The sequence below is a fragment of the Cetorhinus maximus genome, chromosome 12, assembly GCF_964194155.1.
Source record: "Cetorhinus maximus chromosome 12, sCetMax3.hap1.1, whole genome shotgun sequence".
NCBI classification, from domain to species: Eukaryota; Metazoa; Chordata; class Chondrichthyes; order Lamniformes; family Cetorhinidae; genus Cetorhinus; species Cetorhinus maximus.
The window spans coordinates 45,886,725-45,958,813 of NC_135890.1; the positions used below are offsets into that span (position 1 = coordinate 45,886,725).

Here is a 72,089-nt window from a genome sequence, read left to right on the forward strand (position 1 = left end):
TCTGCCTGTGCCTCTGTGCTGCTGCAGCCTGCCCTTAGCAGCCTCTTGCTCCTCTGCAGTGGTGCTTCATCATGCTTCTTGTGCCTCCTGCCCCTGAACACCTTGCCTCCTCCCCCTCTCTGTAGGTTGCATTTCCCACAGAGACCATTATTCCCATATTCCTCAGAGAAGCAGTGCTGCAGTGTAGATAAATCACAAAGTCCACAAGTTTGCAAACAAGTGAATGGTTAGGAACCCTCAATAAGACAAGGGATTCTGCACCTTCCAAGAATACCAAGTCAAAAACCTCTCAGCAGTCTCTCCTGCTGAAGTCACTCATTGATCCAACTCCAGCCTTTATATCCACCCTGACATTTTTTGTAGACTGTGAACAAATTATTGAAGCCAGAACATATTATTGCAGTCAATTAGACTACTAATGAGGTTAACTATCCATTAATTATCAATTTCAAAATGGCCGATGGGCTCCCAATTTCAAGGTCAGCCCACCTACCGTATTGTTGCCTACCAGCGTGATGATGTCAGGATCGCGACCACCATCATCAACCAGGTTGCTGTGGGATGAAAACACTCCCATTGCGCGTGCACACACACACTGAACCAAGCTCCCCACACACATACACAACCACCCGCCTCTCAACCGACCACCCCCCCCGCCCCCCACACATCGCACACACCAGTAGAGGAAGATTCTAGAGAATGTAGCATGCAACTAGGTTATTAACAGGATAACAAGAAGCAAACCATATGGCTAAACAGTCCTCCTGGCCTACAAGCAGTGCTGGAAAGTCACTTATCTGCTGGATCTGGCCATTCCTACCTCTTTTAAGCTGTCGGGTTTCCCAAGCCTTGGAAAACCCAGTCCACAGCCATTAAGTTTAAAATTCAGTTAAAATTTGAAGCATTAGGTCTCATTGTCATATTTAAACATCTGATCTGCCTCTTGAGAGAAAGTTAGTTGCCTGCCTCAAGCCTGCTTCCATTAAAACTGGAAGTCAAGGCAGGTAGATGTCAGGTTGCAGATTTCTGAAATTTAACCTATCCCTTTTCCCCCTTGTCATTGGGTTTAAATTCCCTCCAGTATATTAGGGTAGATTCTCTGAGTTTATGCCCACAGCAAGGTACTTCACACACTACCGTTACAAAGTCAAAGGGTGCTGGTGGGGAAGGGAATCTCACTACAGGCTCAAAAAATGTACCTGTTTGTATAGATGCAACAGATGTTTCTTCAAAAGTATAGAGAAACACTTACCTCCTAAATAATGGGAAAACAAAGTCAACCATCCAAAGAATCTTTCTTGCATCCTTTGTAGGTGTATGCTGCATATATTTCCAGCCATATATCCCAAGAAACTCTCTCTCATGGCCAGTTATTAGGTGATCATTTGTACGCATATATCTGGACTTCCATCTATAATTTAGAACAGTTAATGTAACTTAAAATAGAAAAGCCACAATACAAATTGGAACATTGTGCGGTCAGGAATTTTACCATTTTGGGTTAACCTCGTAAGAGCACTTTGGGTTCCCCGATGTCTATTCTAAAATAATGGTGCCATATTTGGGCTGAAAGTTCATCTTTATGAGCCTATTGCCTATAGCCACAGCTGCATATTGATGCTAGCAGTCCTGTGAGGATGGGAGAATTTACCACTAGAAGCTGTCTCCTTCAGGTTGACACTGTCCTGGGTGTGCTTCAATGTCCATAAACAGTTTGGGAGATCAGTGGCGACAGATGAGGTTAAAGTGAAAGTACCATTTAATTAATAGCACTGGGTGATCTCTGATTCTGATGGCCAACCAAATCAATGCTCAAGGACGGGGTAATTCAAATATGACTGTTTTTGATGTTGGACTGCAGCAACAGAAACCTTCAGAGGCATCTAGTTTCTAGTAGGAGCAATAAAAGGACAAACATGTGGAACAAAGGATCCCCTTCGTATGTAACTAGATGCACTACTTTAGTTGGAAGTACTAATTGAAAAGCAGGAAAGCCTTAAAAGTGAAAGTAGAAAAAGGCAAACAAAAAGATGAAAAGTCAAGAGCTAATCAGAAACCAGCTTATCAATTCAAGAATCTATCAGGATTTCAAATAATATTTTATATTTTTATATTATAGTTAGACATGGACTAATGTGAAATGGGACAAATAGGAATTAACTTGGAGATGTGAGTTGCTAATGTTGTGCACATATTTTCCCTCAGATACTAGCTAATTAAATTTTCAAAATCTAATATCAATTTACAGAGATTTGAATAGTAAGTTAATAAATTATTAAGGAATGATAAATTGGAATTAAAGTTCCCTCATACCTTACAATTAAATGAAGATTTTTAAACATATTGGTAATTAATTTGTCTTTATCATTAATTAAATAGGATGATTTTTATGAAACTTAAGATGTCTATTTTTATTAATTTCAGAAATCATACGGAGATTTTCTAAAGTACTGTTATTATGAAAACAAATGTGACAACCATCTTGTTCCAGCAATATTCAATAAACAGCAATGAATGAAATGATTGATTCATTGGGGAATTAGTTCAGAGAGGAATATTCCCCAGGATATTGGGGGAATTCTCTGCTTTTTGAATAATTCCTTGGGATTTTTAACAATCACCAGGACAGGCAGATGGGGCCTTGCTTTAATGCCTAATGTAAAAGAACACGTGCGATGCTGAGCTGAGCTTACTCCACAATATTGGTGTTTTGTTTTACCTGGATAACATGAGAAAAATATGACAGGTCTGCCCTAAACTTAAGTCCTGCAAAATGCCACTTATGCCAGATATTTTGAATGTACTTGATCCTTCATCTACATAAATTATTCAGGGGAGAGAAACAGCATCAATTTTCTATAATGTCCAGAATTACTTAAATCACGTAGCCCCCAGGTAGCCTATTAAAGTTATCTTCCACAAATTTAGTATAATGATTTATTCTTGTAATAGTTTCTTTTTGAGGATATTATGGAATGTAGTGCAAAGGTAAATGCAGTTACTGTGTTATATGCATACTTGCAAAAGGCATTTAGTGAGGCGTCGCATTAAAGCTCCACTGATAAAATCAAGTCACATAATATGAAAATGATTGACGCAGAATGGATATGGAGTTGAAGAGAGAAGAGATTGCTCAATGGTTTCAGACTGGAGAGACGTAAACAGCATCAGTGTTGGAACCATTGTTTTTCTCAATATATACATGTAAATGATCTGCACTTGAGTACAAGGGGCACAATATCAAAATTTGAAGACGGCACAAAAATAGGAAATATGGTTAGCTGTGAAGAGACAGTTTGGACTTTAAGAGGAGAAGCAGAGACAAGATAGCAGAATGGGTAAATTGTTGATAGGTGAAATGTAAGACAGAAAATTGTGACATTATGACCTAGAAATTCTTAGGCTCTGCACCCTTAATGGAGGTGTAAAATTGATGTCTAGACAATAATCTGACAGGTGCTGTGCATGCTCACCTTCCATGCTGGAAGTTCCCTGGCTTCCATACTCATTCCTGTATGGATGCCCAGGGTCAAAGCCTGAAACAGGTATTAGGCCCGTTGCATATTCTAATAGGAAGCCTTCCATCTGCAATGCAATGGTCCCATAACTTTCATGATTCTCTCTTCCCACAGCGCACCCCACCCGCCCCCACAACCCCAACTCCGGACTCTGCTTACAGTCTAAGCTAGCATCCAAGACAGCCACTCTGCGTTCTGCCTGCAAGTGGCAAGTTAACTTGGGCCAAGATCAGCTCCTGCAGCTCACTGGTGCTAAACAAGTGAGGTTGGTCCAACAGTTTTGCTTGGTTCTACCTTTGGCCTCATTACGTGCATGCAGTTTGCTCTACACTGGGGTGACTCCCTGGTTCAGGGATGATTCAATTTCTAGGTCCATGTGTTTTTAGGGGGAAGAATAAGGAGAAGACATATAAACTAAATGGCAAAACTTTTAACAGTAGAGGAGCACAGAAATGTGGGTCTCAAGTACACAAATCTTTAAAAGTGAGGACAATCTGATAAAGCTGCCAAAAAGTACAGGGGATCCTAAGTTTTAGAAACATGGGCATTCCATACAAAAGCAAGAAAGTGATGCTGACACAATACAAACAATATAGGCTGTAGTTAGAATGTTATGTCCAGTTTTGGGTGCCCTACTTCAGCAATGAACTGAAGGCTATGGAGAGCTGTGGAAGAGAGTCACTAAGATGATGCTACGCTTCAGTTATGAGGAACAACTGGAGAAATTGAGGTTCTTTTCATTACAGTAGAGAAGGGTAAGAGGAGACCTGATAGAGGTGCTCAAAATTTAAATGTCGTTATCTGGTAGATAGAAAAAAGTGTTTTCACTGGTTAATCAATCAGTAACTAGAGGACATGAATTTAATAGAGTCAGCAAAAGAACAAAAGGAGAGTATTAGAAGATTTATGTTTACCTAGATTTATTAGGACATGAAATTCCCTATGAGAAACAGTGGCGGAAGGCAGAATCCATAAGGGCTTTTTAAAAGCAAAGTGGATGAATATTTGAAAAAGGAATGAAAGGGTATGGGGAAAGGACGGGGGAATGAAAGTATGTGGGTAGCTCTTTCAAAATGCCAGAGTATGCATGATGGGCTGAACAGTCTTTTCCCATAATGGATAATTTTATGAATCATTGTTGCTGTAAGTGTACTTCTAACTTTCAATCATGGTGCAAAACACATGAAATTGGATCAGCTGCCTGTTATACACACTACTCGATTCCCTTTGCAGTGGAATAATTTCCATTGACTTGAATGGAAAGGTAAATTGGGTTGTTTATAGACAGCAGACATGAGGAGGTCATATCAGATGGTTTGGATCACAACAGAACTCATTCTAAAATGTACGCGCATGTGGCCATTTACTTCACCATAGTATGAGCACAAATAAACATGCAATGTACCATATTCTGCACAACCTACATGAGTACCAGGCTTACCTGTCCACGATATTTTAATCCAAGACCTTGAGGAAAAGGCACTTACAAAGAGACATGACCTCAATGAGATTCATTCTTTCACTGGGATGCAGAGCAACTGATTGGTGTAGGCCTGTACTGGAAGCTAAATATATTAATACACAGGGCCCTGTTCTTTGCAGACAGAAGAAAACATGTACACACATTGCACCTGTTTCAATTAAACAAAATATGTGACAGCCATTCACTGGTAGTGCTTAGTAGTTAACTGTCAGTCACCGTCAACTGGTGAATTCTCCATGGTAACACTTCTACCAATCAGCATCCACTTGCCAGCTAATTAGCACTCTCTTCTCATGTGGTATAAATTGTTGTTTCCTTTGCATTTGGTATTCTTGCAAATTGTCCCGATGAGTGCAAGACAAAAAGCTTTGACAAAAAAGTCTCTTTTTTCAGCAATATCAAGTTCTGTACTACCAAATGACTATTTATATTATTAATAATGCCATCATCATTTTAAGAAGCTAGGGCATATTGCTTCACAGTCTTCTGAGCAAATAGATTTCAGTTGTGTTTGTGCATTATTTTATGAAGAATCAAATTGTGCAGCCATTCCGATCAATATGTTTAAAACTTTACTGTATGGATTCGTAAAACTCATGAGGTGACTGCTAGTCAGGCTGCCTTTGAAAAATCTTTGTTTAAGGAGAGATCTAAACAAGAATTTGTTTATAAAAGCTAAAACAGAGCCATGCCTACAACATGACTGGGATTCTAATAGTTAGTGCATTGTGCAAGCTGTCAAAGTCCTGGGCTTAAAAGCTGTAAACAATTCAACATTTCAATTTGCTAGTGCTATTGGGGAGTGGGGCTGGCGGTTGTGGTGTTGGGGGCGGGAACGTTAAACTAAATTGACAGGGGGATTGAAACCTGAGGGTAAATTCAGGGTGGGAACGGGAGATAGAAAATGAGTGACTCTGAAAGATAGAAGAAGCACAGATTAAAAAGTGTACAGCACAGGAATTTGGCAGTACTAAAAGGGGAGGCAGTGGCATAGTGGTATTGTCCCTGGACTAATATTCCAGAGACCCAGGATAATCCTCTGGGGACCTGGGTTCAAATCCCACTATGGTGGATGGTGAAATTTGAATTCAATAGAAATCTGGAATAAAGGGTCTGATGACGACCATGAAACCATTGCTGATTGTTGTAAAAACCCATCTGGTTCACTAATGCCCTTTAGGGAAGGAAATCTACGTAAGTTCTAACTTGGTCTGGCCTACATGTGACTCCAGATATGGTTGACTCTCAAATGCCCTCTGAACAATGGCAGTTAGGGATGGACAATAAATGTTGGCCTAGTCAGTGATGCCCCCATCCCATGAATGAATAATAAAAAATGTATATATGTAACTGCAAGGAGTATAGCAAATAAAGCTGATGAGCTAAGGGTACAGATAGACACATGGCAACATGATATCACCACTATAACAGAAACTTAGCTTAGAGAGGGACAAAAATGACAGCTCAACATTCCTGGATATAGAGTTTTCAGACAGGATAAGGATAGGGAATAAAAAAGGTGGGGGTGTAGCATTATTGGTTAAAGAATCAACTATAGCTGTGAGGAGGAATGATATACTAAATGAAGCATCAAATGAGGCCATAGGGGTTGAGCTCAGAATAAAAAAAGGGCAGTCAGTGTGCTATGAGTTTACTATTGATCCCCAAATAGTTGAAGGGAGTTAGAAGAGCAAATATGTAAGCAAATGCAAATACAATAGGGCAGTAATAGCTGGAGACTTCAACCAGCCTAATGTCAATTGGAATACTAACAGTGTGAAGAGCACAAAATTGTCCAACTGCAATCAAGAGAACTTTTTTAGCCAAACCCAACAAGAGGAGGGTGCAATAGGAAATGAAGCTGAGCACGTGGATGAAGTAGCAGTGTGGAACCATTCTGGAGACAGTGACCATAACATGGTTAGCATGATTTAGCATGATTATGGAAAAGGACAAAGATAGAACAGGAGTAAAAGTTCTAAATTGAGGGAAGACAAATTTTATAAAGCTGAGATGTGAACTGGTGAAAGTGAATTGGATACAGCTACTAGAAGGGAAAACAGTGTCAATTTAGTGGGAGGCATTCAAAAGCGAGATTCTACAGGCATAGTGTAGACATGTCCCCACAAAGAAAAAGGGTGGTTATCCAGAAGCGTTCAGGGTTAGATAAAGCAGAATAAAACTTATGACAGTCACAAAAAGCTTAATACTGTAGAAAACCTAGTGGAGTGTAGAAAGTGCAGGGGTGAAGTAAAAAAGGAAATTAGGAAAGCAAATATATTGGCAGGTAAAATCAAAGAAAACCTGAAGATGTTTTACCAGTACATTAAGGGCAAGAGAATAACTAAGGAAAGGGTAGGGCCTATCAGAGATGCGCATGGTAATTTACACGTTGATGCTGAAGATATGGGCAGGGTTCTCAATGAGTACTTTGTCTCTGCCTTCTCAAAGGGGAAGGATGATGCAGACATCCTAGTTAGAGGAGTGTGAAGTATTAGATACAATAAGCACAACGAGAGAGGAAGTACTGGAGGGACTTATCCATGAAGGTGGATAAATCACCAGGGCTGAATGGATTGTATCCCAGGCTCTTAATAAAGGAAGCCAGGGAGGAAATAACGGATGCTCTGAGGATTATTTTCCAATCCTCACTTGATACAGATGAGGCACCAGAATATTGGAGGTCTGCAAATGTTGTACCGTTATTTAAAAAGGGTATGAGTGATAGGCCAGAAAATTATAGGCCAGTCAGTCTGACTTCAGTGGTGGGCAAATTATTGGAATTCTGAGACAGGATAAACTGTCACTTTGGCATGGATTGATCAGGGTTTGCCAACATGGTTTTGTTTGGGGAAGATCGTGTCTTACTAACTTGATCGAATTTTTTGAGGAAGTTACAAGGAGGATTGATGAGGGTAGGGTAGTGGATGTTGTCTACATGGATTTTAGTAAGTCATTTGACAAGGTTGCACATGACAAACGTGAGATCCCATGGGATACAGGGGAAGGTGGCGAGTTGGGTCCAAATTTGGCTCAGTGGCAGGAAACAAACGGTAATGGTCAATGGATGTTTTTGTGAATGGAAAGTGGTTTCCATTGGCGTTTCATGGGGCTCAGTATTGGGGCCCTTGCGTTTGTTGTATATCTTAATGATTTGGACTTAAATGTGGGAGATATGGTCAGGAAATTTGCAGATAATACAAAAATTGGCTATGTAGTCGATAGTGAAGACAATAGCTGTTGTCTCCAGAATGATATCAATGGTTTGTTTGAGTGGGCAGAAAAGTGGCAAATGGAATTCAATCTGAAAAGTGTGAGGTAGTGAATTTGGGGAGGCCAAACAAAGTGAGGGAATACTCAATAAATGGGAGGATATTGAGAGGGACTGAGGAAGTGAGAGACCTTGGTGTGCATGTCCACAGGTACCCGAAGGTAGCAGGCCAGGTGGATAGATGGTAAAGAAAGCATTGGAATGCTTTCCTTTATTGGACGAAGTATTGAATACAAAAGCAGGGATGTAATACTAGAACTATATAAAACGCTGCCTAGGCCACAGCTGGAATTTTGTGTACAGTTTTGGTCACCACATTACAGGAAGGACATAATTGCTCTGGAGAGAGTGCAGAGGAGATTTACAAGAATGTTGCCGGGCCTGAAAATTGCAGCTATGAGGCAAAATTGGATAGGCTAGGGTTGTTTTCTTTGGAACAGGGGTGGCTGAGGAGTGACCTAACTGAGGTGTACAAAATTATGAGGGGCCTAGATAGGGTAGACAGGAAAGACCAGTTTCCCCTAGTTGAGGGGTCAATTACTGGGGGGGGGGGGGCATAGATTTAAGGTAATTGGTAGAAGGATTAGAGGGGACATGAGAAAAAACTTTTTCACCCATATGACGGTTAGCATTTGGAATTCACTGCCTAAATTGGTGGTTGAGGTTGAAATGCTCAAATCATTTAAAAGGTACCTGGATCTGCATCTGAAGTGCTGTTACCAGCAAGGCTATGGACCAGGTGCTGGAAAGTGGGATTAAAATAAGTGGCTAGTTTCTTTTTTTTTGGCGCAGACACAATGGGCTGAATGGCCTCTTTCTGCACTGTAACTGCTCTATGGTGCTATGGTTAAGGGCATTATTACAAACTAACCATGTTTACAATTAAACTTTTTGAGGTGTGGGGTGTTGGGTTGAATAGAATAGTTCTAATGATAGAAGGCTGAGTACACTTTGTTGGAATCAGAAATACCAGCAGTAGATCAGGATCTAATTAGATAATAGATAAATAATCCAATTATTTTTGATTAATTTTGTTTTGGTGTTCATAAAATTACTTGTCACTGAGACATGCCTCAATATTCCACAAACTAATGGAACCTTGCAATGGAGCCCATACATTCTCCAAATCACTGACTTGACAAACCCTTTAAACACCATGCTGAGTAAATAAAATCACACACACATGCTCTTTGGCTTAATTTTAATATTCTACCTGCCTGATTCATTCCTTGAAATTATTCTATGTAAAAGCCAGGGAAGGGTTGATTTCTGGATGCAGGATGTTGTCTGGGCTCAAGAATTTTAGTTATGAGGAGAGATTGGATAGACTGGGGTTATTTTCCATGGAGCAGAGGAGATTGAGGGGGTACATGATTGAGGTGTATAAAATTATGAGAAGCATAGATAGGGTGGACAGGAAGGAACTTTTCCCCTTGATGGAGGGATCAATAACCAAGGGGCATTGATTTAAGGTAAGGGGCAGGAGGTTTAGAGGGGATGTGAGGAAGAATTTTTTCACCCAAAGGGTGGTGGGAATCTGGAACTCAGCCTGAAAGGATGGTAGAGGCAGGAACTCTCATAACATTTAAAAAGTATTTAGATGTGCACTTGCAATGCCATGGCATACAAGGCTATGGGCCTAGCGCTGGAAAATGGGATTAGAATAGTTAGGTACTTGTTTGACCAGCGCAGACTCGATGGGCCGAAGGGCCTTTTTCTGTGCTGTAGACCCCTATGACTCTATGATTGAGGATGAAGTCCAGGTTTGCTTCTCAACAGTCTCTCGTGGCAGGTACCTAGACTGTGTCTCAAACCCTGGGATTGGGGAGGGAATGGATAAGGTAATGATGGAGGTTAGGGGTAGGGTTAGGGGAGAGGGTGAGGTGAGTGGGGAGGATAGGGTTAGGCTTTTGGTGTAGGGTTTTGGGTACAGGGTGATGGTGTCGTGGAGGAGGGTTAGTGAGGAGGCTAGGGTTAAGGGGGAGAAGATTGGGGGAAAGGTGGATGACAACTCTGCTCCTCACCTCAAGCATTCGACGTCAGAGAGAGCTGGAATAATTTACTCGTTGCTCATCCGGGTTCCGCTCCTGTAACCAATGGTTTGATATATCTCTGTGTCTCCCTCTGGGATGGGGGCTGGTTCTGATTTCCACTGCTCTCTCCTCTCTGTGTCAGCGCTCCAGTTTACCCGCTGACTGATATGTTGTTGCTGGATGTGGGAATCAGTGAGGGAGCCGCGCTGTTGAATATTTAATGGCTCGGGGATGGACATAGCTCTGGTGAGGTTGCAGGACGGCGGTGCGGCTCTGGGGAGCTGTCAGAGAGGCAACAGCATCTCGGCGCACTTGGGTGTGAGCGCTGCCCCGGGCAGTGGCTGGCCCGACCCCCAGCCGCTTCGTGGCCCCTCGGCCGGCAACATGAACGACATGAACGCGGCGGGGCTGCCCGACAACCTGCTGAAAGCCGTGGACCAGGGGCCGCCGGTGGACAACCTGCAGCTGCTGGACGTCAACCGCTCGGAGCGAGTGGTCATCAACATCGCCGGCCTCAGGTACGAGACCCAGCTGAGCACCTTGAGCCAGTTCCCGGACAGTCTGCTGGGTGACCCCGAGAAGAGGATGAGGTACTTCGACCCGTTGAAAAACGAGTACTTCTTCGACCGCAACCGCCCGTGTTTCGACGGGATCCTCTATTTCTACCAGTCGGGCGGCAGGATCCGGAGACCCGTCAACGTTTCCATTGACATGTTCGCCGACGAGATCCGCTTCTACAAACTGGGACCCGAGGCCATGGAGAGATTCCGGGAGGACGAGGGCTTCATCAAGGAAGAGGAGAAGGCTTTGCCCAACAATGAGTTCCAGAAGCAGATGTGGCTCCTGTTTGAGTACCCCGAGAGCTCCAGTCCAGCCCGGGGCATCGCCATCGTCTCGGTGTTGGTTATTGTCATCTCCATCATCATCTTCTGCCTGGAGACCCTGCCCGAGTTTCGCGATGACCGCTACAGCGCCGAAAAGCAGGCGCTCAATGGGACCCAGAGCCAGAGCAGCACCAGCCTGGTTGACCCCTTCTTCATCATTGAGACCACTTGTGTGGTCTGGTTCACCCTGGAGCTGCTGGTGCGATTCCTGGCTTGTCCCAGCAAGTCCGTCTTCGCCCGGGACATCATGAACATCATCGACATCGTGGCCATCTTCCCTTACTTCATCACCCTGGGCACCGAGCTGGCCGAGCAGCAGTCTAATGGTCAGCAAGCCATGTCTTTGGCCATCCTCAGGGTTATCCGCCTGGTGCGGGTTTTCCGCATCTTCAAGCTGTCCAGACACTCCAAGGGGCTGCAGATCCTGGGCCAGACTCTCAAGGCCAGCATGAGGGAGCTGGGCCTGCTCATCTTCTTCCTCTTCATTGGGGTCATCCTCTTCTCCAGCGCCGTGTTCTTCGCGGAGGCGGACGAGCCCAGGTCCCATTTCTCCAGCATCCCCGACGCCTTCTGGTGGGCGGTGGTCACCATGACCACGGTGGGCTACGGCGACATGAAGCCGGTCACCATGGGCGGCAAGATCGTGGGATCCTTGTGTGCCATCGCCGGGGTGCTGACCATCGCCCTGCCCGTGCCCGTCATCGTCTCCAACTTTAACTACTTCTACCACCGGGAGACGGACAACGAGGAGCAGGCTCAGTACCTGAAGGACGACACGGAGAGCGAGGCCAGTCACTCGGAGGAGCTGAAGAGAAGCAGAAGCTCCCTGGGCAAAGCCTTGGAGAACAGTGATGGGGTGAACAATGGCGCCGGGGCCCACCTGAAGGCCAACAGTGCCCCGGACATAAGGAAATCTCTGTACGCACTTTGTCTGGATCCAAATACAGAAACGGACCTGTAGCCCGACCTCAGGGCGCTTCAACTTTCCACATTAGACCGTTCCGTGTAGAAGGACATGCTCTAAAATAAAACACACATCATTTGTACAAACCACAGAGACTAGATTAGTTAGGCGGGAAAAAAACTACAAATTTTATACATCATTCTTTACCAGACTAAAGAAAAATTCCAGGTGCACACTTTGGCGCCGTTTCTTAAACTGGGGGGAAAATATGTTGATGAGACAACTCTTATCAGTTTTCTCCAGGTGCACAATAGGACAGCATGTACATAGTTCGAACAGTTCCGTGTTGTATTTGTTGTGCCTTTATGTAAATTGGAAACAAATGTGAGGTCTTCAAATTCCCTAAGTATTTTTGAATTGTTATGTGAAGGAAGGTGTGGAGTAGCTCGGTTTGACTTTTGCTGTGAAGAAGAAAGATCGTGGACTGTTTAATCTTTTGTTTTCTGCTTTATTTCTTTAACGTTTTGTGTTTTTTTTAATGAAGTGGCAAGTGAATGGGAAACGATTTAAACACGGAGAAAACACCTGTAGTGATGAAGGTTCGCAACAGTGTTTGTATTATTTGCAGTGTAATTACCTTCAGAGAGAGGGAGAAAATAATATCCAACAGTTAGTTTGAAGGGCCCTTTGGTAATGAAGACAACATTAGAGTACTTTTATGTTCACAGTATAGTTTTTCAATGTCTTCATGAAATAAAATTCGAAGATCATACAAGAATTACCGAACAGTATGTTTAGATAATTGGAGCTTCTCTTATTTACTTCATATTACTGGAGATTGAAATCAGCAACTCCAGCTTTTTGTACATATTTTCCACATTTGGAGAAGTACCAGACCCTCTCTTTGCTGGTAGAGCTGTCAAAGTATATTGTAAGTCCACTTAACGTGTTGCAAATCAGCTACTGTAAGCAAAGATCCAAAGGAATTTACTTGAGGATCCCCTTGATCATGTTTGTAATGACCTAAGTGAATGCATTGTTTTATATTACTGCTGTAAAATAATGATTTTAAAATCTGTGCATATTTATCCTGAACAGTAAATCTGCAGAACTGGGTTATCTGAGAACAAATGAAGATTGGGATTAAGTACCAGAAGTTAAACACATGAACTGTGAAGTAATAAAAATTGACACCACCACAGAGCGAAGAAACAACAAAACAAAAGATGACCAACAGTTTTTTGAACTGGAAACAGATTTTAGATGATCACAAATCATTCTGGATTTGACACTTGCTATGACTCATCCTTTGTCTTGTGAAAATGTTTAGAGGAAGTGGACTTTTGGACAACATTATAAGTTAGGGACTGGCTTCTAACTACCCCAAATCTATAACCATTTAAAACAAATCTTGTGATATGGAAGGATTTTTACCAGATTCTGAACTGATATTGAGAACACCCATATCTTCAATTGGACAAACACTTGTCTCTTGTGAGTGGCTCATTGCTGCAGGCGATCAAAGGTTAGTTTTTTTACCTTTTTAAAAAAAAAAATTTGCTTTGTTTAAAAAGTAAAAAAAAATACAAACTTAACAAGAGTATCGTTGATTTCATTAAGAATCACAGGGCATTGTGAAGTTAAAACATTTCTCAAAATACATATTATCTACACCCATGACAAATGTACAGGACCTTTCATTCTATTGCAGCTGTTTTGGCATTTAATGTACAGATAATCACTGGGTTTATTGTAAGGATCAACAAAGAGCCATCATGCTGACTTCAGTGTGAGCTTATTATAGAAGAAGCTGCTTTACTGGGTGACATTACTTTGATTGGCAGGTAGTGCTCTGTTGCCTTAGGCCTCACAATCTGTTATTTTCCAATTTTGATCACACAATGTTAATTCGAAGATTTTTCACATCAAGTTTGTAAATAGCTCACGATCTCTGTGATCTTGATATTTACATTTAAAGTTTTCTCCAGCTTTAAGTACATGGAAATTTTATAAAATAACTTAACCATTAATTATAATTATCTATTCCATAGAGAATTTTCAAAAATGCCTGAGAATATTTTGCAGACACATATATATGATATAGATTAGCCAACCACGTGGGGGTGATTACACCATCAGAAATGATGCCCTTATTTAACAAAAATGAATTCCCAATTTCAAAACAGCTGAAGTGAGAGTCACCAGCATCAGTGTCACTCAGTTTTTCTTAAATTAATAAGGGTGTTTTGGCTCATAATTTATGGGTCTTCCCTTGATATCACCCTCTTCTGCACCCCCTGGGTCCTTAAGATAAATTTAATTTGGCTTGCAGTAAATCTGTTTAAAATGAATGTTTGTATCTATTATTTACAGCTCTTTACCATTCAACAGCATACATATGTCAGCAGCCTCAAAGATCAAATGAATTCAGGTGGCTGACTGTTTCAACATTACAGGGTAAAGATTTTCTTTGGTTGCTGTGTGATCACGACCTCATAAACACAGCAGGAAGATTTTTTCTGATCACCAATTCTAGCAAAAGCATAAATACATTCTCAGATAACATGTTTTCAATTTTGCTAGAAATAGTAATCAGAGGAAATATTCCTGTTTCATTACAATGGTACAGATATGTAGTGGCCAAGAAAAAAACATCCCCTACTGTCATCTTATTTTGCTTGGTGTTATCTCTATTTGTTTCTTATGCACAGACACGTTTAAAGATTGTACTTTTCATTAATGATGTGCTGGGTTCATTTGTATTTCATTATTTGTGAACATTTGTTCAAAATGTTATTGGCAGAGCATATGAATTCATATTTTATGTATTGAGTGGCATGAGCAATTGTCATGTTTTATTCAGAGAATTAAATTTTAATTGATAGCAGAATTATATGAAGAATGTTCCATTTTAGTGCAGTATTTATCTTCAAGATAAATGTTTACTCGCTCCTGATCTGCATAGCATCCTAGTTATGTGTAGGACTGGATGGTGTTTGGGTTTTTTAATTTGTACACTATCCTTGAAGTGGTACCTCAGCTCAAATTCAACCCTCTTTGTCGGTTAGCCAAAAGGGCCTGAGGTGCCAGGTGTTTGGGCCGTGTTAATGTAGTTCCTAATGGAGTGAACTTTCACTTTTGCCGGTGGGCAGTAATGGATGAGCCATCTGCTTTTCATCCACCACAATTTTTGTTGCTGTTTAAGTTATTGAGCATGAAAACCAGGCACAGTGTTAAATGGATTGCCTGTTCCTATTGGTAGATGAAGGGTGGTGGCGCATAGCACAAAACTTTATATATATGTTGCTAAATTGGCAATGTCACTGAGATAGGACAGAAGCGTTAATTGTGGGAATTGAGAAGTTCACAATGGTGCAATATGCCCTGATGTTGAGGCAGATTGGTGACTAAGAGAAAATAGAGCTATAAGTTGCATCTGCATGTCTTACACCTGATTATGTGAATACCTGATGCTAATCTTGGATATTCAAATTGGGAAAAAAAATGTTCTATTCTCCAACAACGTTTCCTCGAATAACAACAGAAGATTCTGGAAATACTCAGCAGGTGTGGCAGCATCTGTGGAGAGACTACCAGAGTTAATGGGTAGAATTTTGCGTTTGGCACGTGGGTGCGCGCCAGACACTCTCGAAAGTGAAATAGCGCATAAAGACGTCGGGCAGGCTTCCCCACATCATTACGCATTTGGCCTGCCCAAGAGTTGGCAGCGTGCCCGCTGACAATTAAGAGACCTGTTAATGCCATTAAAGTAGCAATTGATGGTAATTTTCCACTACCCGTTCAACCTTACGGTTGGCGGGTGGGCAAATCAGCCAGGCGGACTTTGCATTTTTGAGGAAACCTCATCCAAGGGTGGGATGAGGATGAGGTTTCCGTGATTAATTTAAAAAAAGGTAAGAATGTTTTGAACAAATTTTCATCATCCGTATGTTGAGGTGTCTCATTCTGACACGTGGGCATTTTTTCCTGATTTAAAATTCTGTTTCTATTGATTTTAAATTTGTCAGCTCCCTGAGGCAGCTCTCTGCCTTCAGGGAGCTTTCCTTCCGGGCTCCCCTGCACCCGTGCTGACTTAAGCGCTCGCATTCACCCTGCCCCCACCCCGGCAGCATTGAGCCTTTCAGTGTGACATTAATTGGCCGGCCAGTGTGAAATCGTGGTCAGGGTGAGATTGCGGTTGGCGTTTGTTCCCCGGCCACTCCCAGGCCTGCCGGTCGCGGCCGCCCGCCAACCTGAAAATTCTGCCCAATGTTTCAGGTGAAGAACCTTTTTCAGAACTGAAGACTTCCCTTGACCTGAAAAGTTCACCCCGCTTCTGTCTTCACTGATGCTGCCAGACCAGCTGAGCACTTTCAGTATTTCCAATAAAAATCTGTTTTTATTTCAGGTTTTCAGCATCCACAGTATTTTGCATTTTTAAAATGAATTTTATTATTGTTAAGTAAACTGGGCAAGGTCAGAGTTTAATTGATTTTCAGGTTGCATTTCTTACCGTTGACTCTCGTTTTTAAGCGTTATTGCTAAAATCAGTCAGAGGTTATAGAGATTTTGACTCCTATGTCAGTTGACGTATTTTCTCTTGTTGGGTAAAATTTTCGTGCATTCCAAAATATTGCATTTATCACTTTATACGTTTAAAGAAAGTGTGATCTAGAAACCTCGACCTATTGGGCTGGAAATTCTGTGCAGGTTCTTCCAGGCTCCTATCTTGGTAAACAGCACGAAAGAATGTCTTCAGATATTAACACCATTTCTCTAGACCTTATACTGTTCTCCTGTTGGAGTTATGGTGAGAGACTGAGAACGCCCTTTGCAGAATTTCAGAGCCTCTGTGGATCTTATGTGGCCTGGCTGATAGTAATTTGGAATGATCTCCTGCATTATAAGGGGAGCAGCATTATAACCCTGTGTTGTTAAGGGGGAAACTGTAGTTCACTGTGGCGATGGAGTAATTGTTGGGTGAAGTAATTCTTCATCTGGAATTCTGGGGGAAAGGTCCCATGCTGTTGGCACAAGCATAGCAGAACAGAATTCTGACTGCAGGCTACACCTCAAATCTTGGGAATATGGTCATTTAGGTGAGGCAGGCTGCCACAAACTCTGTTCACTGGCCACCAACACTATCCCTCTTCCTGTCTAAGGCTGCATCAAATTTTGCAGAATGTTGGTGTCATATTTGAGTTTCTGACCACATACCTGTGCCATCATTATGACCTCCCTAACATCACCTGACCTGACTCCACCCTATCTCCCTTATCCTCTGCTGAAACCCTTATCCATACCTTTATTAACTCTAGACTTGTCTATTCCAAAGCACTCCTGTTTAGCCTTCCATCTTCCACCTTCTGTCACCTTGAGGTCATTCAAAATTCTAGTGCCCATGTCCTAACTAGCAAATGCCCCATTCACCCATCACCTTGTATGTGTGCTGTCTTGCACTGGCTCCCGGTTAAACAATATCTCAATTTTAAAATTCTTATCCTTGTTTTCAAATCCTTTCCTTCTTGGCATCTCTGTAATCTCCTTCAGCCCTACAACCCTCAGATATCTGCTCCATTCTAATTCAGGTCCCTTGCACATCCCCAATTTTAATCGCTTCAGCATTGTTGGCTGTGCCTTTAACTACCAAGGCTCTAAAACCTGGAATACCACCTTCCCCCCCGCCCCAATCCCCCGGAAACCTCTCCATCTCTCTACCTAGCTCTCTTTCATCTTTTAAGATGCTTCTTAAAACCTAGCTCTTTGACCATTCTTTTGGTCATTTGTCCAAATATATCCTGATATGACTTGGGGCAGCATTTTCCCGTCTGCGAGCAGGTGGGGGGGGGTGTGGGGCCCGCTTGCTGATGCGTAAAATGATGCGCGGTGACATCGGGTGTGTATCACCGCGCGTCATTTAGATTTTCAGTTCAGCGGTAATGCAACCGAGTCAGCTGCGCGCCTGCCGAACTGTCAACGGCCACTTAAGGCCTTTAAAAAAGGTAATTAACCCAATTAATGGACCTGCCCGTCCAACCTTGAGGTTGGCGGGCTGGTGAAGAGCCCAGGCGGCCTTCAGAAAAAACATGAAACCTCATCCACGGCCAGGATGAGGTTTCATGAAGGATTTCAAATGTATATAAAATTTTTTAATAAAAGTAATTGAGGGGACATGTCAAGAATATATATTTTTTTCCTCTAAATAAAGTTTCCAAACTAGAACCGAGCTCCCTGAGGCAGCACTCTGCCCCAGGGAGATCTGTGCGCTCTTCTGTGCGCATGTGCGAAAGAGCGCACTCCCGGCTCAGGGAATACCACCCCCCCCGACCGGCCCACACAGGGAGCACACGGCAAAAATGGCAGCGCTCCTCCAACTGGGGGCGCTGATCAGAAATCTGCCCACCGACGCCCGCACCACCACCCCGACCGGGGTTGGGGGTGGGGGGGAGGTGGGAATGCTGCCCTTGGTGTATATTTTGTTCATTAACACCCTTGTGAATTACCTTGGGACATTTTATTACGTTAGACATTCTATATAAGTATAAGTTGTTGTTGATGTTGTTGCAAACCCTGGTAAGCATGCATCAAATGCAACCACTCCCAATCTGCTTTCAGCATTGTTGGATTGGTACTATGCCTTTGTCACATGTAAATTATATATGGAAAAAGCCAAATGAAAGTTAAGAACTTGAAACTTAGTTTTTCAGGGAACTAAAGAAACAGTTATTGCTAGAAATTGATTCCATTAACTTGTCCTACTGATTTTTTTTAGGCCTTTTGTTGCACCCGGGGAAGGTTTCTTTTAACACTAACTGACTAAGAGTCAGTTCTTAACTGTTGAGAGTTTCAGTGAGGCTGGTGATGGTGTAAGGAGTGGAATTTCAGGGATAGTCTAGGGTTCACCTCAAGTAGGCTTGCATGATTTTGCAGGGAGTGGGGGGGGGTGGGGGTGAGCAGATATAAGATATATCCTTCCACCTCCTTCCCCACCCCTCCCCCAAACAACAGTGGAATTTTGGCTGGCCTGGCTTACTTGTACTAAAGTCCAGCAGAGCTCAATTCAGCTGCATCACTAAAGCCTGCAGTGTCTCATCAGTGACCCTGGGACCCTCTCTCTGCCCTTGTGTCCCATTTTCCTTGTTTCACCAGCTGTGTTCAGCAACAACCTCCTGTAATTCAGTGCAGCTTCTCTTTTAAGAGGGGCAGGCTGCCTTTAAGAATAGAAATTTGGCTCTCAGTGCAATGCCATTTGGCTGCCTACACAGCAAAGAGGCAGATGATAATGCACAAAGGCAACCAGCAGCCAGGAGCCGCTCAGCACAAATTAAAAGCAAAATACTGCGGATGCTGGAAATCTGAAATAAAAACAGAAAATGCTGGAAAAGCTTAGCAGGTCTGGCAGCATCTGTAGAGGAAGAAACATAATTAACGTTTCAAGTCCACATGACTCTTGTTCAGAGCTCAGCACAATGCCACTATCATGTAAATAAGGTGACAACACCAAATTTGCCTGCTACCTACCTCCAACAGAAGCAGTGGGGCAGGTCACAAATCACGTCCTCTGCGTCCAAGTAATGACACACCTGAATTGTTAACATATTTTAAAATATATTATATAAGTCAACATATTGGTACTTATTCAGTGCCAAAAATGAAATCAACATAAATACCTTATTAAAATATAATATATAAGTTCCCTTGTAATGCCAGCTTATGACCAAATCTTGGTTTAATGGCTATTGTTGCATGTGTCTGTTGCTTGGAGATGTATGAGTTGCACAGCTTGTCCACATACAGTTTTCCATTTCTTCCTGTAGCAAATCAAATGTGCTTGCTGCCTCTCTCTAGCATTCAGGCTCAAATGCCAACTCACCATAGAAGGGTAACCCAACTACTCTATGGTAATTTGCACTAGTGAATCAGCACACTGCGATGCCAAGCAACCACATAAATACATTATTCAGCAGGAAGCTATCATTGTTACTTCATATTATTCTTTGTTCCATTTGACTACAGTTTATGGATTAGAGTAAGTTTTTAAAAATGTCCATCTTTTTGAAAGTTAAATATAAAAATACTTTATAAGTTTTGAACTATACCTGTTATATTAGTTATTTTAGTATTTTGAACATTTTCAAAAGAACATCAATAATAGATCATCTGAAAGTCACAGTACATGATAAGGAGTATATATTTAAAACAATCATTATACTGTAAACAAATAATAAAAATATAAATGGTGCCAGAAAAAGCATGATGCCCCAAATAATTACATGAATTTCATGGACAAACAAGCACCCATCAATAGCATATGACTAGCACCAAGTGTAGACTCTTTTCATCTTATTCATTTCACATTTAGAATGACAAAAATATAAAAGTAGATCGTGTTGGCAAATAGACTTTTTTAGTAGACCTAGAAATAAACTAAGCAAATATAATTTGTATGTGAAAGTTCTCACTCCATGAAAATGGGTCATTAATTACAGTTTATGCACTTCCAATGAAATATACGTTTCAGGTTATTATTAAATATTCAGTTATGTTGTTCCACATGGACATATAAAGATATGGTCACTGAATTTGCAGTGAATAGTTTGTGTAATTCAAATACTGTGAATCTTGTTGTAAGCCAAGTAGTCAAGTTGGAATAAGAATAGTACCTTTTTATCATGCAAAGCAAAATAAATGTTTGTGCTCTCATATCATGATGACATTTGCCTTCCTCATTTATTTTTTCCTGTATTTTTGTTTTATTTTTTCTATATATTTTACCATATAAGTATGCATATAAGAGGTGGAAACAGCTAAAGTATTCAGTACTTTTACTGGTACCTTCTTATTTGTACGGATACGGAAAAATATAAACACACTGGAATACTCAAAATGATTAATCAATTTTCCAAATGAAGCTGGATTAGAGGGCACCGAATTACTGGACCAGGGTACAAAAATGTAATTCAATTCCCATTGTAATATCAAATATTCTGTCCTTATTCTTTTACTTCTATTTTAAATTCATGTAAACACCATTATAATGGGAACTGCCTCTGGTAAGCTTGTCACTAAGGCAGAACTTGGTTTGCCCAACTTGGTGGGGAAGGGTTGAACTGAAGAATTGGCCAACTTGACAGGAAGGCTCAGCCAGAAACCATACAGACTTGCATGCCGCACCTAGAGTTTGAAGACGGCTGAGAGATACTCATAAAGTCATAGAGGTCTACAGCACAGAAAAAGGCCCTTTGGCCCATCGAGTCTGTGCCCGTCAAATAAGTACCTAACTATTCTAATCCCTTTTTCCAGCGCTAGGCCCATAGCCTTGTATGCCATGGCATTGCAAGTGCACATCTAAATACTTCTTAAATATTATGAGATTTTCTGCCTCCACCACCCTTTCAGGCAGTGAGTTTCAGATTTTCACCACCCTCTGGGTGAAAAAATTCTTCCTCACATCCCCTCTAAGCCTCCTGCCCCTTACCTTAAACCTATGCCCCCTGGTTATTAATCCCTCCACCAAGGGGAAAAGTTCCTTCCGGTCTACCCTATCTATGGCCCTGATAATTTTATACACCTCAATCATGTCCCCCCTCAATCTCCTCTGCTCCAGGGAAAATAACCCCAGTCTATCCAATCTCTTCTCATAACTAAAACTCTCCAGCCCAGGCAATATCCTGATAAATCTCCTCTGCACTATCTCCAGTGCAATCACATCCTTCCTATAATACGGATTCCAGAACTGCACGCAATACTCTAACTGTGGCCTAACCAGCGTTTTATACAGTTCCAGCATAACCTCCCTGCTCTTATATTCTATGCCTCAGCTAATAAAGGCAAGTATCCCATATGCCTTCTTAACCACCTTATCTCCCTGTCCTGCTACCTTAAGGGACCGGTGGACATGCACACCAAGTTCCTCTGATCCTTGGTTCTTCCCAGGGACCTACCATTCATTGTGTATTTTCGTGCCTTGTTTGTCCAGGTGCATCACCTTACACTTATCTGGATTAAATTCCATTTGCCACTGACCAGCCCATCTGACCAGCCCGTCTATATCCGTCTATATAATTTTCGTGCCATCCGCGAACTTATTGATCAACCCTCCTACAAATAGCAAGGGACCCAACACCAATCCCTGTGGAACCCCACTGGACACAGGCATCCAGTCACAAAAACACCCCTCGACCATCACCCTCTGCTTCCTGCCACTCAGCCAATTCTGGATCCAATTTGCCAAATTGCCTTGGATCCCATGGGCTCTTACCTTTGTTATCAGTCTCCCATGCAGGACTTTATCAAAAGCTTTGCTGAAGTCCAAGTAGACTACGTCAAATGCATTGTCCTCACCTACACACCTGGTCACCTCTTTGAAAAATTCAATCAAATTGGTCAGACATAGCCTCCCCTTAACAAAACCACGCTGACTTTCCTTGAATAATCCCTGCCTCTCCAAGTGTAGATTAACTCTGTTCCTCAGAATTGCTTCCAATAGTTTCCTCACCACTGAGGTTAGACTGACTGGCCTGTAGTTCCCTGGTTTACCCCTTCCTCCCTTCCTGAATAACGGTACCACATTGGCTGTCCTGCAGTCCTCTGGCACCTCTCCTGTGGCCAGAGAGGTATTGAAAATTATTGCCAGTGCCCCTACTACCTCCTCCCTTGCCTCACTCAACAGTCTAGAATACATTTCATCCGGGGCTGGAGATTTACCTACTTTTAAGCCTGCCAGGCCACTTAGAACTTCCTCCCTTTCTATGCTAATTTCTTTAATTTTATCACAGTCCTTCTGCCTGATTTCCATACCCTCGTCGTCCCTCTCACTTGTGAACACCGACACAAAGTATTCATTTAAAACCCTACCTATGTCTTCTGGCTCCACACACAAATTACCACTATAGTCCTTAATGGGCCCTACTCTTTCCCTAGTTATCCTCTTACTCTTAATGTACTTCTTCCGCTTCTGCTGTTTTGAGCCCTCGGTATCTGCCATAAGCCTCCCTTTTTCCCTTTATCCAATCCTGTATATCCCTCGACATCTGGGGTTCCCTGGGTTTGTTGGTCCCACCCTATGTCTTTACTGGAATATTTTGGCCCTGTACTCTCCCTATTTCATTCTTGAATGAGTCCCACTGCTCTGACCGCAGATTTACCTAAAAGGAGCTGCTCCCGGTCCACTCTGGCGAAATCATATTTGATCTTTATAAAATCAGCCTTCTCCCAGTTTAGAACTCTTTTTTCTGGCCCATCCTTGTCCTTTTCCATAACAACCTTGAATCTAACAGAGTTATGATCACTATCTGCAAAATGTTCCCCACTGATACCTCTACCACTGACGTAGAGGTGATCCACCAAAATCATGTGGACCATGACTGGGACATCAATTCCTGACTGACTTTGGCACTGCCTATCATGGTATAATTACACCCTCCTTCCAGTGGTAATTCTGTAGCACCTCTTTAGGGTGGGTGAATGTAACTACCAAATGATAAGTTTACGTATGCTGTTTCCATTATGAATGAGGGCATAGGAATTTAGAATGGAGAAACATTCACAGGGAGTGCACATAGATATAATTTTTTTAATCTATAGATATTGCTCTATTTTTTTCTTATTCATTTTTTTTCTTCTATACATTTTTGCCTTTCCCTCTTTCTTAAGTTTGATATTTGAATTTCCTCATTTTTCTTTCTGTTAACATCGCTTATGTTTTTCATTTTTCCTATCTGGGTGTTTTCTCTCACTTTCCCTTTCTGTTTTACTGCTTTCCTTCGTTTCTGTTACTCACTATGGGATATCCCAGAGGTCTTAATATCATGTGATATTTATACAATGAGCATACCTGATTATATAAGACATGAGGGATGAAGTCATATGTGTGTTACTCCAGTTGAGTTGATAAGCTTCACAAAAATTACATCACCCTGTGTTTATTTATGCAATGGCAAATTGATGTTATTACATATTTTAAAGTTGTATTAAATGAAGAAAATATATATGTGCTGAACATCTACAAACATAAGTAGAACTGCACAGCAATATAAAGTTGAGAGTTACCTACAAATGTGGTTTGGTGATTCCAGAGGTTTTATCCTATCATAAGCTGACAAATGAAAGCAGAACATTCTGAAAACGCACAGTAGGTGAGTCAAATAGAAAGATAGGCCAATATTTAAGGTCAGACTCTGCATCAGAACTCAGTGTATTCCAGCATTTTCTCGTTACTTTGGGTTTTCAGCAGTCACTGCTTTCCTTTTTATCGCCATCATGAAGCTACAGCCAGGAACTCAGGCTGCTTGTTCTCTGGCTGCTTGTTCTCTTGCAGGTACCCAGTTGAGCATCACCTGAGTGGTCCATAGAGAATATGATGTGTGATGCTGGGAATTCTGGATGGTGACTTTGAATGTGGTATCTGAGGATGCCTGAAGTTTTTATCTATTCACTTTCTTTCAAGTTGTTTAGTGCAGAATTTGTAACTAACTGCAAAAGCAATAGCGGTTGGCAGAAACATTTCATTTCAGAACGCGTTACAGAGATAGAAGCCTGGCAGTTATTGTGACCTATAACAATAATAAGCAAGTAGCATTCTCCTCTGTATGCCACTTTATACTTGTGTTAAAAAAGTGAAGAGAGCTATGTCATACAAACATATGTGTCGCCTGTTCATTTCGGCACTAGTAATACAAAGTCAACATGTTCAGAATAAACAGGGAATCACATTGTTAGTAATCATTAAAAATAAAGCAAAAAAATAAAAACAACATCAATTTCTAATTGAAAAATGAATATTGATGCAATTATTGGAGGTCTGAGAGCGATCTATAGGGTATGGGAATGGAATTAATATACTCAGTTGAAGAAAGTACCCGGAGTAAATAATTTTCACTATCTATCTTAGTTCAGCTGCCAGACATTGTTGGTCTTAGTATATACTCCAGGCTAAGATATTATTAGTTGTTTTTTAAATAAGATTTGTCAACAAATGAATGGAGCTACATTCCTGTTAATTTGAGAACTTAAAATTGTTCATTATATCCTTCAAATGATTCATTTTTCATTGGAGTGTTTATGATGAGATATTGGTTGTATGCTCAAATGGATTTATGGGTTTAGCAATTTGACTACTCATCCTTTGTGCTGCTAAATTGTGGACATGTTGGAATAACAGGAGTGAGTATTCAGACACCACAAAAGCAAAATACTGCGCTGCTGGAAATCTGAAATAAAAACAGAAAATGCTGGAAACACTCAGCAGGTCTGGCAGTATCAGTGGAGAGAGAAACAAAGTCAAGTCTCAACCTTTCATCAGAACCCATGTTCTGATGAAAGGTCAAATTAGCCCCACACTTATTGCCTAGAGCTCTACATATTTTTATGATCAAGTATTATTCAGTTCCCTTTTGAAAGTTGCGACTGAATCAGTTTGCACGACCCTTTCAGGCAGTGCATTCCAGATCACAATGACTTACATTGCAAAAAATTGTTTCCTCATGTTGCTTCTGGTTCTCTTTATTTACTCTATCAAAACTGTTCATGATTTTGAACACACTATTAAGTCTCCTCTTAACCTTCTCTACTTTAAGGAGAACGACCCTAGCTTTTCAGTGTCTCCACGTAACTAAAGTCCCTCATCCCTGGTGCTATCCTGTATAGAATCGTAGAACAGTACAGCATGGACGGAGGCCAGAAAGCCTGAGTTTGTATTTGAGCAACTGGAGGCACTTCGTACATATATGTTTATCCAGGATACGTGGAACACTCTTGACTTTCCGGGTGACACAGAAATTGCAAGGAATAGGTCTCATCTGTTTCATTTTTTTACTTAAAAACCAAATGATTTATATTATGCACTCTCTGTTTTTTGTTTCGTGTGCCTTTACTCCTAGTTAATATTCAATTATTTATGTATACCAGATTTTTATGGCTGTGCCTCTTTCCTTCTCAGCATTGATTTCCCACTCCAACCAAATTCCTGTCAGCACTCTGTTTAGCAGATTCACCCAGCTCTGAGTGCACGGCTCTGTACATCAGCAGAAATTCCTCATATATACCAATGAATTCTCACTGTTACCCTGTTTACTAGCTCTGTGTGCACAATCTTGTTATTCAAATGTAGATTTTTCAGAGCAAGAGAAGCTTGAGCTGCCTATTTTAAATAAATTAATAAGTGTCATTATCAGTAAAACAAATATAATAGAGCCCCTATGTATGATATAATTTAAGTACATTTAACTCCTTGTAGACTTAAGAGAATGATCAAAATAATGGGAGAAGCTGTCAGCATTACTTTATGATATTAAAACAAATTTAATATAAAAATTATGCACAGTGCCACCCTCCACTTACAACAATTCCAATTCTTACAAATTAGGAAATCAGTAAAGTATTCTGGGAATTAAAATTGATATCTAAATTACAGTAACTTTAAAAATTAGTAATTCCAAGGATATTGTATCATCTCCATAGTAACTGAATAAAAGCAATGGAAGATCATGAAATAGATTAATTATCCTTTCTTTTGAGAACTGAATTCATATTTTTAATATTTAAAGACGCAATATTACCTAATTAAATTTAATTTAAATCCATTGATGAAGACACAAATCATTACAAATTTTAATTCTTCCATTGATTACCATTTTGGTTTGCCAATTTTAATTTGAAATTTCTGGAGATTCATTTACAATCTGCTCTGATCTCTAATTTTCCTCATGCAACTAACCCATTGAGAGTTTTTTTCATTCATTCATGGAATGTGGCTGTCACTGGCTAGGCCAGCTTGCCCATCCCTAATAACCCTTGAGAAGATGGCGGTGAGCTGCCTTCTTGAATCACTGCAGTCCATATGGTGCAGGTACACCCACAGTGCTATTAGGGAGGGAGTACCAGGATTTTGACCCTGTGACAGTGAAGGAACTGTGATATATTTCCATGTCAGGATCGTGAGTGTTTTGGAGGGGAACTTCCAGGTGGTGGTGTTCCCATGTGTCTGCTCACCTTGTCCTTCTGGATAGTAGCAGTTGTGGGTTTGGAAGGTACTGTCTAAGGAGGCTTGGTGAGTTCCTGCAGTGCATCTTGTAGATGGTACACACTGCTGGCACTGTGCATCGGTGTTGGAGGGGTGAATGTTTGTGGAAGGGGTACCAATTAAGCAGGTTGCTTTGTCCTTGATGGTGTCAAGCTTCTTGAGTGTTGTTGGAGCTGCACTCATCCAGTCAAGTGGTAAGTATTCCTTCACATTCCTGACTTGTGCCTTGTAATGGTGGACAGGCTTTGGGGAGTCAGGAGGTGAGTTAATTGCTGCAGGATTCTGAGCCTCTGACATGCTCTTGTAGCTACAATATTTATATGGCTAGTCCAGTTAAGTTTCTGGTCAATGGTAACCGCCAGGATGTTGATAGTGGGGTATCCAGTGATGGTAATGCCATTGAACATCAAGGGGCGATGGTTGGATTCTCTCTTGTTGGAAACGGTCATTGCCTGGCACTTGTGTGGCGCGAATGTTACTTGCCACTTGTCAGCCCAAGCCTGGATATTGGCCAGGTTTTGCTGCATTTGGACATGGACTGCTTCAGTACCTGAGGAGTCGCAAATGGTGTTGAGCATTGTGCAATCATCAGCGAACATCCCCACTTCTAACCTTATGATAGAAGGAAGGTCATTGATGAAGCAGCTGAAGATGGTTGGGCCTAGGGCACAACCCTGAGGAACTCCTGCGGTGATGTCCTGGGACTGAGATGATTGACCTCCAACAAGCACAACCATCTTCCTTTGTGCTAGGTATGACTCCAATCAGTGGAAAGTTTTCCCCCTTAATTCCATTGACTCCAGCGTTGCTAGGGCACCTTTATGCTACACTCGGTCAAATATTGCATTGATGTCAAGGGCAGCCACTCTTGCCTCACCTCGGAAGTTCAGCTCTTTTGTCCATGCTGTATGACACCAGGAGCGGAGTGGCCCTGGCAGGAGCCAAACTGATTGTCAGTGAGCAGGTTATTGCTAAGCAAGTGCCGCTTGATAGCATAATTGATGACCCCTTCCACCTCTTTACTGAAGAGCAGACTGATGGGACAGTAATTGGCCGGGTTGGATTTGTCCTGCTTTTTGTGTATAGGACATATCTGGGCAATTTTCCACATTGCTGGGTAGATGCCAGTGTTGTAGCTGTATTAGCTTGGCTCGGGGCTTGGCAAGTTCTGGAGCACAAGTCTTTAGTACCGTTGCCTGAATGTTGTCAGGGCCCATAGCCTTTGCAGTATCCAGTGCCTTTAGCCGTTTCTTGATATCATGTGGAGTGAATCGAATTGGCTGAAGACTGGCATCTGTGATGCTGGGGACCTCTGGAGGAGGCCGAGATGGGTCATCCACTCGGCACTGGCTGAAGATTGTTGCAAATGCTTCAGCCTTGCCTTTTGCATTGACGTGGTGGGCTCCCCATCATTTAGGATGGGGATATTTATGTAACCACCTCCTCCAGTGAGTTGTTTAACTGTCCACCAACATTCATGACTGGATGTGGCAGGACTGCAGAACTTAGATCTGATCCATTGGTTGTGGAATTGCTTAGCTTTGTCTATCACTTTGCTGATTATGCTGTTTGTCATGCAAATTGTTCTGTGTTGCATCTTCACCAGGTTGACATCTCATTTTTAGATACGCCTGGTGCTGCTCCTGAGATGTCCTCCTGCACTGAACCAGGGTTGATCCCCTTGCTTGGTGGTAATGATAGAATAAGGGATATGCTGGGCCATGAGGTTACAGGTTGTGGTTGACTACAATTCTGCTGCTGCTGGTGGCCCACAGCGCATCATGGTTGCCCAGTCTTGAGTTGCTAAATCTGTTTGAAATCTATCCCATTTAGCACGGTGGTAGTGCCACACAGCTCGTTGGCGGGTATCCCCAATGTGAAGACGGGACTTTGTCTCCACAAGGACTGTGCGGTGGTCACTCCTACTGATACTATCATGAACAGATGCATCTGCAGCAGGCAGGTTGGTGAGGATGAGGTCAATTATGTTTTTCCTTCTTGTATGTTCCTTCACCACTTGTCGCAGACCCAGTCTAGTAGCTGCATCCTTTAGGACTCTGCCAGCTTGGTCAGTAGTGGTGCTACCGAGCCACTCTTGATGATTGGCATTGGAGTCCCACACCCAGAGTACATTCTGTGCTCTTGCCCCCCTCAATGCCTCCCCCAAGTGGTGTTCAACATGAAGGAATATTGATTCATCAGCTGAGGGAGGGGTGAAGGGGTGGGTGGGTGGTGGGGGTGGGGGGAGGTATATAGTAATCAGCAGAAGGTTTCCTTGCCCATATTTGACTTGATGCCATGAGACTTCATGGGGTCCGCAGTTGATGTTGAGGACTCCCAGGGCAACTCCCTCCTGACTGTATACGACTGTGCCACTACCTCTGCTGGGTCTGTCCTGCCAGTGGGACAGAACATATCCAGGGATGGTGATGGCGGTGTCAGAGACATTGTCTGTAAGGTATGATTCCGTGAGGATGACTATGTCAGGCTGTTAAAATAAAAGCAGAAAACTGCGGATGCTGGAAATCCAAAACAAAAATACCTGGAAAATCTCAGCAGGTCTGGCAGCATCTGCGGATAGGAGCACAGTTAACGTTTCAAGTCCGAATGACCCTTCAACAGAACTAAGTAAAAATAGAAGTGTTGCTTGACTAGTCTATGAGACAGCAGAATTGTAGTCAACCACAACCTGTAACCTCATGGCCCAGCATATCCCTTATTCTATCATTACCACCAAGCAAGGGGATCAACCCTGGTTCAGTGCAGGAGGACATCTCAGGAGCAGCACCAGGCGTATCTAAAAATGAGATGTCAACCTGGTGAAGATGCAACACAGAACAATTTGCATGACAAACAGCATAATCAGCAAAGTGATAGACAAAGCTAAGCAATTCCACAACCAATCTTGGCACTAGCCCCCAGATGTTAGTAAGGAGGACTTTGCAGGGTCGATTGGGCTGAGTTTGCTGTTGTCGTTTCCGGTGCCTATGTCGATGCCGGATGATCCATCCAGTTCCATTTCTTTTACTTTTAGCGATACAACTGAGTGGCTTGCTAGGCCTTTTTGGAGGGTAGTTAAGAGTCAATCACATTTGTGTGTGTCTGGAGTCACATGTAGGCCAGACCAGGTGAGGACAGCAGATTTCCTTTCCTAAAGAATGTTAGTGAACCAGATTGGTTTTTATGACAATCGACAATGTCATCATTAGACTTTTAATTCCAGATTTTTATTGAATTCATATTTCACCATCTGCCATGGTGGGATTCGAACATGGGTCCCTCGAGCATTACCCTAGGTCTCTGGATTACTTGTACAGTGAAAATAACGCTACACCATCGCTCTTGTCATCAGAGCTACCAACACTGAACAAATTCTAGAGCAAACTCTAGGTCTCCACTTTGTGAAATGGTGTAAATTAAATGGTACAGAGTCATCAGTCAGTTTACATCATTCTCATTGAAGTCAATGGATATAAAAATTGGCAGTTACAAAATGGGCTTCTGTCCCACTATCATCCATATTACACAACTGGACAAAGTCAAGAACTATACTGTTCATGTGATAGTAAAAGTTGTGAGTCAATTATATACCCAAGGCATCGCCTCTGACCAAAGCAACAAATGTGGTTTAAAGCAGAGAATTTTATTTATCACACAGCTCATAGGGCTGGCATGGGAAACGTTAAGTGTGAAGTACACGCATAGGCTGATGAGTTCAAAGTTACTGAGCTTGAGAAATTATTGGAACTATTCTGCCCTACCTGGTGGTGGAGTAGAGTGGGAGTTGGGTAAAGAATCCTACAACATACAGTGCAAGGGGGTGGTCACCTGGTAAGAAGAATATTAATGCAGAGGAAGTGGAGTGAAATAGTGGAGTGGGCCGCTATTTTCCGCTCACGTTGGCGGCAGGCATCATGGCAGGCGTGTTTGAGTGGACAATATGACGAGAATGCCAAAAAATCAGTTTTACGCCATCGTGAAACCAGTTTGCAATCGTCCGCTCTGCCCATCAACGCAGGCCACGTTTCCTGCCATCCAACATTGGGAACTTACGTTTAATGGATTTGCATCTCATCCTTGTGCCTGCACACCAGAATCTTCCTTCCCCTCCCATCAAATTTACCTCCCATGTTGGCGTGACTTCAGAACGGGATGATTTACGACTGCCTTTAAAAGGCTTCCATCTGACGAGCTAACCTTCGAGGGGAACTTAGAAGTGAGTGCACACCACATTGTGCAGCGCTCGTGAGGATCGCCTGTAGGAATCAAGGAAGAGGCGCCATGCATTCTGCGGTGGGGAGGGGGGAGGGTGAGGGAGGCGGGGGAGGGTAAGGGAGGCAGAGGAGGGGTGAAGGAAATGACCACGCACTTGGAAAAGTTTGTCAAATGTGAGCATTCTTCTGCAGCTGAGACCGTTGTTTTAGGTTAAAACACGCCCCCCCCCCCCCAAATGTCTCAGAGAGAAAGCACAAGCACTGCCACGCCCATGTTGAGCAGGTGTAAACAGATAAATAGGATTCTAGGTTTTGTACTAAGGAGGGTTGCAGGGAAGTGATGCTAAATTTGAGCAAGACCTTATTAAGCCACAACTGGAATATTACATAAGGTTCTGGGAACACCATGCGAGAAAGAATATCAAAACTTTGCAAATAGTGCAAATTCACTGGAAATATTGCCTGCAATGAGAGATTGTAGTTATAAAGGAAGACTCAAAAAAGAGTTTTCTCCATTTTCAAACACGAATCTAATGGGTGGCTTTGAAATAATGAAATATTTTGATAGGATAAATAGTGGAAGATTGTATTCATAGGTTGGCTATTCAGTAACAAGTGACCATAGGCTGAAGAGTATTGGATGGAAGGGAGTCAAAGGACCTTTCTTCTTTATACAGTTACTAGAAAGCAAAATGCTTTACTGCAAGTGGCTATTGAGGCAGAGACTGTAACATTATTTGAAAGAGGATTTTGTAATCATTTGAAAAGAGTGTATATCATAGAAAATAGGAAAATGGTAAGTAATAGGATGAGAGCAGACAGCTTCAGTTATAGGGATTATTCTGGCGTGGGCTCAGTGAGCCAATGACTCCTTTACTGTTGTAATTTCTATGATTCTGTATTATAAGCAGACAGTGAAAATGTGGCTTCCATTTCTGTAAAATAGTTCATCCTTCTATGCAGTATAATTGTGACATTAATAGACTTACCCTCCTTTCTTAATTATATTTTCACCTCTTCCCTTTGCTGTTCTTTATGAACTGTTTCATGTCCAAAGAAACCAGCCACCCAGTCCCTGACTGGTTCTTTCCTCCTCCCCCTCTTCACCTCACTGCTGGAACCACTCACTTGAGCCCAATGTTCTGCCTATGCCACTACTCATTGACGTTCCCCCCCTTCAGCTGTTTTCAGGCTCCAAAGCAAAGGCACATGAGGAAAAGCTTTTATACCCCTCTAGTAGTGAGGATCTCAGCTAAAATGGAGGCCTTCAGCAGGTAAGTGCTTGAGGGCAAATTGGAGGGAGAGGAGGGTGCTAGAAGGCTACCTGCTTCGATCAGGGGACTGCTATTGTGGGGACTACTGTCAGGTTTCACCTGCTGCAACTTGCAGGGTAAGTGACTCATGGCATTCCTGGCAGGTAAAGGAGAGAGATTGAAGTCATAGCGCAGAGGTGGCCCTCACTACTCTGCTACCATCCTCACTGATTTCAGAAGGGATAAAAAAGCCAGCCATTAATATTTGTTATTTTTAAGCAGTGTTTTAGACCCAAAAGAGAGAGGTGCCAGTGCTGGAAAATGTAACAGCTTTGAATTTTGGATAACCAGTAATGGCATAAAGTGTGACCAGATGTAGAGGAAAGCTCCAATTACTCTGCTTCAAAATATGCCTTAGTCTCATGGTCAGAGAGCATTCTTCACAGTACACCTGGGGCAGAATTTTCTGCTTGATGTACGGGGGGCCGGCCCCTCACGTCAGCACGTAAAATGACACGCGGTGACGTCGGGCGAGCGTCCCGACGTCACTGCGCGCCATCGTGATATTTCGCTGGGTGTGTGCGCGATGAAGTTCGACGTGTGCCCACCATTAATTAATGGGCTAGTTAAGGCCCTTAAATTGTCAATCGATGTCGATTTTCAGGCGCCCGTGCAATCTTCAGGTCGGCGCACAGGCGCAATGGGCAGGCGGGTAAGAGACTTTTTAATGAAACTCATCCACGGGCGAGATAAGATGGCTCAGTGGGGTCGTCAATCTGGTCTGTGAGTCTTTATTGCAGAAAGTTTTTTAAACTTGTCTGTGTGATCTGTAGAAGTTCAGAACGAATTCCAGCAGCTTCCTGTGTATTTTGAACCTTCGGGTCAGCACTCTGCAGTCAGGAATCTTTATCGGGCCTGCAGCTTTCCGGAGGCCTCCCTTTAGCCTGGGTATGGGCTCTGAGATGTCCACTGGAGGCAGCTTCCCTGAGGAGGAAGGGAGGGCTAGAATAAGGTAAGGAGGAGGCCAGGAGTGCACATTCAGCCTCCAGGGGAGCCACCTTTGGGAATACAGGAGCATACACAAGGGGCGCAGGGCCAACAGGTAGTCCAAAGTGGAAGGGGCCGCAGAAGACACCACTATCTTGCTGCCAGAATATACAGGCGGCGAAGCAGCTACCTCAATATGACTGAGGTGCAGTGCTGAAGGAGGCTCCAATTGTCAAGGAAGACAGTCAACTACATGTGTCAGATGATTGGCCCTGAGATCTCTCCTAACTGTGTGGGTGGACACTCCATGCCAGTGGCTCTGAAGGTCACAGTTGCCCTTAACTTCTATGCCTCTGGTTCCTTCCACGGCTCGGTGATCTTTGCGGTGTCTCCCAATCATCTGTCCACACTTGTGTCGAGCAGGTCCAAACGCTCTGTTCAGGCGTGCATTGACCTTCATACATTTCCACTGCGACCAGGCAAGTCAGGCACAGCGAGTCAGAGGCTTCGCGGCCATTGCTGGCTTCCCCCGTGTCCAGGGTGCAATAGACTGTACACATGTGGCCATCAAGGCGCCAGCAGGTGAGCCCAGTGCCTTTGTCAACAGGAAGGGCTTCCACTCCATGAATGTGCAGATAGTGTGTGATCACAGGATGCTGATTCTGCAAGTCTGTGCCAGGTACCCAGGCAGCTCCCATGACATCTACATCCTCAGACACTCCCAGGTGCCGTGTCTCTTCAGTGTTCTGGCTCGGCTGGATTGATGGCTGCTGGGTGACAAGGGCTATCCCCTCAGAAGGTGGCTAATGACGCCTCTCCGCCATCCAAGATCAGAAACTGAGTAGCGGTACAATAGGAGCCACAGCACCACATGGGCTGTGGCGGAGAGAACCATCGGTCTTATCAAGATGTGCTTCCGATGCCTGGACCGCACAGGGGGTGCACTCCAGTACCCTCCAGATCGTGTCTCTGTGATAGTGGTAGCATGCTGCGCTCTGCACAATCTTGCGCTGGAAAGGGGGGATGCAGTGGACGATGAAGACGTTGATGCAGTGGATGCAGCTGCACACGATGAGTCCAGCACTGATTCTGAGGATGAGGAAGCACAGGGGAATGATGAGGGGCTAAACGCTGACCTGGGACTACACCAAGGAGGCAGGGACACCCTTTTAATCCAACAAACCTTCAGCCAGCTCCAGACAAATGGATCAGGAGGACCAGCCTTGCCTGGTGCTTCCATACTCGGCACTTAAGTGCTAAATCTGCCATGTCATCAGCTGCAACTAAGGGCTTTGGACATAAACTTCAATATCGACTTAAACACTCGTGACATGTCTCTAAAACAAACAAATGCAGAACAAAGGAGCCACCCTCAGCCATGGTAACACATCTGGTTTTAATTTTCACTATCAGAAGTTCTCACAAATTCAAAACAAAACGTTAATCAAGCAGAAACAAATAATAAGGACCTAATCTCGGGCCAACACAAAAGCATCAGTGAGAAACCCGTGGTGTGCCTAAGGTGCCTTATGCTTTAGTTTACGGGTGCTACATCTTGGTGCCGCCCCATCGCTCGGAGTGGCATCTGAGACAGCCTGCTGACCCTGCTGTCCTGTTGGCCTCGATGACCTTGGCAGCCGTCCTCTGGCCCGTGGAGCCTGTGCTCGGCCCCACCTGGGAGGGAGTGGCCAGTTCCACAGCTGGCATCTCCCCAGTCATCGCAGCCTCACCTGATGAAGCGGTCACTGGGAGAGGGGAGGAGCAGCTGATGCCCTCATCCAGAGCGCTGTGAGAGGAGCCCGCAGATACGACAGGCAGCTGCTCCGCCGACGTGAGGTCACCTCGGACCTCCCTGCTCACTGTCGATGGATGGGCAACAAGCTGGGAAGCTTGAAGCCCACACCATCTCCCACATTGGCACTGACCATCTGTGGCCACTGGCACTGTGAGGGTTTGCAGGTCCGAGCGTAGCCCCAGGAGGACCTGATTCTTCTCCTGGAGGTGCCTCTCCACGAGAGTCGCCACTCTCTCCATGGAGGAAGCATGACGCTCTGCCATGAGGCTCATTGCATCAGTGATGCTCCACGTGGACTCCTCCATCACGGACACCAAGCGAAGCATAGCCTCATGTATCACTCCCAGATGCTCTGCACACCCAGCCGCATTTCCTGCAGCTGCTGTGTCGCTGACCACTCCAGAGGCACATCATCATGCACCGACTGAGAATGTGCCTGGTCCCCTGCAGTCCTCCGACTGCTGGCGCCATCGGCACTCTCTGTCTCTACCAGCTCCTCCAGCGATTGTGAAGTGCCCTCTCCACTGTGCCCCGGTACACTAACCGATGTTGCAATGCCCACCGATGTGCTAGTATCTGCGCTGGTTCCTGCCTCGCAGAAATGGTGTGATGCAGGTGACACTTGAGGACCCTCAGGTGTGAGAGGGGGCATCTGTAGTTCCTCCTGGCGGCCATGCTCTGATGATGCTGAAATTAACAACAAGGACAGTGGATCAGTTAGCGTGCACACAGTGACACACTTCATCCCTTTCCCCGTGGCTCATTATGTGTTCAACCTTCCAGAACCTATGGAGACAAATATTGGTGGGGTGGCAAATAATGAGGATGATACCCTTACATTACAGACGGATATAGACGGGCTGGTCAGATGGCCTAAGGGATGCCAAATTGAATGTTATGTAGATAAGTGTGAGGTGATGCACTTGGGCAGCAGAAACAAGGCACTGGAATACATGATGAATGGTAGGACCGTGGAAAGTAAGGAGGATCAAAGGGACCTTGCTGTGCATGTTGACAGGCTCGTTAAGATAGCGAGACAGGTACATAAGGTGTTAAGAAGGTAAATGCCATACTTGCCTTTATTAGTCAAGGAATAGAATATAGGAACAGGGAGGTAATGTTCCAAGTGCAGAAAACGCTGCCTAGGCCACAGCTATAGTCCTGCGTGCAGTTGTGAAATGCGCTTCACGGGAGGAATGTGTTTGGAGTGGAGAGAATGCAGAGGTCATTGACCAGGATGCTGGCTGAGCTGGAGAGTTTGACTTATGAGGAGACATAGCATAGACTGGGGTTATTTCCCCTGGAGCAGAGGAGGTTGAGGCGTGACATTATTGAAGTTTATAACATTATGAGGGGCATAGATAGGGTCGACAGAAAGGAACGTTGCCCCTTAGCAGAGGGTTGAGTAACCAGGTGGCATAGATTATGGTAAGGGGCATGAGGTTTACAGGGGATGTGATGAGCAACTTTTGCACACACAGTGTGTTGGGAATGTGGAACGCACCACCTGAAAGGATGGTGGATGGAGAAACCCTCCTAACATGTAATAAGTTTTTGGATGTGCACTTGCGATGCCATGGCATACAAGGCCATAGGCATAATGCTGGGAAATGGGATAAAGTGACTTTGGAACGTGTTTGACCCGCGCATCCTTGAAGGGCCGAGGAATCTTTTTCTATGATCCACACCTCTGACTCTATCACTTTGTAACCGAGCAATGTTGCAACAATAACAAATTAAATGATCATCGGTGCTATGGATGTTGGGAGGAAATAGCAGGTCTCACTGTTTGCCTTACATAACTGGCCATTCCACCCCAGCCTCACCGACACCAGTTGACCTGGGTGCATGGCACCTCTCAAGCTCCAGGGCCTCCTGTTCGAAGCGGCTTAACATCAGCAGCTGGGCCTGGCCGCCTCCAGTCCTCGAATGTTCAGATACATTGTGAGCATTCTTCTCCTGAGAAACAGAGAAGACCATTCATTGAGGCAATTTGCACATGGACTCTGCACCCGCACGCCGCACCCCAACCACAGTGGCCCATATCATGCCTCCAGTGCCTCCTCTCCCCTCCACTGCTGATCAGTCACACAAAGATAGTACGCCTGCTCCCAACTCCCACAATGGCCACCTTGGATACATTCTGCGTACATCACTTTCGGACACACGGTCTTTGCTCCCATAGCAAGGAGGCGCAACTACGTGCAGCGTCGAGGGCAGCAGATGGTTCTTGGCCACAATACCTTGAGGCTTCCCTTCCACAATCTCATCACCATGAATAGGACATGTGTTGGAGTTCTGAGTATGCGCCTAGCTGCATCTCCTGCAGGTTGCCCCCAGACTAGTCATGTGCGACTAAGAGCAACACATGGTGTGGGGGAGAACTCATCTCCTCATGAACCACTCAAGCTGATCTAAGCTTGGGCACTATCTGACTATAGACGGGCTGGTTAGATGGCCAGTGTATGAGAAATGTCCAACATGGTTCAATGCAGTCATGACAGTAAGACTTTGGGCAGGGGTGGGGTCCATCAAAGGTTAAGGCTACCTGCTGGTTTAAATGCCCAATGCCAACATGGTATTCATCCTTCCAGAGTGCAACAAATTGTTGAAGCGCTTACGGCACTGGATCCAGGTGTGCCGCACCACGTCGCGTGAGCTCACCACCTCCGCCACCTCCTCCCAGGCACGTTTGGTCATGTGGGGTGGGCCTCCTCCTCCCATCGTGGGGGACCAACACCTCCCGCCGTGCTGCCACCTCCTTGAGGAGGGCAGCAAGGCATTAATCTGAAAAGCGAGGGGCGCATTAGCCCCCTGCTGGCCTACCCTGCAGCCTGCCCTGCTCCTGTGGCAGATCCTGCAGCCTGCCCTGCTCCTCTGCCTCTCCCTCCCACGTGCCCTGCTCAGCCGACCCTCTGTGGTGTGACCTGAAAGTGGCCATTGTGAGCAGCCTACAGGAGGCTGCCAGGCCTTCCTTTAAACAGACTGCCGGGTCGCCATTGGACCTGGCGGTCTGTGCATGCCCACTGCAGCCCGCACATTCCCGCTATTCATGGGAGTCAGAAATGCACTGGGTGGGCCTTAATTGGCCCGTCCGTGCAAAATGGCGGCACGGACCTGATCGCGGATGCCGATCAGGTCTGCGCCCGCCCGCGGCCGCTCCTGCTCTGCCCGCACAACAGGCAGAAAATTCTGCCCTTGAGAATCTTTTCCACTCCCCTAATGGCCATCCTTAAGCCACCTCTGCACGACAATTGTCAATTTTGAATTAATTTACCCTAATTGTGAGCAGTCATATACTATAAGTATTAAGTTTAGTTGAGTCAAAATATTTTCATAGAGTACACTTACGGCTTGCAATACACAGAGCCTTTCATTCTGGGCCTGAAGTGAATTCAGATGCAGGTCTGAAGATGAATGAATAAACAAGCGATTTATTTATTTATTACAAAATTCCCTTTTAAATAATATTACAGTGCCTGCCGTAATAGCCACTCGTGGTTAAGCATTTTGTTTTCTAGTAACTCTGTGGAAAGAAATAAGATCCTTTGATTTCCTTCAGTCTAATGCTTTTTAAAAATTTATTCATAGGGGATGAGCATCATTGGCTGGGCCAGCATTTATTACCCATTCCAAACTGCCCTTAGGAAGGCGGTGATGAACTTTCTTCTTGAAGTTCTGCAGTCCGTGTGGTGTAGGTATGCCCACAGTACCATTAGATAGGGAGTTCCAAGAATTTTGACCCAGTGACAGTGAAGCAACAGCGATATATTTCCAAGTCAGGATGGTGTGTCACTTGCAGGGGAACTTGCACATGGTGCTGTACCTATGTGCCTTCTGTCATTGTCCTTCCAGGTAGTGGAGGCTGCATGTTTGGAAGGTGCTGTCAAAAGAAATTTTGACAGGTTTTTAAAAAAATTTATTCTGTCATGGGATGTAGGCATCACTGGCGAGGCCAGCATTTGTTACCCATCCCTAACTGTCCTTGAACTGAGTGGCATGCCAGGCCATTTCAGAGGGCAATTAAGAGTCAAACATGTTGTTGTGGGCCTGGAGTCACATATAGGCCAGACCAGGTAAGGGTGACAGATAGAGGGGAGACAGTCACGTAGTGTATTGTCATTGGGCTAGTAATCCAGAGAGGGTAATGCTCTGGGGACCTGGGTTTGAATCCCACCATGGCAGATGGTGTAATTCGAATTCAATAAAAATTTGGAATTAAAAGTCTAATGATGACCATGAAACCATGTTGATTATCGTAAAAACCCATCTGGTTCACTAATGCCCTTTGGAGAAGGTAATCTGCTGTCCTTACTTGGTCTGGCCTACATGTGCCACAGCAATGTGATTGACTGTTAAATGCCCTATGAACAAGGGCAATTTGGGATGGGCAATAAATGCTGGCCTAGCCAGTGATGCCACCTCCCAGGAATGAATTGAAAAAAAAAATCGTGAGTGAAACAGATGGGTTTTTATTTCAGTGATTTCATAGTCACTAAGACCATAAGATCTAGGAGCAGAAGCAGGCCATTTAGCCCATTGACTCTGCTCTGCCATTCAATGAGATCATGACTGATCTGATAATCCTGAACTCCACTTTCCTGCCTTTTCCTTTTGATTCCCTTACTGATTAAAAATCTGTCTATCTCAGCCTTGAATATACTTAATGACCCAGCCTCTACAGCCCTCTGCAGTAAAGAATTCCACTGATTCTCTACTCTCTGAGAGAAGAAATTCCTCCTCATCTCTGTCTTAAATGGACGACCCCTTACTCTGAGATTATGCCCTCTGGTCCTAAACTCTCCCACATAGAGAAACAATTTCTCAGCATCTACCCTGTAAAGCCCCCTAAGAATCTTATTTGTTTCAATAAGGTCACCTCTCATTTTTCTAAACTCCAACGAGTACAGGCCCAACCTACTCAACCTCTCCTCATAAGAAAATCCCTCCATACCCGGGATCAACCTAATGAACCTTCTCTGGATTATCTCCAATGCTAGTATATCTTTTCTTAGATAAGGGGACCAAAACTGTTGACAGTATTCCAAATGTGGTCTAACTAGTGCCTTGTATAGCTTTAGCCAGACTTCCCTATATTTATACTCCATTCCCTTTGAAATAAAGGCCAACATTACACTTGCCTTCTCTATTATCTGCTGAACTTGTATGTTAGCTTTTTGGGATTCATGCACGAGGACTCCCAAATCCCTCTGTGTTGCAGCTTTCTGCAGTTTTTCTCCATTTAAATAATATTCAGCTCCTCTATTCTTCCTGCCAAAGTGCATAACCTCACATTTTCCCACATTACGTTCCATCTGCCAAGTTTTTGTCCACTCACTTAACCTGTCTATATCCCTCTGTAGGCTCTTTGGGCAGAATTTTGCCCTTGGTGGGCGAGCGGGCCCCACCAGCTCGGCGGCGGGCGGACAGCCAACCCCCGCAGCCGAAACGGGGCCCGCCGCCATTTTGAGTTGGCCTGCCCAACGGCCTAACCGACAGGAAGTGCTATGCACTTCCTGTGTAGGGGGGAGGGAATCCCCAACTGTCAAAGTGCGCTCTTTTGCGCGTGTGCGTAAAAGAGTGCACTGCTCCCTGAGGCAAAGTCCTGTCTCAGGGAGTTTACTGACAGGTAAGAAAAGTCAAAAAATAGAGAAATATTAAAATTATTAACATGTCCCCCTCATATGACAATGTCACACGAGATGGGACATATTAATAAGAAACACACAAAGTTTATTAATTTTTTAAAAAACGGATATGAAACTTCATCCCACCAGTGGATGAAGTTTCATGAATAATCTGGAGCCCGCTGGGGCTCCTGGCCTGCCCGCCAGCCTTAAGCTTGGACGGGCAAGGTCTTTAACAAGGTTAATTAGCCTGTCAATGGCTTTAATTGGCCATCGACAGGTCGCTGTCCGCCCGCCTTCCTGAAGATTTAAATGGACCGGGATGACGTCGGGGGTTCCTCCTGATGTCATCCTGCGTCATTTTCCCCTCGGCGAGCAGGCCCCGCCCCTAAATCGCCGAGGGGAAAATTGAGCTCTTTGTGTCATCCTCATCACTTGTTTTCCCACCTATTTTTGTGTCATCCGCAAACTTGGCGATAGTACATTCACTTCCATCACCTAAGTCATTAATAGATATTGTATATAATTGTGGCCCCAGCACTAAATCTTCAGGAAGGCGGGCGGACTCCACTAGTTCAGGTTGCCATCCTGAAAATGCCTCCCTTATCTCAACTCTCTGTCTTCTATTAGTCAGCCAATAATTGAATTCAAATTCTACCAGCTGCTATGGTGGAATGTGAACCCATGCCCCCAGAGGTCTCTGAATTACTCGTCCAGCACTGTTACCACTACGTCACCATCTCCAGTAGTTTGTTGCAGTGTATCTTGCAGATGGTATACAGTTAAATCACAGAGCACTGATGGTGAAGGGATGAATGTTGAAGGTGGTGGATGGGGTGCCAATTAAGCGGGTATTTTTTCTTGGCTAGTGTCGAGCTTCTTGAGTGTTGTTACAGCTGCACTCATTGAGGCAAGTGGAGAGTATTCTATCACCCTCCTGATCTTGTAGATGGTGGAAAGGCTTTGGGGAGTCATGAGGTGAGTTACTTGCCACAGACTACCCAGCCTCAGACTTACTCTTGGAACCAGAGTAGTTATGTAGCTATCCTACTTAAGTTTCTGGTCAATGGTCATCTCCAGAATATTGATGGTGGAGGATTTGCCATTAAATGTTAAGGAGTGACAGTTGAGATTCACTGTTGTTGAAGATGGTTATTGCTAGGCAGTTGTGTGGCATGAATGTACTTGCCACTTATCAGCCCAAGCCTGAATGTTTTCCAGATCTTGCATGCAGGCATAGACTGCTTCAGTATCTGAAGAGTTGCAAATGGAATCATTACAACATTGATTTCACATACAACATGTTTGTGAACATTAATCTTGAGAATTCAGGATAAAATAAAACTGTATGGATCATGTGCTGTATGATTGCTAATTTCAGACATAAAAGCCAGGATTTCTCTGTCGTCGGGCGGGCAGGAGCGGGGCCAGACCGTGATTTCACGCTGGCGGGCCAATAAAAGCCCGCCCAGTGTGAATTACACGCAGCAGTGCTCAGCACTGCCTGTGTGGTGGTGGAGGGTGAGTAGGGTGAATGCGCAACTTTGTGCATACACGCGGATGTGTGCTGGAAAAGCTCCCTGAGTCACAGAGCTGCCTCAGGGAGATGAAGAGTTTAAGGATTAAAAATAAGCAATTTTAGATTGTTAAAAGACATGTCCCCTCATGTGACTCTGTCACATGAGCAGGGACATGTTCTTAATGAAATGTTAAAATTTATATTTTAAATTTAATTGCTGTTGGAAACCTCACCCGCCCGTGGATGAGGTTCCCTAAAAGATGCAATCGCCGCTTGGCCTTTTCGCCTACCCATCAACCGTAAGGTTGGACGGGCAATGAAAAATTTCATTTAATTACATTATTAATGGCCTTAATAGGTCTTTTAATTGTCGGCAGGCGTGCTGCTGACTCCCGCGAGTGCCCGTCGACTGAAATATCGCGCGAGATCGCCATGACGTTGGGATGCCTGTCCGACGTCATCACGCGTCATTTTACGCTCGAGCGGGTCAGGCGTGCGCCTGCCCGCCCATTGAAAAATCCTGCCCAAAATGTTTTAATGAGGGATCAAGTGGGTAAATAGTAGGAATTTATGGCTAGTTACAATGAGGATATTTTATCCTTTTTAATAGCATTTAGTCTTGGTAGTGGGCTTTGTTTGTGACCTCCATGCTGTCATCCACGCACAACATAACTGGAGTGTAACTTTTGTTGTTGATGGAGTTCAATTGCTGCACCTATCTATGAAATGCATCCCATGGCTGTGATGTGATGCCAATTCTGAAACCTGCCACAGCTGACAGCATAGCTCGTCAAGAAGGCATTTAGCTAAACATAAAACTTGTTATGCAACACACATGCCAAATGCTGAACTGAAATTTACCATCTACACAATGAGTAAGGGAGAATACACACATTAAATGGTCTTAAATCTATTTTAGTTTATGACTTCTTAGACACAATGTGAAGTTTTCCACATTAATCCCCATGATTTCTTAGATTAATATATAAATAGCTGCAGCTAACTGACCAAGGAAATATTTTAAAGGAAATATTCACATTGGTAACTTATTGGAATAATTCTGTTAAGGAAGCAGCCTTCAGCTTTTGTCAAAAATAGCACTGGGGCTGGATTTAAAGAAGAGCTGTTTGCATAATGGAAGGTTTCAAGTAGGCTTCCTCCTAGAATAAAAGCAGAAGGTGCTGGAAAAATTCAGCAGGTCTGGCCACGCCTGTGAAGAGAGAAACAGAGTTAATGCTTCAATTCCAGTATGATTTCTTTGGAACAGAAGGAAGGTAGCGATGTGATGGGTTTTATGCTGTTGAAAAAATGGGGAGGATCAGGTGGAGGAAAAGGAAGGTCACATCTCTACCCCTGTTCAGTTCAAAGTACAGTCACATTGGACTCGAAACATTGGGCAAAATCTTTAGCTCGGTGGGTGGGCGCGCGCGCCTTACCTGCTTGAGCCCAAAATGACGCGCATTGATATTTCATTCGGCGGGCATGTGCCTAAGTCAGCAGCACACCCTCTGACAATTAAAATGTCTGTTAAGGCCATTGAATTATCAATGAAATAGAATTTTTCGCTGCCCATCCAACCTTACGGTTGCCAGGCAAGCGAAAACGCCAAGCGGCCTTTGCACTTTTCAGGAAACCTCATCCACGGGTGGGATGAGGTTTCCTGAAACAAATAAAAATAAAATAAAAATTTTAAAATTTAATTAATAACATGCCCCTGCTCATGTGACAGAGTCACATGAGGGGACATGTTTTATAGTAACATTATTTATTTATCTTTTGAAAATGCTTCATCTCCCTGAGGCAGCTCTGTGCCTCAGGGGGATGATGAAATGCAAACTCGCGCACATGTGCGATGGTCACGCTCGCCCCGCTTGCGCTCCCCCCGCCACCCGCACAGGCAGTGCTGAGTGCTGCCTCTCGCATTTCACGCTGGGTGGTCCTTAATTGGCCCGCCAGCATGAAATCGCCTTCCGGCCTCGGTTGTGGGTGGCGGTCGGCTTCCTGACCGCCTCCGCTGAGCCCGCCTGACAAGGGTAAAATTCTGCCCATTAACTCTGTTTCTCCCACTACAGGTGCTGCCAGACCTGCTGAGTTTCTACAGCACTTTCTGTTGTTATTCCAGATTTCCAGCATCTGTAGTGTTTTGCTTTTATTTTACCTCCTAGAATAACCTGGTCTAAAAACTTGGTGCCAAGATCAGTATTGCCACCATGTTGGCAATACTGTAATGAATTGTTTTGCTGCAATACCATTGTCTTGGCTGCTGTGGTAAGCTGTATTACAGTACAGCAATACCATCATATTGATTGCTGTAGTAAACTGTATTGCAGCAGTATCAAGTGTCACCCAATTGGTTGCTGTGGTAGCACTGCAGCCAGGCCACAGTTTTCAGTTTATCGTAAGTTAGCATTAAAAGAACGCAATTTTTTGATGTGTGATTTGTACCTCAATTCAAGTAAGAATTAGACTAACAGTGTCAAAAAGCTGGAGATCCAAACATGATTGACAATGTGTCATTAATATTTCTTTTTTACATTTTTTCATCTTGGGCTTTGTGATGATTAAATACTTTTAATTTGAGAGTTTATTACTATTTATTAATCAGGTTATTGATCATATCACTGGGGTATTTCTATGCCAAAGGCTCTTACTGATGTTCTGTTCAGAACTATCAATTTTGGACAAATCCTTATATGATTTTCGGTTCTGAGGTAGCAAGATAACTGAAGCCCTACCTCATACCAGACACAAAACATAATTTAAAGTGATAAATTGTAACCATTACATGAATCACAAGAGGCAGATTCTCCCTGCTTTAACCTGAATCTGTTTCCTTTTACTGCTCCCCTCCAATTATTATTAGGGTGACCTAATGCTAGAAGCAGCTTCAAGCATTGGTTTCATCATAAAGGTAGCTACCACAAAGCCCCACCAAAAACTCATACGCCTTTGCAGATAATACAAATGCTGGTGGCTTGCTAGACTTTCATTCATATTCTCCAATTTGAAAAGAACTGTGACAGCTTTTTCCAATCTTTAAAACCAAACTGGTGGTGGGAGACCAGGCAACAGGATTCCATCTAGTTTCATGTTTGGAACCCTGACTTCCCCAACATAACAGCATAATGATGAAATCTTGCTTTCTGTTGTCCTGATTGTTTGAGTCAAAATGTCCACATATGAATTGTTATGTCAAAATTTTCCATTCAGTTTTGCTATGCCAAAGGCCAGACAGCAGTTGCAGGTTCAGGTCACTTTGGTCCCTGGGTGGCCCTGAGAAGCATGTTTTTGTGGGAAATTAATAATATTGTTATATGACTAAAAGCAGGTGTAAACAGCAAGGTGATATAACCATGGTCAATCATGTGCATTTTACACACTAAAATATTATAGCATAATTTTGTTAATTTAATGTACTAAGCTCATAAAATAAATTATTGAAATAAGTAACCATGTTTGTCACTTAATTGAACCTCATCAAACTTACCTGTTTCGCCAGTTGTTCCTGTTATAACTCCATTTTAGTGACCAGTGAATTGGTACTTCAAACATCTTTCCACCTATTCCAAGCAGTATGCTGGAGAGGAGTAGTGTGAGATTTACACCTTGTCATTAGATTGGTTTAGAGCATGCAATTATTGATATATTCTTATTCTGACTAATGTTGATGTATTGTTCATGAAAAAAGGAGCAACATTTTTTTGGTATCCTTCAATTACTGTTTGGCAAGACATTACTTAGTATTAGAAATGTGTGGAATAGATGCTAATGGGGGTTTCCATACACCAGATCAAAAATTGATGGCTGGATTACCAATAACCCCTATTTAGTAGAGGTCTGATGATTAATTTTACTGAAAATTTGGTACTTTGAGGGTAACTCACAATTTTTTGGCTTTTAAATATATATTTAAATAGACAAAACAAAAGGTGTAATGTCTGTAGAAAGGAAGAAGGAAAGAAAGTTGAGAAAAGAGAGAAACAAAATGATTTTTTTTTAATGAGAAAAATGAGCAAGTTGGTATATTTTATGCATATGGGCTCAAAGCTGAGGCTTTGCTGTACATAATGTGCCTTGCTGGACTGAGACAGGGCAATAGGATTACAAGGTTGATTCCATTACTACTGTGCTGTTTAGCGAAGCTCCAGTGTAGAATCCCAGTACCATATTTATTTAACTGATCAGATTATTTCCTACTCCAGAAACCTGAGCATAAACATCTGGTCTGACACTCCAGTGCAGTACTGAGGGAGTGCTGCACTATCAGAGGTGCCATCCTTCAGTTGAAGTGTTAAATTGTGGCCCTGTCCCCTCTCTGAGGTGGCCATAAAAGATTCAATGGCTCCATTCCAAAGAAGAGTAGAGAAGGTTTCCCCAGTTTCCTGCCCAGTATTTATCCCTTTATGTGTCCTGCTTGATTTTCAGAATTTGAAATTATTGCTCTTCCTCCTGTTGTGGACTTTGACTGAAGAGCATGAATGAGGTATAGGAAACAGAGCAAGGGGAAAACAGAAAGCGTAAAGAAAAGGAAACAAAAAGAACACAGATATCTTTGATCAAATAAGTCTATTATAATTTCCTGTGTGCATTCTAATTGCACACAAGGCTACGCGTGTTTGTGTGTGTGCGTGCGTGTGTGTGCGTTTACACATATGTGTAAATATAGCAAGTTTTAGCTAGCTGTTGTGAGCTCGCGATGAGGGCAGCTCTGTGGTTTGCGATTGTCTTTCAAAAGTCTGACTCACACCGTTATAGCTTTGCTGTATATAAAAAAGGGGGAGACTGCTGAGGGAAGGGCATCATCCCTCATGCACCCCTGAGTGACAAGATTACAGAGTGACATTAGCCAATTTCTGTTTTCTCAACCATGGGATAACGTGTCATGTGGGCAGGAGAGAAAAACAGGAAAGAGGTAACGTACAAAAAACTGTCACTTTCACAGTAATAGCATTTATGTTAGCAAAGCTTCACACATAGCTATTTATAGAAAGACTGAAGAGAAACTGAAAAAAATGTTTTTTTAATATATCACCAAAAACTTGTTAATAATACCCACTCAATAAAAGTTCAGAAATATTATTACTGGAAATATCTACTTAATCATTGAGCGCATGCATTAATACAGTGATGCTGAGAAGTTTTACTCACGTAAGGTAAGTGGCCTAGAAATTTGATAATGCTCTGTCTTATGGGCACTAACTGGTTCCTTAAGCCTATGATATGGTGGGCAAAAAGTGTGCATGCATTTCCAGCCAGATGTTCACCATGCACCATGTTGGGCTGAGTTTCACTGTTGGCATTAAGAGTGCAGGTCAAGACAATTTAAAAGAATGAATGAGTTACAATTGCGGGATCTTTTACCAATTCTGATATGTGCCAATGCTTGACTCTCTACGTGCTGAACTCACCCAGCATCTCATGGTGAAACCAGTGAAAAGGACCCCCTTGCCAGCACGTTTTAAAGCACTGGTAGAAATGCTTGGAGGTGATAGAAGTACAGTTTCAGTAGTGTTGGAGCTGTGGTAGGGATGAAGGTGTGCAATACATAGGTGGAAGCAAGAGGCTGGGTGATTGATAGCACATGAAGTTGGAACTCAGCTCTAGGCTTGAATAAAACATCAGTTGATGGAGTCTGGGGATGGGAGACAAGGTCATTAGCAAAAGAATGACTGAAAATAGTGGCTTTGGCTTTACAGATGTTCAACTGGAGAAAATCTGACTCATTCATGATCTCAGCATCTTTTATGCATTGTCCCTTAAAAATACACTTGGCTAATGAAATAATTAGGAGTGTGCAATTCAACTTTGATGATCGTATGTAATGAGTGATAGTGAATTGGTTACATTTTATTCGCTCCATCCGATTTGGAAAGAAAATTATGGGCGTCTGATTGGCAATTGACAATTTTGTATCCCTCACAAAGTTGATTTTCAGCCCTGAAAGTGACTCTTTGCAATTCTTTCGGTAGAAAATGGTCAAAAACAACCCAAAAGCACATTAACAACATTCTGTGATGTGGCTCTCTCAAATATTGCTGATAGAGTAGAATGCAATAAATTTAAAGACTGATGACACTTGATAGTCACGCTGCCCCAGACAACACACAACTCCAGCCATGTGAAAGAGAAGAAATTGTACTTTGAACAATAAGCTAGTCTGATAAATAGTCTTTGGAACTCTCGTACTCAGAGGGTGGTGGAAGCAGAGTCTTTGAATAAGCTTAAGGCAGAGATAGATAGGTTCTTGATAAGCAAGTGGGTGAAAGTGGGTGAAATTGGGGGTAGGTGGAAATGTGGAGTTGAGGTTACAACCAGATCAGCCATGATCTTATTAAATGGCGGAGCAGGCTTAAGGGGTTGAGTGGCCTACTCCTGCTCCTAATTCCTATGTTCATAAATTAAACTGCACTAGTGGGGTTTGAATTTTTTCTCCTTTTGAAGTTTCTAATGAATAAATTCAGGATTAGTGGAAATTTCAATATATTGACTGTTAAACCTTCATTAATTCTCTATGTTTCTTATTTTCTTTAGTAAATTGATTAAATTACAAATGATTGCACGAATTCTTTCTGAATGCAAGTGCATGGCAATAGATTTTAATCCATGGAATGCAACTGGTAGAGATGCAAACATTTTTGACTTTCATTTAGATGTTGCTCTGAAAGTTGGCTATATGACCCTGTTTCAAATATGCTATTTTGCCTATTTTTTAATCTTTACGACTGTGGTAATAAATCATTCTGACCTAGTGCTGTCTGTCTGGGATTAAAACAGTGATAAACTATGTGTGTGCAAAACTGCAAAGAAAGAAAATGAATTATTTAACAAATGAAAGGATATTCGACAGGAAAGTGTTTAAAATATTCTCTCTACGGTTGCACGCTAGTATTTATAGTTAGGTCAGATGACCTTTTACATAACAGAAGAGTAACATTACTGTCCATTAAAGAGCTTTCTGTGCACGGTTTATTGAAAGCTTTGATAGGAATTCAGTGAGAAGGTATTTCCAACTCCATTCCATTATAATTATTACTTGCAAATGCACAAATGATACAATAAAGATTGGAAAGCTGAAAATGCAAATGATAAATTCACAAAGGTCAGAAGTGTCAAGGGGCTTGGTTAGCGTAATACATATTTTAATCATTTAGTGCCTGCATTGTGCAGTTCAGAAAGTTCTTTTGGTAGACCAACATGAAGTGAGCAGCCATTTTTTTTTTTTTGTAAAAATATACTTTATTCATAAAATATCTTCAATCACATTCCAAACCATTTCAAAAACAACATTACAAGGGTACAATCCAGGTTAAACTTTTACAAAATGTATCACCAGGTGCATCAGTACAAACAATATTACAATCATTTACAGCCTTTCATTTTGATCTGTACAGCCCGAGGGGCTCTAAACAGTTCCCAGTCTCTCGGTGCGCTGTGGTAGAAAGGTCTTAGACAGCGACCCTTCCCCATTGCGCCTTTGCGGCAGCTGCCCCAAGCTTTAGTGCGTCCCTCAGCACGTAGTCCTGGACTTTGGATTGTGCCAGTCCGCAACAATCGGTCGGGGACAACTCTTTGTGCTGGAAAACCAACAAGTTTCGGGCAGACCAAAGCGCGTCTTTCACCGAGTTGATGATCCTCCAGCTGCAGTTGATGTTTGTCTCGGTGTGTGTCCCTGGGAACAGCCCGTAGAGCACAGAGTCCTGTGTCACAGAGCTGCTCGGGATGAACCTCGACAGCAACCACTGCATCTCTCTCCAGACTTTCTTTGCAAAGGCACAATCCACAAGGAGGTGAACAACGGTCTCTTCCCCACCGCAGCCACCTCGAGGGCAACGTGTAGAGGGGGTGAGCTTCCTGGCGTGTAGGAAGGATCTGACCGGGAGGGCCTTTCTCACTACCAGCCAAGCTACGTCTTGGTGCCTGTTGGAAAGTTCTGGCGATGAGGCATTCTGCCAAATGACTTTGACAGTCTGCTCGGGGAACCATCCCACAGGGTCCACCCTCTCCTTTTCCCTCAGGGCCTCTAGGACGTTACGTGCTGACCACTGCCTGATGGACTTGTGGTCAAAGGTGTTTTTCTGCATAAATTTTTCCACCAGGGACAGGTGGTACGGCACGGTCCAACTACTTGGAGCGTTCCGCGGCAGCGTGGCCAGACCCATCCTTCGCAACACCGGGGACAGGTAGAACCTCAGCACGTAGTGACACTTGGTGTTTGCGTACTGAGGGTCTACGCACCGCTTGATGCAGCCACACACAAAGGTGGCCATCAGTATGAGGGCGATGTTGGGCACGTTTTTTCCCCCTTTATCTAGAGGCTTGTACATCGCGTCCCTGCGGACACGATCCATTTTCGACCTCCAGATAAAGCGGAAGATGGCTCGAGTGATCGCCATCGCGCAGGAGTGTGGAATGGGCCAGACCTGCGCCACGTACAGCAACAGCGAGAGTACCTCACACCTGATGACCAGGTTCTTACCCGCAATGGAGAGGGAGCGTCGCTCCCACATGCCCAGTTTCCTTTTCACCATAGCCACTCGCTCCTTCCAGTTTCTAACGCATGCCCCGGTCCCTCCGAACCATATCCCCAGCACCTTCAGGCCGTCAGCCCTGACAGTGAAGGGGACAAAGGATCGGTCAGCCCAGTTCCCAAAGAACATGGCCTCGCTCTTCCCACGATTTACCTTGGCTCCCGAGGCCAGTTCGAACTGGTCGCAGATGTGCATCAGTCTGCGCACCGACAGCGGATCCGAGCAGAAGACGGCGACGTCGTCCATGTACAGGGAGGCTTTTACCTGAGTGCCTCCACTGCCTGGGATCGTCACTCCTCTTATGCCCGGATCCTTCCTGATGGACTCGGCAAAGGGTTCTATGCAGCACACGAAAAGGACAGGCGAGAGAGGACAGCCCTGCCTGACTCCAGATTTAATCGGAAAGCTATCTGTTTCCCACCCATTGATTGAGACTGCGCTACTGATGTTAGTGTAGAGCAGTTGGATCCAATTTCGAATTCCCTCCCCAAACCCCATTTTGGAGAGCACATCCCCCATGTAGGTGTGCGATATTCTGTCAAAGGCCTTCTCCTGATCCAAGCTGATGAGGCAGGTATCCACACCCCTGTCCTGTACATAGGCAATCGTATCCCTGAGCAGCGCCAGGCTGTCAGAGATCTTCCTGCCTGGCACAGAGCAGGTCTGGTCAGGGTGAATCACCAATTCCAGAGCGGATTTGACCCGATTGGCGATGACAATCCCAACCCAACATTATCCTTTGCCATAACTATCCTAAATCTAACTGAGTTATGGTCACTATCTCCAAAATGCTCCCCTACCGATATGCCTTCCACCTGCCAGGGCTCATTTCCGAATATTAGGTCCAGAACTGTCCCCTCCCTTGTTGGGCTTTCTCCGTCCTAGTTAAAGAAGTTCTCCTGGATGCAACTTAAGAATTTTGCTCCCTCCCTACCTTGCACACTAAAACTATCCCAGTTAATATTTGGGTAGTTAAAATCCCCTATTACTGCCTTACTATTCCTACACTTCTCTGAAATGTCTGAAATGTGATAACATATTTGATCCTCTATCTATCCCTGACTGTTTGGGGGTGTATATTACACACCCAACAGCATGTTTGCCCATTTTATGTTTTTTTCTTCTACCCATACAGCCTCATTTGATGATCTTTCCAAGACATCATCCCTCCTCACTGCTATAATTGATTCCTTGATCAATATTGTGACCCACCCTCTTCTATCCCCCTCTCTATCTCATCTGAATACCCTATAACCAGGGCTGTTGAACTGCCAATCCTGCCCTTCTTTTAGCCATGTCTCGGTTATGGCTGTGATATCATACTCCCATGAGCCTATCTGTGCCCTCAGCTCATCTGTCTTATTCCTCAAGCTCTTTGCATTAAAATATATTCCATTTAGCCTTGCTAAACACACTTTCTTTTTTATCTAGCCTATGTTTCCTCTGCCTTCCAGACTCACTTACTAGCTTTTAACTTCTAATTCCATTTCAGATTATCTCCCCTCTGAACTATTTTTCAGGATCCTGTCCCCTGCCAATTTAGTTTAAATCCGCCCCAACAGCGTTAGCAAACCTCCCCGCGAGGATGTTGGTCCTGTTCTTGTTCAGATGTAACCCGTCCAACTTGTACAGGTCCCACCTCCCCCAGGACAAATGGGCATCCCACCCTGGGTTTTGGGAATCCTATCTTGCAGAGAACATGCCTCATCTCTCATTTTTTTGCTCAGTATCACGGGACAAAGTGATATAATGGCTTTAATAAAAGCAAAATACTGCAGAAGCTGTAAATCTGAAATAAAAACAGAAAATGCTGGAAAAACTCAGCAGGTCTGGCAACATCGGTGGAGAGAGAAGCAGAGTTAACATTTTGAGTCTGCATGACTCTTCTTCAGACTCTTCTTATATTTCAAATAATTGCTTGCCTTGGTGAACAATGCATTGTTTGACACATCACTGAATTATGCATTAACTAATCTTCCTTGTGGCAACTTCAAACAAGCCAGGGCTACACAAATTTTATACAGTGATGATCTTGATGTTACTAGCAGTGCTGTCTGGTTTGGAAGTCAATTTCCAAGAGATGGTATAACTCTCTCAGCGCCTCTCAATTGAAGGGAAACTCACAAAGACAGTTTTCTCATGATATGCCAAGGAGGTGTGCTTTTCAGTGTAAACGTGAGTTTATAGGTTAGGGTGGTTGTGAAGAGAGTTTGTTTCTTGCCTGCCTCATGTTCCACATCTCATTTTCATCCAGATACTACAAAAAAAAGAGATTCCTGGGAGCTGCCAATGGTATAAATTATAAGCAAGATAATTAAAAATATTTCAGCCAGAACACTTTGGCTGGAATTTTCTGGCCCTGTTGGCATCGTGCGTCACGGTGGACAGGGGGGTGGTGGGGGGGGGACCAATATGGCGAGAAGGCCAAAAATTAGTTTAATTAATTAATTAATTAATTAAGCTGTTGTGAAACCAGTTTGCCATCATCGGCTTCATCCGTAAATGGTGGGCCGTGTCTCCCACCGCCGCACGTCGGGGACGTCATTTTAATGCATTTGCATCTAATTATAAGCCCTGCTTGCCGGAATCATCCCCCCACGTCAAATTTACCGCCCACGTCGGTGTGACTTCGGAATGATGTGATTCACGACAGCCTTTAAAAGGCTGAACTTTGAGGGGAACTCAGAGGTGGGCGCTACAGCCTTGCGCAGCACTCGCAATGGTCGCCTGTAGGACATCAAGGAAGAGGTGCTGCGCATTCGTGGGGGGCACAGGCAAATCATTTTTTCCTGACTGGCTTTCAGTGCGGTACCAGGACAAGGGCTCCAGTGTGGGTCAGAACGGGTTGGGTGGTGGGGGAGGGGTGGTGAGGATGGGGTGCAAGGCAGCACAGACTGGCATTGGAGGCAGTTGAAAAGAGATTCACTAGGCTGATTCCTGGGATAAAGGGGTTGACTTATCAAGAACGGCTAAACAGGTTAGGCCTTTATTCATTAGAAGAATGGGGAGTGATCTTATTGAAACGTACAAGATTCTGAGGGGGCTTGACTGGGTAGATGTTGGGAAGATGTTTCCATTAGTGGAGGAATCTCGAAATAGGGGACATAGTTACAGAATAAGGGGACACTCATTTAAAACTGAGATGCAAAGGAATTTCTTCTCTCAAACGGTAGTGAATGTCTGGAATTCTCTACTCCAGAGAGTTGTGGAGGCGAGATCACTGAAAGTATTTAAAGAGGAGGTAGATAGATTTTTGAAATATTGGGGAGTTAAAGTTTATGAGGAGCTGGCACGAAAGAGGAGTTGAGGCCTGGGGCAAATCATCCATGATCTTAGTGAATGGCGGAGCAGGCTTGAGGGGCCGAATGGCCTACTGCTCCTATTTCTTATGTTCTGAGATTGAAGGAAAAACACAAGCACATGCTGGGGGTAGTGGTGGGGGGTTAGGGGTGATGGAAGCGACCACGCACTTGGAAAAACTTGTCAAAAGTGAGCACTATTCCGCAGCTGAGACCGTTCAGCTGCAACTCCATTGACATGCTCGGAGTCGGGCCTCTGAAGCTTTTCTGCCCACTCAAACTGCGCAAAAACATGGAACATTGAACCCAAATGCTCCAGAATTTTTCATGCCTTGGGTGCAGACTACAAATTAATGTGCATTTTAGGGGGCAGAAGAACAATTGGCCGACTGGGCAAGTTGTAGAATCCCCTTGTGAAAAGTGGCCATGGCACAGTCACTAATGGAGGTGCTCACAGCCCCTTGCAATGTCATTATTAAGGTGGGGACCAGTCTCCCCCATGGTTCCAGCAAAAAACCCTGCCTTGCAGTGTGGGTTAGGAGCTGTGCCTGAGCTGAAAGCACAGCATACAATCCAGTGGCCAAAGCTGCTGCCTATCGGTCAGGTGGAGTGGTGCGGAGGCGTGTGGCGTTTCGGACAGCCAATGAGTGCATTACAGACTGGCCATCCAAATTATGGCCAGCACCCTCCTGAATGCATGAAAGGGCCTTCAGACTTAATCAAGAGAGGGTCTTGTACACCCATGCTAACTCACATGTCTCTCTCTTTGATCCTGCAGGAGGAGAACAGCAGGATCATGGAGCCTGGTGATCTAGCGCTATGCCTCATGGCTTACAGGGAGTAGAGGAGAAGGAGAAGAGTGCGACCGAGGTGCCTGGCTTGTCAATGGGAGGAGCACCACCTTCAAGTTGAAGGTGCGCCATGGTCTGCTGCGCACACAGCTGAAGATCCACAGTGAGCCGTCACTTGTAGGCACCTCGCTAGACCCAGGGTGTATAGGCAGTGACTGTCATTTCTGCAGATGACTGAGAACCAGCATTGCCGAAGAGAGCACAGGTCTAGAGAACTGGATGGTCACATATGCCACATGCTATAGGATTTTGCACCACAGGGACATGGAGAGCATCCACTGCCAATGGCCGTGAAAATGACTGCGGCATTTAATTTTTACACAAATGGCTCCTTCCAGGGCTCCACAGGTGACCTGTGTGGGATCTCGCAAGCCTCCATGCACCAGTGTATCCAGGAGGTCACGGACGCTATCTTCGCGAAGGCACATAACTTTGTGCAGTTCGACTGGGATCAGGAAAGCCAGGAAGTAAGAGCGCTGGGATTTGTGCAGATTTCAGGTTTTTCACAGATGCAGGGTGCTATCGATTGCTCTCACGTGGCACTTAGATCTCCATGGCAACAAACAGTCAACTACGACAGCTGCAAGGGCTTCCATTCACTGAATGTTCAGCTGGTGTGTGATCACCACAAACACATCCTGCAAGTCTGCGCACGATTCCCAGGGAGCGTCCACGACTTCTACATCCCTAGCAGGTCTCAGATCCCTGACATCTTCCAGAGTCCAGAGAAGCTGCAGGGTTGGCTCCTTGGGGACAAGGGCTACCCACAGAAGATGTAACGGCCTCAGACTGCAGCAGAGCGATGGTACAATGAGGCTCATGCTGCGACCCGGACTTTGATGGAGCAAATGATAGGTTTTTTGAAAATGAGGTTCCAGTGCCTCGACAGGTCCGGTGGAGCACTGCAACACAGTCCCTGGAGGGTGTTGCGCATCATTGTCACTTGCTGTGCGCTCCACAACCTGGTGCTGCAAAGGGGGGAGGATCTGGCTGAGGAGAAGATGGAGGAGCTGCACACATCCTCAGATGAGGAGGTCGTCGAAGGGGATGATGATGATGAGCTCCTCGAAGGCAAGGATGCTGGCAATGAGGCCATCACACTGGCCAGATGAGGCAGGCGTGCTCAGGAGGCCTTCAGAGCTGCAATATTCATGGTGGATGATGACAAGGTGGAGTGAAGACAGTCCTGATATCCTTACCTTCCACCTGCGAATGTTTGACTCCTCTGTGGCTGATGGCAGCGTTCATTCCCTCAGTGCACAGGCTTATGTCATGGAGACGCAGTGGAGGCCCTACTAGTCGCTAGATTCCAGGAGGATGATGATGACATGCAATGAGGACACTCCATAGATCTTCACATTCCCTCTGTGAATGTCTGACTCCTGTCTGGCTGAGGGAAACTCACTTGAGCTCTGTGATCAGAGTTATATCATGAAGATGCACCTAACCCTTTGTCAGCCTTCAACACCTGTCCCCTTCAGGAGCACACCGTCACTGATCACAGGTGCTGAAGAGATGGGGGCCTAGCTCCACCTCAAAGGTGCTAAGAGCACACAGAGAGAATGGCGGAACTCTGTGACGGCGTTCTGCCCACGACATTCTGGCAGCAATGACGAGCACCATCGAGGTTCATGCATGACTAATGTGACCAGTGAGTGTGAGGCTTGACCATCACTTTAGTCTGAAGCTTAAGCACTGCACAGGGAAAAGGCCCTGGACTGAGGCACCTGTCTTTATCTTGTGCAGGAACCAAAGTTTCACTCCTGAGTGACACCGCACTGCTTATCAGAACAAGGAGCCATAGGCAAGGAGACATTCTTGGGAGTTTATTTACAATAGTGAACATTATGTACAAGTTATTAACACCTGTGCCCAGGCTGTGCAACTACATCTTCTTAACCTTCCTAACCCTACCGTTAGGCCTTGGTGCTCCCCCAATATCCACAACAAAGATGGAGGCAGCCTGCTGACTGCTATGCCCTGCCTGTGATGACCTTAGGGGGCGTCCTGTGGAGGGCCGAGACCTTGAGGGCCCCGGCCTGCTTTCGGGGTCCTGCTATGTGGCAGAGGCACCTTCTTTGGCCTGTGGAGCTGGAGCTGCTGTGGTCACAGAAAGAGAAGATTCGGATGTGCTGGACATTCCGGAGTCACCTGGGTGGATGGTCCCAGGTTGTGCACCTGCTGATCCCCCTCCCCATGGGTGCCCGATGACCCCTGGCTGACTCCTTAAGGAGAAGGGGAAGCTGGAGTGAGATCGAGCTACCCCGCACCCCTCTTGCGTTGACACTGTTGAAGGCCAACTGTGGCGCGAGTGATGGAGTTCAGCCGGTGCAGCAGCGCAGGATTGATGCCCTGTACCAAGGTCTCCATGGCAGCTGCCATCCTACTAGTGTTGACGTCAGTGTGTTGGCATGCTGGTGCTATCACCTCAGCCTGAAGGTGGATGGACTCCTCCATTGTGCCTTGCAATTTGAGGAGTGCAGCAAACATCCCTTCCTGATCTTCTTGAGTTTGCCTTTGCAGCTCCAGCAACTGTGACATGACTGAGTCGAGAGGCTCCTCATCCGACTTGGACTCAGCTGATTTCTGGCCTCCAGCAGTTCTCCAAGTGTTGGAAACCTGGAAAGTCCCTGCCGCTGCCAGCTGTGGAGCAGACAGTGCGATGTGCTCACCAGATTGTGACTCCAATTGTGACTCTAGAATTAGGTCCCACTGAGGTGTGTGCCTGTCCGCTGGTGGAAAGTGTGGCTGAGCACTTTGACAGGTCTTCAATTATTGTGTCATCAGATTCTTCTACCGAGATGTCTTCGGGGCTTGAGTCGAGGACCTTGCTTGTGGACCCCCCTTGGCTGCTTCCCAGATGTGCCTGCGAAAGCAAGGGGAGCTAATTAGTGCATAGCAGGGGACTGCGAAGCAGGGGAATTGACTCACAGCATGGTTGTCTGATGGATGTTGTGCTGCTGGATCCTCACTTGGTTGAGCACCGCCGACCTCACCGTCAGCACAGGAACGGTCCAGATCCTTGCCGGTCAGCTTGACGACTTTATTTTCAAAGTCTGTGACAACCTCAATGTCAGGCATTCCTCCACCAGCCTTCGACCTCTCCCTTTTGTTCTGTGCCAGTTTGTCCTGCATGAATAAAGATAGAGAGAGTGTAAGCAGGACACCTGCCAGGCCTGATGACAAGTATGCCTGGTATGTTTGGGTGGTGAGTTGTGCCATGGATGCGATGAGGACATGACCCACAGGACAGATGAAGGTGTGTGTGAGATAGTGAAGGGTGATGTGCCTTGAATTGGCAGTGAGTGAGGTCCCTGTGGATGTGTGATGGGTTTGTGAATGTGTGAGTTGAGAGTGATGAGAAGAGTGACTTACCCTGGCAGAATGGAGGGGATCATTCATCCTCTTTCGGCACTGGATGGTTGTCCTTTTTCGCAGGGTGTTGGCACCTGACCACTGCTGCCGCCGACTCCCATGTTGGATTGGTGACCATTGGTGGCCTGCGCCCAGAGCAGGGGTAGAGGACTTAATGGCGGGCCTCCGCTTTGTCCAGCAGGTGCCCGAGGGAGGCATCGCCAAATTTGGGGGCACATGTTGGGGGCTCCCTTCGGCAGCCATAACTTTGCAACAGCTTCTGAAGTCTTAGGGAGTGCTAATTCTGTGCAGGGGCTCCCTTTAAATATAGCACCCAAATTACTGAACGCCTGAGGTGATGGCAGGGCAGGCGAATAAGAGGCTGCCCAGCCAGCAATCTGGCATGTTTCCTGGCAATTCATTATTAATGAGGCTGGATGCACCGGGAATGGGACGATATGGTGAGAAAACCTGCCATTGCAGCCAGCGGGTAAAATGTCCTTTTTCTCGCCCACTCCCACACTGTGTGCAAATCTGGGACAATTCCAATCTTGGTTAAAAGATAATGGAAAAAATAAACCTGCAACAAAAAGATGAGCTGAAAATTAAATTGCACCCTAGCTCTGTACCATTTGCAGTTCAAGTTCCAACACTTAGAAATCATGTGCCTCCCTTTAAATGCTGACTTTAAGGTCAATTTAACCTTATTGGCTCTGCAGAACTCAGACTAGTGGACAGTTAAAAATGAGCAGGTTACTCACCTGCTTTGATCCCAACCATTTCTGATATTAACCTGTGGAGTTTACGCAGGGAGATAAAGCACCTGCCAAAAGTAGTGGGGACATCGTAAATGTATTCAAATTGGTGTCCAGTGACATCAGTAGGAATTTTAACCAGAGCTTGAGCGGGTGAGGCACCTCAAGTTAACCATCAGGCTGAAGCACCTGCTCTGTGGAGGCTCGAGGAACTAAAATTTTCTTTTGTGTGCCAAGAGTTCCCTTCCAGTCTCTGCAAGGAAGGTTGCAGCCTCCCATCCCATGGACTCCCCATATTGCCTCCTGCGAGGCACTTCCAGCACCTCATTTCTTCTTAGTCTAGGGCTGTTTGATCTCTGCAGTTTTCCTCCCGGTAAGTTCCGCATGTTTTTGTCAACGCCCTGAATGGGGCTTCCCTGAAAGGCCTATTGTATATGGGTGAGACAGTGTGTGGCACATTCCTGGTAGTTTTTCAAGAAATGACACATGCACTTAGCAATTCTTGTAACAACATCTGTAAAGCAATTGCTAACTCTAACATGATGAAGTAGCTGTAATGGATATAGCAAAAGGTGGGTGTTACATTACACATGGTGTGCAGAAACTAGAACTTTTACATAATGATTATTTAGTTATACTCTTGGGTTAAGGGCTTTAAATAGAAAGTATTGGAGCTGAACTAACACTGTTGACATTGAAGCATAAATCCCTATTGATACCATTACATTTAGTTATGACTGCTCCTGAAATTATAATGATCTTATATTTCAGCAGACATCTGTGTTAATCTTGTACCTGAATTTCATTATTATGTGCAGGTTGATGAAGTGGCTAAATAAAAAGTTTTATAAGTTATCCTTGCAAAAACTAAGTTAAATAAAATGTAGGAAAAAAGGCCCCAATTGTCTTTTTGTTGTGTTTAGCTTTGTATTGTAAAAGGATGTGGATCATCAATTTTTGTGATCTTTTAATTTTTTAATGAGGTGCTGGTGGTGCGTGTTTAAGTAGCAGGATGGATTTATAGTATCATTTCTTTATACTGCAGCTTCTTCAGATCTGGGTACAAATAAATGTATTCATTCATTAAATGTGGGCATCGCTGGCTAGGCCAGCATTTATTGCCCATCCCTAAGTGCCCTTATTCAGAGGGCGTTTAAGAGTCAACCACATCACTGTGGGTCTGGAGTCACACGTAGGCCAGATTAGGTAAAGACAGTAGATTTCCTTCCCTAAAGGGCATTAGTGAATCAGATGGTTTTTTATGACAATGGTTATCATCAGGCTTTTAATTCCAGATTTTTTTTTAATTGAATTCAAATTTCACCATCTGCCATGGTGGGATTCAAACCCAGGTTCCCAGAGCATTACCCTGGGTCTCTGGAATACTAGTCAGTGACAATAACACTTTACCACCAGTGTTATATAATTTCAGTAGTAACTTGAAACTCAAAGGAAAAAATTACTTTGAATCGGTTGAGCATAATTAAAACAGTCATATATCAATTTACTTATTCCATCATTCTGCAGAAGTCCTGTTCCGGGCAACCGTATACAAACAGCACACAATGGCCTAAAAGATTCGTACCCCTTCCAATTAACAAACACCAGTGCAAAGTAAGTAAAGCTACTGTGGTAAAATTTCCATGGGATTCTCCTGCTCTCCTGCTGTAACTTTGGCAAAAACCCTGGAGAAATAGAGTAATTGGGAACTTTACTGCCGAAAATATATGTTAATAATGCAATTGTGTGTGTCATTCTGCTGCAAATTGAAAAGTAAATGTTTTAGTCCAGGTCAGTTCAATGCTTAATGAAGGAGAAGTTTTCAAAGTATCACCACAGAGGGTTAGGAATGACTCAGAAATGGAGCTTGGCACATAGCTGGAGGACAGCTAGATTATGCTAGTTGGCAAATTGGTGCTTCTTCCAATCTACTTCAAGGTGTCAGCTGTGGCTCAGTTCATAGCACCCTTGCCTTTGAATCAGAGGGTTGTGGGTTCATGTCCCACTCCCGGAAACCAAGAACTGTGATTGTACTCGAAAGAGTTGCAATCTGTGACTGTTGATAACTTGAAAGAGTTTTCCAATCTACTTCAAAAACAATTGTCCAGCAGTGGGGAACCTGGACACTTCAGGAGGGGGGAGTGGGGTCACGCTTTGGAGAGTGAGGTAAGCATGTTTTCTCACCAATAACCATTTGCCTTCCAATTCCCCAGGAAATTTGAAAATTAATCTGTGCTGTTATATAACAAATAGCAAACTTCACAACGTTTAAATTAAGCCATTTCTAAAAAATGTTTTTGGATAAGCATCCCCCCCGCAACAAATTTCATTGAAATTGTCCAGTCACATAATCCCTCAGCCTCTGAACTATTGTTTCCACACCTATCAATATTAACTGAATTTGATTGGTTAAGTTCCCTGCTATAGTCAGGTTTCTGACATATTGCCGAAGGTGTCAACATTGAATGGAATGCAATCTGTTTAATTTGCCACTTTGGGAAATCTTATATCACATTTAAATTTAAAAATTGGTCTAATTTTATATACTAGGTGATGGATTTTAGAAGTATGCATTCCTAGTACACACCCTCAGTCGATGGGAGTTCCTTTTGAGAATTCACTAATCTATCTAAGGAAATGTTTCCCTTCACATAAAGTCCTGACATTTTGTAGATGGTCAATTTTTTGAAGTTTTGGCATTGAAATTCATGGAGCTAGACAGTTCCTGAAAGCTAGATTTCTGCTTCGGATTTGGGGTGGAACCTAGGTAGGTTGGGATTTCATTCCAGTAGTCTTTATATTCAGTGGGGTGTGGGGGAGCATGTACAGATCTCTCTCCTCTGTCCCAATGTGAATGGGATATTTCTAGGAGGACTTCTGGATTTCCCTGGAAATTTCACCCATTGTGTGTGCCCTCTGAGCTGCTGATACCTGGCATGAGTCCTGTTGAAGCCTTTCAAAGCCTAACATTTTTACTAAGCTAAAGGAACCAATCCCAGCAAGAATCAATTACTTTAATCTGCATAGACAATGACAATAATTTGACCTAATTTGTCAGACAGGAAACCCATAAGAACGGTTACTTTCACCCTGCCCAATATTACTCTCTGTTGGTGTCAATGCTGAGTAAATTGAGTGCATTGTAAAACCAGCATTCCACCTAATTCTGTGCTATTGCCAACAGGTGTATCAAGTTAAAATAGCCTTCAGTGGCTCAGCTGTTTTCCTTTGACTTAGAAGGAGCTGCAAGCACCTCAGATGTGGAGGCTGGGGTCTTCTGCTTTTAGAGAGATGGTTGGAACAGAGGCTGTTAGTAGGCACAACCTACTGACTTTAATTGCGCAATTGAGCCCATCCCTGAGATTTGGGATGGGATCTTTGGCTTTGGATTAGGTCAGATGGAGGGTTACAGCCTGGGCCAGTGGAGTGGGTCCCCTGTACTATCCACATAATGCCATTATATGTAATAATGGTTGGTGGTGAGGTAAATTCAATAGAAAAGAACAACCATTTATTGAGTAGAGTAACAACAGATTATAATTTTCCTGACAGAATCATGCTGTCCTGAAGTTGAAAGATCAAACATTCCTATGATTTTTCATTAGCTATTCATAATTTGTAGAGGAAGTTTGAAACTCTTTGGGATAAAATTTCATTTAGGGCGGTGGCGTGAAATGGGCAATATCGGATCAGTCGCCTGTTATACACAGCCATTGATATTCAGTGTCATTGTTGTCAATGGAATTAAATAGCAACACTGTGCATAATGGATGACAAACTATACTGCCGGTTTGCGCCACTGCCCAAGACAAATATATACCCGCAATAGTAAAGTTGCGTTTGACACAAGATTCTAGTTCCATTATTGAGCATTACATCTTTCATTTATCTGAACAGGTTGAAAGCATTCTGATAACAAAAAGTCTTCAAATATGGAAGTTGATAAATAAGAAGAATTGGGGATTTAGAAACCAGCTAGGTGAATGGAATTTTTTTTTAGCAGAGGAGGAAACCATTTGGCCCTTTTTTGCACTGGCTGTAGCCCTCAGTTGGGGGCTGATTTTACCATGTCCTGTTTTCCTGCATTGTCCTCAAGTTAATTTATTGCTGAACATGAGCACTGAAATTAAATCAGACTTCAGATTTGAACCTAGACCCAACAGAACTAATACCTGTTTTCCTACTGAAATGTAATTATTGTTTTACTTCTGATATTCATGCTGTCTGCACTAGAGTGCTGCTTTGGGCTGTATTAGAGCGCTACAGTTGGAGTTTTGTGAGAGAGGGACTTTTAAGGGTCAATTTCTATCTGAAATTCCTTTAATTTATCAACTAACTAAAAGTTGCTCTTTACTTAGGGAGTGAGTTTTAGTCCAGTTTTAAAACATGGATTATGCAGGCTCTGACGCTTCAAGTGTCCTGGACAACTACATCTGCAGGAAGTGTACCCAATTGCAGCTCCTCACAGACCACATGGATCGGTTGGAGCAGCAGTTGATACACTTAGGAGCATTCAGGTGGCGGAAAGCATCATAGACAGGAGTTTTGCAGACATGGTCACATCCAAGGTACAGACAGATGGATGGGTGACCGCTAGAAGGGGAAGGCAGTCAGTGCAGAAATCCCCTGTGGCTGTCCCCCTCTCTAACAAGTATACCGTTCTGGATACTGTTGGGGGGATGGCCTATCAGGGGAAAACAACAGCAGTAGCCAGAGCAGTGGCACCACGGCTGACTCTGTTGTTCAGCGGGGTGGGTCAAAGCACAGAAGCGCAATTGTCACAGGGGTCTCTATAGTCAGGGGCTCAGATAGGTGCTTCTGTGGTCGTGAAAGAGACACCAGGATGGTATGCTGCCTCCCTGGTGCCAGGGTCCAGGATGTCTCTGATCGGGTACAGGACATTCTGAAGGGGGACGGAGAACAGCCAGAGGTCGTGGTACACATTGGTACTAACAACATAGGCAGGAAGGGTGATGAGGTCCTGCAGCGAGAGTTCAGGGAGCTAGGCAGAAGTTTAAAAAACAGGACCTCTAGGGTTGTAATCTCAGGATTACTCCTTGTGCCACATGCCAGTGAGGCTAGAAATAGGAAGATAGTGCAGTTAAACACGTGGCTGAAGAGATGGTGTAGGAGAGAGGGTTTCTGATATCTGGATCATTGGGATCTCTTCTGGGGCAGGTGGCACCTGTACAAGAAGGACGGGTTGTATCTAAACTGGAGGCGCACCAATATCCTGGCTGCGAGGTTTGCTAGTGTCACTCAGGAGGGTTTAAATTAGTATGACAGTGGGGTGGGAACCAGAGCAATAGGTCAGCAGGTGAAATAAATGACTGGGAACTACTGAATATGGCCAGTAGGACTAAGAGGAAGAGCAGGCAGGGAGAAATTGCTGAACACAGTGGGACTGGGGGTCTGAAATGCATTTGTTTCAATGCGAGAAGTATAACAGGCAAGGCAGATGGGCTTAGAGCTTGGATTAGTACTTGGGCCTATGATGTTATTGCTATTACAGAGACTTGGTTGAAGGATGGACAGGATTGGCAGATAAACGTTCCAGGATTTAGATGTTTCAGGCAGGATAAAGAGGGATGTAGAAGAGGTGGGGGAGTTGCACTGCTGGTTAGGGAGAATATCACAGTTGTACGACAGGAGGACACCTCGGAGGCCTCATGCAGCGAGGCAATATGGGTAGAGCTTGATAGAAGTTGACAAAATTATGGGTGGCATGGACAGAGTAGATAGTCAGAAGCTTTTTCCCAGGGTGGAAGAGTCAGTTACTAGGGGACATAGAGTTAAGGTGAGAGGAGAAAACTATAGAGGGGATGTGCGGGGCAAGTTTTTTACGCAGAGGGTAGTGAGTGTCTGGAATTCGCTGCCAGAGGAGGTGGTGGAAGCAGGTACAATAGTGGTGTTTAAGAGGTAGCTTGACAAATACATGAATAGGATGGGAATAGAGGGATACGGACCCCAGAAGTGCAAAATGTTTTAGTTTGACAGGCAATATGATTGGCGCAGGCTTGGAGGCTTGAAGGGCCTGTTCCTGTGCTGTACTTTTCTTTGTTCTTTGTTCTAGTTAATTAATTAGTTAACTAGATTAACCAGGTTTTCAGAAGCTAGGTTCAGACAGCATAAAAACAAACCATCTACAGCGCTTCTCTTGTCTGCACTGGAGCGCTGCTTTGGACCGCAATAGAGTGCTTCAGTTGGGGTTTGGTGAGAGAGGGAGTTCGCTAAAGACGGAAGGAGGGATCCTGTCATTTTCTACCTTTCCTCAGTGAGAAGAGCGACAGCCTTGGAAAGTGGGCCCTGGTGAGTATTTCTTCTGTCCTTAATATTTTCTAAACTAGAGGAATTAAAAGTAAAGGGAGTAATTTACGGGTAAGTCATGGCAGGGCAGCTCGGCCAAGTGGAATGCTCCTCCTTTGTGATGTGGGAAATCAGGGACACTTGCAGTGTCCAGGGCAACCATGTGTGCAGGAAGTGTCTCCAGCTGCAGCTCAAATCCACATTTTGGAGCTGGAGCTGAGGCTGGAGTTGCTGGGGAGCATCTGAAAGGATAAGATCTTTGTGGATAACATCTACAGTGAGGTGGTCCTGCCGCAGGTAAAGAATGCACAGGCAGAAAGGGAATGGGTGACCGCCAGACAGAGTAAAAGCACTAGGCAGGTAGTGCAGGAGACCCCTGGGTCCATCTCCCTCTTCAACAGATTTTCTGTTGGAGACTGCTGGGGAGATGGTTTCTCAAGGGAATGCAGCAAGAGCCAATCTGTGGCACCACGAGTGGCTCAGATGCACAGAGGTGGGGGAGTGGAAAGAGTGGCAGAGCAATTGTGATAGGGGATTCTATCGTAAGGGGAACAGATAGATGTTTCTGCAGCTGCAGACACGACACCAGGATGGTATGTTGCCTCACTGGTGCCAGAGTCAAGGATGTCACCAAGTGGCTGCCGGACATTCTGAAGGGGGAGAGTGAACAGACAGATGTTGTGGTCCATATCGCTACCAACGACATAGGTAAAAAGAGGGATGAGGCCCTGAAAGTAGAATACGGGGAGCTAGGAAATAAATTAAAAAGCAGGACCTCAAAGATAGTAAGTAATCTTAGGATTACTCCCAGTGCCATGTGCTAGTGATATCAGGAATAGAATAGACCAGATGAATGTGTGGCTGGAGAGATGGTGTGGGAGGGACGGAATTTGATTTCTGATGCATTGGGACCGATTCTGGGGAAGATGGAACCTGTACAAGCTGGGCGGGTTGCACCCCAGCAAGACCGGGACCAATATCCTCGCAGGGGTATTTGCAAGTGCTGTGGGGGAGGGTTTAAATTAGAGTGGCAGGGGGAAGGGAACCTGAGCGGGGAGACACTAGAGAGGGAAACAAAGATAGGAATGAAAGACAGAAAAGTACAAAGCAAAACTGGAAGGCAGAGGAAACAAGTGCTAGCAACAAATAGGGCCACAGGACAAAAGAAATGTGTAAAAATGTTAAAAAGACAAGCCTAAAGGCACTGTATCTGAATGCACAGAGCATTCACAGCAAGGTAGATGAATTAACAGCGCAAATAGACGTAAACAGGTACGATATGATTGCGATTACAGAGACGTGGCTGCAGGGTGACCAAGGCTGGGAACTGAATATCCAAGGGTACTTGATATTTAGGATGGTCAGGCAAAAAGGAAAAGGAGGTGATGTGGCGTTGTTAGCTAAGAATGAAATCACTGCAATAGCGAGAGAGGATATTGGCTCAGAAAATTTAGAGTTTGGGTAGAGCTGAGAAGCAACAAGGGGTGGAAAACATTAGTGGGAGTTGTTTATAAGCATTCAAACAGTCATGGTAAGGTAGGGGATGGCATTAAACAGGAAATTAGAGATGCGTGTAACAAGGGTGCTACACTAATCATGGGTGACTTCAATCTACATATAGACTGGGCAAATAAAATTAACAATAATACTGTGGTGGATGAAATCCTGGAGTGCGTACGAGATGGATTTTTAGACCAGTATGTTGGGGAACCGACTAGGGAACAGGCTATCCTTGATTTAAGGAAGAATTTTCCTGTCGGCGAGCGGAGACTGGCTCGCTCGCTGACGCGTAAAATGACGCGTGGTGATGTTGGGCGGGCATCCCGATGTCACCACGCGTCATTTAGATTTCCCGCCAAACTGTCAAAGGCCTATTAAGGTCATTAACAAAGTAATTGAAATTGTTAAGAATGGTGCCTGTCCAACCTTAAGGTTGGTGGCAGGCGAAGAGCCCAGGCGGCCTTCGCATTTTTCATGAAACCTCATCCATGGGCACATCTGTGAAACAGCACAGGCCCCAACTTGGAATCCCACCCCACCCCCCACCCCACCCACACAGGCACCGCACAGCGTTTCCAGTTGTGTGTTAAGGCCCGCCCACGTAAAATGGTGGCGTGCACCTGATCGAGGGCGTTGATCGGGTTCGTGCCTACCCCCTCCTGCCCCTGCACAATCCCCCCTGACTGGGGGAAAATTTTTCCCTTGATATTGTGCAATGAGAAGGGGTTAATTAATAATCTTGTTGTGCAGAGGCCTTTAGGGAACAGTGACCATAACATGATAGAATTCTTCATTAGGATGGAAAGTGAAGAAGTCTGGTCTGAAACTAGGGTCCTAAATCTAAACAAAAGAAACTAGGAAGGTATGAGATGTGAGTTAGCTAAGATAGATTGAGGAATTTCATTAACAGGCATGACAGTGGTTAGGCTATGGCTAATATTTAAGCAATAAATGTATGCATTGCAACAGTTATACATTCATTTCTGGTACAAAAGTACAACAGGAAAAGCGGCCCAATCATGGCTAACAAAATAAATTAAGGATAGTATTAGATCCAAAGAGGAGTCGTATAAAGTTGCGAAAAAAAGTAGCAAGCCTGAGGATTGGGAGCAGTTTAAAATTCAGCAAAGGAGGACCAAGAGAATGATTAAGAGGGGAAAAATGAGCATGAGAGTAAACTTGCAAGGAACATTAAAGCATATTGTAAAAGCTTCAATAAGTGTGTAAAAGGAAAAAGATTAATGAAGACAAATGTAGGTCCCTTACATCCAAAATGGGAGAACTTATAATAGAGAACAAGGAAATGACAGAGCAATTAAACAACTACTTCAGTCCTGTCTTCACGGAGGAAGACACAAATATCTTCGCAGAAATATTGGGGATCCAAGGGTCTAGTGAGAAGAAGAAATTGAAGGGAATTAGTATTACTAAAACAATAGTGCTGGAGAAAATAATGAGACTGAAAGCCTATAAATCCCCAGGGCTTGATAATCTACATCCCAGGGTATTAAAGAAGGTGGCCATCGAAACAGTGGTGGCGTTGGTTATCACCTTCCAAAATTCTGTAGATTCTGGAACAGTCCTGGCAGATTGGAGGGTGGCAAATGTAACCCCGCTATTTAAAAAAGAGGGAGGGAGAAAACAGCGAATTGCAGACTTGTTAGCCTAACATCAGTAGTAGGGAAAATGCTAGGGTCTATTAGAAAGGATGTGATAACAAGACACCTAGAAAATATCAATGGTATTAGACAAAATAATCATAGATTTATGAAAGGGAAATCATGTTTGACAAACCTACTGGAGTTTTTTGAGGACTTAGCTAGCAGAATAGATAAGGGTGAACCAGTGGATGTGATGTATTTGGATTTTCAAAGCCCCACATAAGAGGCTAGTGTGTTAGCACTATTAAATTAAAGCACATGAAATTGGGGGTAATATATTGACATGGATTGAGAATTGGTTAGCATTAAGGAAACAGAGTAGGAATAAACGGGTCTTTTTCAGAGTGGCAGGCGGTGACAGGTGGGGTACCGCAGGGGTCAGTGCTTGGACCCCAGCTATTCACAATATAGATCAATGATGTGGATTAAGGAACCAAATGTAATATTTCCAAGTTTGCTGACAACACCAAACTTGGTGGGAATGTGAGCAGCGAGGAGGTTGTTAAGAGGCTGCAAGGCAATTTAGACAGGTTGAATGTGTGGGCAAATATATGGCAAATGCAGTATAACACAGAAAAGTGTGAAGTTATCCACTTTGGTAGGAAAAAACAGAATGGCAGAGTATTATTTAAATGGTGATAGATTGGGAAATCTTGATATACAAAGGACCTGGGTGCCCTTGTACACCAATCACTGAAAGCAAGCATGGAGGTACAGCAAGCAGTTAAGAAGGCAAATGGTATTTTGGCCATCATTGCGAGAGGACTTGAGTACAGAAGTGAGGATGCCTTACTGCAGCTATACAGGGCCTTGGTGAGACCACACCTGGAGTATTGTGTGCATTTTTCATCTCCTTACCTAAGAAAGGATATACTTGCTATAGGGGGAGCGCAGCGAAGGTTCACTAGACTGATTCTTGGGATGGCAGGATTGTCTTATGAGGAGAGATTGGGCCGACTAGGCTTGTATTCACTGGAGTTTAGAAGAATGGGAGGGGTCTCATTGAAACATGTAAAATTCTGACAGGGATGGACAGACTGGATGCAGGGATGATGTTTCCTCTGGCTGGGGGGGAGGTCTAGAACAAGGGGTCACAGCCTCAGGATACAGGGTAAACCATTTAGGACTAAGATGAGGTGAAATTTCTTCACTCATCGGGTGGTGAACCTATGGCATTCTCTACCACAGAAGGCTATAGAGGCCAAGTCACTGAATATATTTAAGAAGGAAATAGATAGATTTCTGGCTGGACTCTAAAGGCGTCAAGGGGTATAGGGAGAGAGCAGGAATATGGCGTTGAGATAGAGTATCAGCCATGATCATATTGAATTGCAGAGCAGACTCGAAGGGCTGAATGACCTACTTCTGCTCCTATTTCTCTCTATGTTTCTATGTTGTTTTACTTATGGTGGATATTATAAGAAGCTGTTCCATATAATATTTATTCTGAGCGAAGAAGACTGCATTTTACAACAGACAAAGCAATGAGCAAATTATGCAGGTTTTCTTCACAAGATGAGGGAGTTGTCATGGTTACACCTGTTGCGTGAAGCTGTTTAGCCATTTATTTGTGGATAAGTAGGTTTAGTTATTACCTCACATATGTCTATGAAATAAATTCTTTCATGTATGACAATACAAACATGAATCTTTTCAACTGAATAAATGTTATCAGAAAAGTTTACACGATTGTTATTGTGTCCAGTATCTTCACAGGCCAGCATGAGTAAAGAAACTTAATCTGTTATTGATTACTGTTCTATGGTACAGACCAAAGGGCAATTTAAATCTTATGTTTCCAATCATAGTCAGAGTATCACCTGGCAATGGCTTCCCTTCCCACCCCCACACCTTCTCGTGTCCTACAAGGATCTGTCCTGACTTTCATGAACATGCTAACCCATGGTGACAGCACCTGAAAACACAGTCAGTTTTCACATATACACTGATGATACCCAATTCTACCTCACCACCATATCTCTCGATTCCTCAACAGTTGCTAAATTAACAGACTGTTTGTACGCCATCCAGTAATGGATGAAGTGAAATATTGTCCAGTTAAATATTGGAAAGACTGAATCCATTGTCTTTGGTCCCCGCCACAAATGCCTTTCCCTAGCTACTGACTCCATCCCTCTCCCGGCAACTACCTGAGACTGAACCCAACTGTTTACAACCTTCTAACAAATTTGACTCTAAAATTAGATTTCAGCCACTTATCTACGCTATCACTAAGGCTGCCTATTTCCATGACCATATCATCTCACAATTCAGCTTTATTCATCTCATCTTCTGCTGAAAACCTCATTGATGCCTTTGTTACCTCTCAATTCAGAGCTAACAGGGAGGCCAAGGTTATAAGCAGCCCTGTTACAAACAGTTCAGCCTGAGAGATTGGCTAGGGAAAGGGAGGCTGGTGGAACTATTGGCAAAAGTAGGAACTTTATGGTAGAGACTGAGTGATGCGGATGTAGGGGTTCCCCTGACTTTACTGCTATAACTTCACTGGAAACCCCAGCGCAACCCCCTGAGAAATGGCCCAAGCAGCTGTTTGTGCCATTTTCCATGATTTCCAGCAATTTTCCTCTCAAGCTATGCTGGGAGATCGGAAGACAGTCACAAATACACCAGATGGATATCTTCCCAATTTTTAGCTGGAGAAAGTTGACACTCATTCAATACTGGATGATGGACAAATAATCTGAAATGATAGAGGCAGTGGAGGAGCTCAGAGAGTTGAAGAAGAGGTAGTGTAATTACTGTATATGTAAAAGTTGACTCCTTGAGGAAGATGAAGAAGTGGAGCTGGTAGAATAACAATGGGAAGAGAAGCCATTTCTAGAGATCTTATGGTCAAATAAGGTAAGAGTGGAACCATGCGGGAGCAGTGACACAGACCTAGACAATGAGGAGAGGTATTGGAGGAGGCTGGTCAAGTGTGGCTATAGAGAGACCAAGGAGATTGGGCAAGGGTGATGCATCATGGTCATAACGATGGAGAATGTGAGTCATGGCTTTGCTTAAGGTTGTTTCAATACCGCGGAAGGGATGCAAGCTAGGTATAGGGATTCAAACAAGGAGCTGCTGGAGAGATGCGCACAGATCCAGGAAATAACAAGGTATTAAAGGGCCTTCGAGAGGAAAAGGTGTTTGGAGAGATGGCGCGGCTAGCGAGAATAGAGCGGTTGATAATAAGGCTTTCTGAAGCAGTGGTTGATGATCATGGTTTTGAAAGGGAGGTGCGCATTGCCTCAGGAGAGGGAACCATTTACAACGGTAGCATGATGGCCAGGAAGATAAGTTAGATAGTTAGGAATTTAGTCAT

General features: G+C 44.1%; 1 protein-coding gene across 1 annotated transcript; it reads left to right on the top strand.

Moving 5' to 3' along the window:
• The first annotated feature begins 10,536 nt into the window (after positions 1-10,536).
• On the top strand, positions 10,537-12,283 carry LOC144687973 (potassium voltage-gated channel subfamily A member 1-like). The gene has a single exon (XM_078554633.1). The coding sequence runs from the start codon at positions 10,537-10,539 to the stop codon at positions 12,148-12,150; it is 1,614 nt and encodes a 537-aa protein (XP_078410759.1). The 3' UTR covers positions 12,151-12,283.
• The last annotated feature ends 59,806 nt before the right edge of the window (positions 12,284-72,089 follow it).

Bases quoted from the DNA above. Each gene is read 5' to 3' on its own strand.
- LOC144687973 (XM_078554633.1), top strand. From the start codon at position 10,537: ATGGACATAGCTCTGGTGAGGTTGCAGGACGGCGGTGCGGCTCTGGGG.